The sequence below is a fragment of the Myotis daubentonii genome, chromosome X, assembly GCF_963259705.1.
Source record: "Myotis daubentonii chromosome X, mMyoDau2.1, whole genome shotgun sequence".
NCBI classification, from domain to species: Eukaryota; Metazoa; Chordata; class Mammalia; order Chiroptera; family Vespertilionidae; genus Myotis; species Myotis daubentonii.
In genome coordinates, this window is record NC_081861.1 from 138,520,042 (window position 1) to 138,587,093 (window position 67,052).

A 67,052-nucleotide genomic window follows, 5' to 3' on the forward strand; every position below is an offset into this window, starting at 1 on the left:
ATGCTTCATTCTTCTTCAAGGCATTTCCACCCGTTTGAAAAAGTCTAATTGGCCTTGGGCGGTTTGGCTCACTGGATAGAGTGTCAGCCTTTGAACTGAAGGGTCCCGGGTTTGATACCCGGTCAAGGGCACATGCCCAGGTTGTAGACCTTTTCCCCAGTGAGGGACCTTCAGGAAGCGGCCGATCCATGATTCTCTCATCATGGATGTTTCTAACTCTCTCCCTCTCCCTTTCACTTTAAAATCAATAAAAATATATTTGAAAAAAAAAAAAGCCGGCGCTCTCTCCACTGAGCCAAACCAGCTCGGTCGCTAGGTCAACTTTAAATCAATACCCACCTGGTATGTTAAACCGAAAAAATAGTAAACCATTTTAAAACAATGTGCATTTAATCTGAATGCAACACTTGCTTAACATTTTTTTAAATGTTTTTATATACTCAGAGAGGAAGAAAAAGTGAGAGGGAGAGAAACATCCATGATGAGAGAGAATCAGGTATCGGCCACCCCACCCCCCGCCGTACACCACCTACTGGCGATTGAGCCCGCAACTGGGGCATGTGCCCTTGACCAGGAATCGAACCATGAACTCCTTCTTGATAGGTCAATGCTCCACCATTGAGCAACGCTGGCCGGGCTGGAAGTGCAGTATTTTGAATATGAGAAATACACCTTAGAAACACATCCCTCACACTCCCTAGTCCTCAGCCTTAAAAGTCTTAATGTTCATTTCCAAACACTTTCGTGCAAGAGGAGAATTTAATCAGCAGTCAGTGATCTCATTAATGTAACCCTGGATTCCCTGAAATTTAATTCTGGGGCTCTCCCCGTGCCCCCCCTCCAGCCGCCTCTCTCTGGTGTGATCTAGATGAATGTTATGATTGCTGGGCTTTGTTTGGGGCTATTTAGTGTTAAACACAATTAAAAACCCAAATGCATCCAGAGTTAGATGCTAAAGCCATACACAGAGCCAGCTCAAGCCTTCAGGAGATGAGCCCTGGCATCCCTCGTAATTCCTCAAAAGAAAGACATGATCAGCATAACACATCCATAATCCCCAAACATTCGTTCTTTTTTTGAGGATGTGTAGTATAGGTTGACGAACCTCAGGAGATCAAACAATGAGAATGCTGGCCATTGAAATGAAAACTATTTCCAGTGATGTCTTTGAGCCTTGTCTACTGGGGTTGGGTGAATATTTTCAGGCTTACGGTCCTTTGCTTTTTATTTCTCTGTGTAATATATTTTTATGAGAGGCCCAGTGCACGAATTCGTGCACCAGTGTAGTCCCTCAGCCTGTCCTGCGTGATCGGGCCAAAACCGACTCTCTGAGATCTCCCAAGGGGTCCCAGATTCTGAGAGGGCAGAGGTCAGGCCAAGGACCCCACCGGTGCCACATTTGGTCTGGGGAGGGACATGATAGGTTGGTCAGCTGGGGAGGCACCTTGTGAGGGCACCAGGGTTTGTCCAGCATGTCTCACTCAGTCGCGATCAGCCAGACTAGAGCAAAAATCTGACCTACCAGTCTGAACGTCTTGTCCGTGGTGGTCCATGCGTGTCATAGTGAGCAGTTTAGCAAACTTAGTATTTCATTTGAATATTATGCTTTGCTTGGTTGAACAGATGACCAGTCAACTTGACACTTAGCATATGAGGATTTTATTATATAGGACTGATTTCATAGAGGAAGGGAGCGAGAAACATCAATGATGAGAGCGAATCATACATCAGGTGCCTCCTGCACACCTCCTACTGGGGATCGAGTCCACAACCAGAGCATGTGCCATTGACCAGAATCGAACCTGGGACCTTCCAGAGTCCACAGTCCAATGCTCTATCCACTGAGCCAAACAAGATAGGGATGATTGGTTAATTCTTTTCTGTGCCCGGAGCAGGAATTGAACCGTGACCTCTGCGTTCATAAGTAGTCCCTCAACCACTGAGAAACACCAGCTTGGCTGAAAATGCTTTTATTGATTTGAGAGAAAGGGAGAGAGACAGAGAGAGACAGTGAGGCAAGAGAGAGAGAGAAAGAGAGAGAGAGGGAGAGAGAGAGAGAGAGAGAGAGAGAGAGAGAGAGAGAGAGAAAGGAGAAGAAGGACAAGAACAAGAACAAGAAGAAAGAAAGAGAGTGAGAGAGAGATCAAGGTGCCCTCACCCCAAGGGGGTAGCAGATAGAACAACAGAGCTTACTAAAATGGTGAACAGAACTATACACTTCCCACCAGCAGCCCAGCAGGACTGGGGCTCAGGTTGACAAGAGCCAAGGACCCCATCACATGGCCTACTAGTCATCCATCAGCTCAAGGATCATTTCCTCCATGTCATCCTCCTTGACGTGGTTCACGATGCGCCAAAACCGGCCCATGGAGTCCAGGTACTGGCTATCAAGGTGCAGCATCCACATCGAAGGCATGGTGCTCGAGGTCAGCAGGCTGGTGGTGAGTGCGTTATGACCACTGGGGATCTTCATCTGGCACAACCGTACTTGCAAGACACCTCCTGTGTCCATGACAAAATGCATCCACATGCGCTGGTTCTCGTCCTCATACATCAAGGGCCCAAGGTTACTCAGGTACATGGGGTGCGAGGTGAGGTGCACCTTCAAGGGGAGCTCGGCCATGACCCCTCCGTGGTCCAAGGAGCAACAGCCACAGCTTCACAGAGCGTCTAGCTTCTTCAGTCCTGGCATCGAAAGTCAGGGGGTGGGGTCTCCAAATGTATTTTACCTCGGCTTTTATATTTATGGTTCTTACGGTTGTGTTTGTGGTTGCCATTGGTTTATTTTGCAAATTTATAAATCTCAAATTTTCTTTCTTTTCAGTTTTAGAGCCCTCTTCTCAAAAAACCTGTACATAAATACTTAAGTTAAAATATGACTCTATGAAGGTAACATGGTCCTATGGAATTTTAAAAACATTTTTTAAATGACAGTTTACATGGAACCTTGGGTTCATTTCAGGAGTACACCCCAATGATTAGACATTATAGAATGGACTAAGAAATCATGCAATTAATCTCATACCCATCTGAAACCATACATATGTATAATATTACCAGAGGCTCAGTGCACAAAATTTATGCATTCAGGGGGGTCCCTTAGCCAATCCTGCGGCCTCTGCCAGTTAGGGACCCCTTGAGGGATGTCCAACTGATGGCTTAGTCCCGATTTAGTGCTGCCGTGGAGACTCCCACCAACCCGTGTGCTCGGCAGCTGTGTGCCAGGCTTTTGGATGAGCGGTGTTCCCACTGTGGGAGTGAACTGTCCTCCAGTGGATAGCTCCTGACATGAGCATCTCCAGCCGGTGGTCAGTGCATGTCATAGTGGCCAGTCATTCTGCCATTTTGTCAATTTGCATACTAGCCTTTCATTATATACGATTGACTCAATACTCTACTTCACTGTGCCATGACTATTCTTTTATTTTTTTCATATAGTTTTTCTGATTTCAGAGAGAAAGGGAGAGGGAGATAAAGAGAAAAAAAGATCAATGGTGACAGAGAATCACGGTTTGGTTGCCTCCTGCATGCCCCCTACTGGGGATCAAGACTGTAACCCGGGCATGTGCCATGACTGGGAATCGAATCGACATCTCCTGGTTCCTCGGTTTAAGCTAAAAAACTGAGCCATGCCGGCCAGGCTCTTTTATATTCATTTCTTTTCGTTTCGTTTCTTTTCTCTTCTTTTCTTGTATTTTCTCTTCTTTTCTTTTCTTCTTAATTAAAACTTTGTAGTAGGTTCAATTTTTCTTTTTTTTCCTGACAACACCACCTTCTTTCTGATCATCTCAGAGGGAACTCACAAACCGTAGAATAACACAACCCATGCAAATTTTGAGCAAATAATATGCTTTACCTTTAACAGCTGGCAGAGGAACAAAGCTAACGTCTGCTTCCAGGTGGGCTTCTTAACAGAGCTCTTGCTTCTTCGGTGCTGGTGAGAGAGGCAAGAACAAAATATTCAGGGACAGACAGACACTTGGGATAGCTGATCAAGCAAACAGGAAGCAAAGAGACAGGTGAAACAGCAAGTAGGATTCCTGAGGTCTCATGACATCACTTATAGAATGATCTCTCCCTTCCCCAAACCTCAGCCATGTTCTTGGCAAGAGCTGTATGGTATTGCTGCTAAACTCACTTCAGTCCACGAAGTCGAAGTTCCTACCTCAGATCAGACTCCATCCCCAATCCTTCCTCCTCCCCGTCGCATCCATCTTTTTATTACCTGTTCTTCTTGCTCTGAAGGCAAAGCACCGTTCTTCGCTCCTTTCCTCTGTGACTGGTCTCTGCTTCCCCCTGTCACCTGCAGAAGAAAGAACATGGCCATGATACACATATTCCCAGGAGTCCATGTACCAGGAATGTGTCCAGAAAAACAAGGTACCACTGACTCACACCCCAGAAACCAGTCCCGGGAGACAGGTGGTGGTGAGGAAGGAAAGAGGTTTATTCAGGTGCCGGCAACCTGAGAAGATGGGGGAAGGTCGTCCCAAAACTCATCTGCACATCTCAGTGTAGGCAGAGGCTTTTATAAGGAGGGAGAGGCCAAACAGAGCAAAGTGGTCAGGGGGTGGGGCTTTAGAAGTTTTCTACATGCCCACCGGCACATTCCAATCTGATAAGGATCTTGCAAGTGGGCAGGTGACAGTAGAGTGTGCATCATGCTAGCCTTTGTCCTCCTGGTTCTAAGGTTGAAGGTCAGCAAATCTCCCAGAACTGGGAAGGTCAGAGTTCATATCTTCTAAAATTAGTTCCTAGGATTCTTATACAAACAGGTTGTTTACCTACAATCTTCGTTATTAGTCAGAGTCTGCACTTACAGGAACAATGTGGAAAGAATGGCGAGGTGAGTTGTAATTCCAACTGTGACATGAATGCTGAGATGCTTCATTCTTCTTCAAGGCATTTCCACCCGTTTGAAAAAGTCTAATTGGCCTTGGGCGGTTTGGCTCAGTGGATAGAGTGTCAGCCTTTGAACTGAAGGGTCCCGGGTTTGATACCCGGTCAAGGGCACATGCCCAGGTTGTAGACCTTTTCCCCAGTGAGGGACCTTCAGGAAGCGGCCGATCCATGATTCTCTCATCATGGATGTTTCTAACTCTCTCCCTCTCCCTTTCTCTTTGAAATCAATAAAAATATATTTGGAAAAAAAAAAAAGGCCGACGCTCTCTCCACTGAGCCAAACCAGCTCGGTCGCTAGGTCAACTTTAAATCAATACCCACCTGGTATGTTAAACCGAAAAAATAGTAAACCATTTTAAAACAATGTGCATTTAATCTGAATGCAACACTTGCTTAACATTTTTTAAATGTTTTTATTGACTCGGAGAGGAAGAAAAAGTGAGAGGGAGAGAAACATCCATGATGAGAGAGAATCAGGTATCGGCTGCGCCCTCTCCTTCCCCCCCCCCCGGCACCCCACCTACTGGCGATTGAGCCCGCAACTGGGGCATGTGCCCTTGACCAGGAATCGAACCATGAACTCCTTCTTGATAGGTCAATGCTCCACCATTGAGCAACGCTGGCCGGGCTGGAAGTGCAGTATTTTGAATATGAGAAATACACCTTAGAAACACATCCCTCACACTCCCTAGTCCTCAGCCTTAAAAGTCTTAATGTTCATTTCCAAACACTTTCGTGCAAGAGGAGAATTTAATCAGCAGTCAGTGATCTCATTAATGTAACCCTGGATTCCCTGAAATTTAATTCTGGGGCTCTCCCCGTGCCCCCCCTCCAGCCGCCTCTCTCTGGTGTGATCTAGATGAATGTTATGATTGCTGGGCTTTGTTTGGGGCTATTTAGTGTTAAACACAATTAAAAACCCAAATGCATCCAGAGTTAGATGCTAAAGCCATACACAGAGCCAACTCAAGCCTTCAGGAGATGAGCCCTGACATCCCTCGTAATTCCTCAAAAGAAAGACATGATCAGCATAACACATCCATAATCCCCAAACATTCGTTCTTTTTTTGAGGATGTGTAGTATAGGTTGACGAACCTCAGGAGATCAAAAAATGAGAATGCTGGCCATTGAAAAACAACTATTTCCAGGGATGTCTTTGAGTTTTGTCTACCGGGACTGTGCTAATATTTTCAGGCTTAAGGTCTTTTTCTTTTTCTTTCTGTGTTTAATATATTTTTACTAGAGGCCCAGTGCACGAATTCGTGTGGTCCCTCGGCCTCGCCTGTGGAATGGGCCGAAACTGGCTCTCTGACTTCCACAGAGGGGTCTCAGATTATAAGAGGGCACAGGCCAGGCCAAGGCACCACACCGGTGCCCCATTAGGTCTTGGGAGGGACACGGTTGGTTCGCCAACTGGGGATGGACCATGGGAGGGGTCCAGGGTGTGTCCAGCATGTCTCACTAGTCCCAATCAGCCAGAACACAGCAGCAAGCTGACCTACCAGTCAGAATGTCTTGTCCCTGGTGGTCAATGCATGTCATAGCGAGCAGTTGAGCAACCTTAGTATATCATTTGCATATTATGCTTTGATTGGTTGAACAGATGACCGGTCGACTGAACACTTAGCATATTAGGCTTTTATTATATAGGATTGATTTCATACAGGAAGGGAGAGAGAAACGTAAATGATGACAGAGAATCATACATCAGGTGCCTTCTGCACGCCCCCTACTGGGGATCGAGTCAACAAGCAGAGCGTGTGCCCTTGACCAGAATTGAACCTGGGACCTGCCAGAGTTCACAGTCCAACCCTCTATCCACTGAGCCTAACACGCTAGGGCTCATTGGTTAATTCTTGTCTGTGCTTTGACCAGGAATCAAACCGTGACCTCTGGGTTCATAGGTGGTCCCTGAACCACTGAGCAACACCAGCTTGGCTCAAAATGCTTTTATTGATTTGGGAGAGAGGGACATAGACAGAGAGAGACAGGGAGACAAAGAGACAGAGATAGAGAGAGGGAGAAAAGAGGAAGAGGAGGAGAAGAAGAAGAAGAAAGAGAAAAAGAGAGAGAGAGAGATATTAATGTGCCCTCACACCCAGTAGGTGGCAGATAGAACAACAGAGCTTAGTAAAAAGGTGAACAGAACTATACACATCCCAACAGCAGGCCAGCAGGACTGGGGCTCAGGTTGACAAGAGCCAGGGACCCCATCACGTGTCCTATGAGTCTTCCATCAGCTCAAGGATCATTTTCTCCACACCATTCTCCTTGATGTGGTGCACGATGCGCCAGAACCGGTGCATGGAGTCCATGTACTGGGTGCCAAGGTGGAGCACCCACCACGAAGGCATGGTGCTCGAGGTCTGCGGGCTGGTGGTGAGTGCGTTATGCTCACTGGGGTCGTCGAGCTGGCACAACTGTACTTGCAAGTCACCTCCTGACTCCATGTCAAGATGCATCCATGTGCGATGGTTGTCATCCTCATACAGCGAGGGCCCACGGGTATCCAGGTAGATGGGGTGCGAGGTGAGGTGCACCTTTTCCGGGAGCTCGGCCATGACCCCTCCGTGGTCTAAGAAGCAACAGCCACAGTTTCTCAGAGCCTCTCGCTATTTTGTTCCTGGTATCGAAAGACAGGGCATGGGGTCTCCAAACGCATTTTACATCGGCTTTTATCTTTATGGTTTTTATGGTTATGTTTGTGGTTGCGTTTGGTTTATTATGCAAATTTATAAATCTCAACTTTTCTTTCTTTTAAAATTTAGATATCTCTCCTAGTAAAAACTACATAAAATGTACTTGAAGTAAAATATGACTCTGTGAAAGTAACATGGTCCTATGGAATTTTAAAACATTTTTTAAATGACAGTTGACATACAAACTTAGTTTCATTTCAGGGGTACACCACAATGATTAGACATTATGTAATGGACTAAGAAATCAGCAATTAATCTCATATCCATCTTCCACCATACACAGTCATATTACTAGAGGATCAGTGAACAAAATTTATGCACTCATGGGGGTTCCCTAGCCAATCCTGCAGCCTCTACCAGTCCAGGAACCCTTGAGGGATGTCCAACTGACAGCTTAGGCCCGCTTTAGTTCTGCCGTGAAGGCTCCCACCACCCCCTGTGCTCGGCAGTTGTGAGCTTGGCCTTTGGCTGAGCAGTACTCACCCTGTGGGAGTGAACTGACCACCAGTGGAGAGCTCCTGACATGAGCATCTGCTCCCGGTGGTCAGTGTGTGTCATAGCTACCACTTGTTCTGCCATTTGGTCGAATTGCATATTAGCCTTTCATTATATAGGATTGCATGGACTCAATGTTCAACTTTACTGTGCCATGATTATTCTTTCATTTTTTTCATATAGTTCTACTGATTTCAGAGAGGAAGGGAGAGGGAGAGAAAGAGAAAAAAAGATCAATGATGACAGAGAATCATCGATTGGTTTCCTCCTGCACACCTCCTACTGGGGATCAAGACTGTAACCCTTGCATGTGCCATGACTTGGAATCCAATCGACATGACCTGGTTCCTAGGTTTGAGCTAAACATCTGAGCCGTGCCAGCCCGGCTCTTTTCATTTCTTTCTTTTCTTTATTGTACTTTATTTCTTAATTAAAACTTTGTTGTTTGATCAACTTTTTTTTTTCCTGAACACCACCTTCTTTCTGATCATCTCAAAGGGAAGTCACAAACCATAGAACAACCCACCCCATGCAAATAATATTCTTTACCTTGAACAGCTGACAGAGGAACAACGCTAATGTCTGCGTCCAGGTGGGCTTCTTAACAGAGGTCTTGCTTCTCAGGTGCTGGTGAGAGGCAAGAACAAAATATTCAGGGAGAGACAGACACCTGGGATAGCTGATCAGGCATACAGGAAGCAAAGAGACAGGTGAAACAGCAAGTAGGATTCTTGAGGTCTCATAACATCACTTATAGAATGATCTCTCCTCACCCAAACCTCAGCCATGCTCTTGGCAAGAGCTGTATGGTTTTGCTGCTAAACTCACTTCAGTCCACAAAGTCCAAATTCCTCCCTCAGATCAGACTCCATCCCCAATTCTTCCTCCTCCCCCTCCTCCCATCCATCTTTTTCTTACTTGTTCTTCTTGCTCTGAAGTCAAACCACCGTTCTTCCCTCTTTTCCTCTGTGAGCAGATTCAGCTTCGCCCTGTCACCTGCAGAATAAAGAAAATGGCCATGATACTCCTGTTCCAAGGAGTCCATGTATCAGGAATGTGTCCAGAAAAAACAAGGTTCCCCTGACTCACACCTCAGAAACCAGTCCTGTGGGAACTGTTGTGGTGAGGAAGGAGAGGTTTATTCAGGTGCTGGCAACCTGCGATGATGGGGGAAGCTCATCCCAAAACCCATCTGCACATCTCAGTGCAACCAGAGGCTTTTATAAGGAGGGAGAGGCCAAACGGAGCAAAGAGGTCAGGGGGCGGGGCTTGAGAAGTTCTCCACGTGCCGACAGGCACAGTCCAATCTGATAAGGATCTTGCAAGTGGTCAGCTGATGGTCCAGTGTGCATCGTCCTAGACTTTGTCCTGGTTCTAAGGTAGAAGGTCAGCGAATCTCCCAGAACTGGGGAGGTCAGAGTTCATATCTTCTAAAATTAGTTCCTAGGATTTTTATACAAACAGGCTGTTTATCTACAAGCTTCATTATTAGTCAGAGTCTGCATTTACGGTAACAATGTGGAAAGAATGGGGAGGTGAGTTGTAATTCCCATGAATTACATGAATTCATGTAATTACTGTGACATGAATGCTGAGATGCTTCATTCTTCTTCAAGGCGTTTCAACACACTGAAAAAATCAAATAGGCACTAGGCGGTTTGGCTCAGTGGATAGAGTGTTAGCCTTTTAACTGAAGGGTCTAGGGTTTGATTCCTGGTAAAGGCCACATGCCCAGGTTGTGGGCTTGATACCCAGGAAGAGACTTTCAGGAGTTGGCCGAACCATGATTGTCTCATCATGGATGTTTCTAACTCTCTCCCTCTCCCTTCCTCTTTGAATCAATAAAAATATATTTGAATAAAAAGGCCGACGCTCTATCCACTGAGCCAAACCAGCTCGGTCACTAGGTCCACATTAAATAAATACCCACCTGGTATGTTAAACCAAAAAAATAATAAACCATTTTAAAACAATGTGCATTTAATCAGAATCAAACCTTGCTTAATATTTTTTTAAATGTTTTTATTGACTCAGAGAGGAAGGAAAAGGGAGAGGGAGAGAAACATCCATGATGAGAGAGAATCACGGATCGGCCGTCCCCCCCACGCCACCTACTGGTGATTAAGCCCACAACCGGGGCATGTGCCCTTGACCAGGAATCGAACCATGACCTAGTTCTTGATAGGTCAACGCTCAACCATTGAGCAATGCTGGCCGGACCGGAAGTGCAGTATTTTGAATATGAGAAACACACCTTAGAAACACATCCCTCATGCTCCCTAGTCCCCAGCCTTAAAAGTATTAATGTTCATTTCCAAACACTTTCGTGCAAGAGGAGAATTTAATCAGCAGTCAGTGATCTCTTTAATGCAACCATGGATGCCCTGAAATTGATTTCTGGGGCTCTCTCCAGCTCCTACTCCAGCTGCCTCTTCCTGGTGCGATGCTAGATGAATTTTATGATCGCTGGGCTTTGTTTGGGGCTGGTTAGTGCTAAACACAACTAAAAACCCATATGCATCCAGAGCTAGATGCTAAAGCCATACTCAGAGCTGGCTCGAGCCTTCAGGAGAGGAGCCCTGGCATCCCTCATAATTCCTCAAAGGAAAGAGATGATCAGCATAAAACACCCATAATCCCCCAAACATTCGTTCTTTTTTTGAAGAGGGTAGTATGGGTTGATGAACCTCAGAAGATCAAACAATGAGAACCCTGGTCATTGAAATGAAAACTATTTCCAGTGATATCTTTGAGGCTTGTCTACCAGGGCTGGGCTAATATTTTCAGGCTTAAGGTCTTTTACTTTGTCTATCTCTGTTTAATATATTTTTACTAGAGGCCCAGTGCACGAATTCATGCTCCAGTGTGGTGCCTGGGCCTGGCCTGTGGGGATCAGCAGAAACTGGCTCTCTGACTTCGCCTGAGGGGTCCCAGATTATGAGAGGGCACAGGCTAGGCCAAGGGATCCCACGAGTGCACGATCAGGGCCGGGGTTGGATGAGGGAGGTTGGCCAGCTGGTTTAGAACCATAGGAGGGTTCCAGGGTGTGTCCAGCCCTTCTCACTCAGTCCCGATCAGGCAGACCCCTGCAGCAAGCTGACCTACCAGTCGGAATGTCTGCTCCCTGGTGGTCAATGCATGTCATAGCGAGCAATTGAGCAACCTCAGTATATCATTTGCATTTTAAGCTTTCATTGGTTGAACAGATGACTGGTCCACTGGACACGTAGCATATTGGGTCTTTATTATATAGGATTGATTTCATACAGGAAGGGATCGAGAAACATCAATGATGAGACAGAATCATACATCGGGTGCCTCCTGCACAACCCCTACTGGGGATCGAATCAACAAGCAGAGTGTGTGCCCTTGACCAGAATCGAACTTGGGACCTTACAGAGTGCACAGTCCAACCCTCTATCCACTGAGCCAAACAAGCCAGGGCTCACTGGTTAATTCTTGTCTGTGCAATAACCAGGAATTGAACCATGACCTCCGGGTTCATAAGTCATCCCTCAACCACTGAGAAACACCAGCTTGATTCAAAATGCTTTTATTAATTTGAGAGAGAGGGTGTGAGACAGAGAGAGAGTCAGAGAGACAAAGAGACAGAAAGGGAGAGAGAAAGGAGAAGAAGAAGAACAAGAAGAAAGAGAGAGAGAGAGAGAGAGAGAGAGAGAGAGAGAGAGAGAGAGAGATTCTCTTGAACCCAGGGGGTGGCAGATAGAACAAAAGAGCTTATTAAGAAGGTGAAAAGAAATATACACGTCCCACCGGCAGGCCAGCAGGACTGGGGCTCAGGTTGACAAGAGCCAGGGACCCCAGCACATGTCCTATGCATCTGCCATCAGCTCAAGGATCATTTCCTCCACGCCATTCTGCTTGACGTGGTGCACGATGCGCCAGAACCTGCTCTTGTGGTCCATGTAGTGGCCTACAGGGTGGAGCCTCCACATGCAAGGCATGCTGCTCGAGGTCAGCGGGATGGTGATTAGTCCGATATCCTCACTGGGGATGTTTTCCTGGCGCAACCGTACTTGCAGGATACCTCTTCTGTTTATGACGAGATGTAGCCACGTACGCTGGTCCTCGTCCACATACACCGAGTGCCCATGGATCCTCAGGCTAAAGGGATGCGAGTTGAGGTGCACCTTCAACGGGAGCTCGGCCATGACCCCTCCGTGGTCCAAGGAGCAACAGCCACAGCTTCTCAGAGCCTCTCGCTACTTTGGTCCTGGCATCGAAATACAGGGGATGGAGTCTCCAAACGCATTTTACCTCAGCTTTTATCTTTATGGTTTTTACGGTTGTGTTTGTGGTTGCCTTTGGTTTATTTGGCAAATTTATAAATCTCAACTTTTCTTTCTTTTGAGCTTTAGATCTCTCTCCTAGAACAAACTGTACAAAACGTACTTAAAGTAAAATTTGAGTATGTGGAGGTAATAGGGCCCTATAGAATATTTAAAACATTTTTTATATGAGTTGACATACAACCTTTGGTTCATTTCAGGGGTACACCCCAATGATTAGACATTATATATTGGACTAAGAAATCATGCAATTAATCTCAGACCCATCTGACACCATACACAGTTATAATATTACTAGAGGCTCATTGCACAAAAATCTATGCACTGTAGAAGGTCCTTCAGCCAACCCTGGGGCCTCTTCCAGTCCGGGACCCCTTGAGGGATGTCCAACTGACGGCTTAGGCCCGCTTTAGTGCTGCCGTGGAGGCTCCCTCCAACCGTGTGCTCGGCAGCTGTTTGCCTTGCATTTGGCTGAGCGGCGCTCCCCCTGTGGGAGTGCATTGGCCACTGGTGGACAGCTCCTGTCATGAGCATCTGCCCCCGGTGGTCAGTATGTGTCATAGCGAACAGTCGTTCTCCCATTTGGTTTATTTGCATATTAGCCTTTTATTACATAGGATTCACTCAATGCTCTACTTTACTGTGCTATGACGATTCTTACATTTTTTTATATAGTTTTACAGATTTCAGAGAGGGGGCGAGAGGGAGACAAAGAGAAAGGTCAAGGATGACAGAGAATCACGGATTGGTTGCCTACTGCATGCCCCCTCCTGGGAATCAAGACAGTAACCCAGGCATGTGCCATGACTGGGAATCAGATTGAATCTCCTTGTTCCTAGCTTTAAGCTAAACAACTGACCCATGCCAGAGGGTCTCTTTTTATTTCTTTTCTCTATTTTTTTTTCTTAATTGAAACTTTTAGATTGGTTCAACTTTTCTTTTTGTCCTGACACCACCAACTTCTTTCTGATCATCTCAGAGGGAACTCACAAACCATCGAGCAAGCCAACCCATGCAAATAATATGCAAATAATATGCTTTAACTTTAACAGCTGGCAGAGGATCAATACTAACGTCAGCGTCCAGGTGGGTTCTTAACAGCGGTCTTGCTTCTCAAGTTCTGGTGAGAGAGGAAACACCGAAATATTCAGGGAGAGACAGACACTGGGATAGCTGATCGGGATAACTGAAAGCAAAGTGACAGGTGAAAGAGCAAGTAGCATTCCTGAGTTCTCATAACATCAATTATAGAATGATCTCTCCCAACCCCAAACCTCAGCCATGCTCTTTGCAAGAGCTGTATGGTTTTGCTGCTAAACTCACTTCAGTCCACAAAGCCCAAATTACTCACTCAGATCAGACTCCTTCCATAATCCTTCCTCCTCCTCCTGCCATGCACCTCTTTCTTACCTGTTGTTCTTGCCCTGAAGGCAAAGCACTGTTCTTCTCTCCTTTCCTCTGTGACCAGTCTCTGCTTCCCCCTGTCACCTGCAGAAGAAAGAACATGACCATGATACCCATATTCCCAGGAGTCCATGTGCCAGGAATGTGTCCAGAAAAACAAGGTACCACTGACTCACACCCCAGAAACCAGTCCCGGAGACAGGTGGGCGTCAGGAAGGAAAGAGGTTTATTCAGGTGCTGGCAACATGAGAAGATGGGGAAGCTCATCCCAAAACTCATCTGTACATCTCAGTGCAGGCAGAGGCTTTTATGAGGAAGGAGACACCAAACAGAGCAAAGAGGTCAGGGGGCGGAGCTGGAGATGTTCTTTATGTGACAAAAGGCACAGTCCAATCTGATAAGGATCTTGCAAGTGGTCAGGTGACAGTCCCTTGTGCGTCATTCTAGCTTTTGTCCTCCTGGTTCTAAGGTTGAAGGACATCAAATCTCCCAGAACTGGGAAGGTCACAGTTTATATCTTCTAAAATTAGTTCCTTATACAAACATGCTGTTTACCTACAAGCTTCATTATTAGTCAGAGTCTGTATTTACAGAAAATATGTGGAAAAAATAGGGAGGTGAGTTGTAATTCCCACTGTGACATGAATGCTGAGATACTTCAAGGCGTTTCCACCCTTTGAAAAAGTCAAATTGGCCCTGGCCGGTTTGGCTCAGTGGATAGAGTGTCGGCCTTCTCCCTGGATGGTCCTGGGTTCAATTCCTGGTCAAGGGCCTATGCCCAGGTTGTGGGCTTGATCCTCAGGGTGGGACATGCAGGAGGCAGCCGATCCAAGATTCTCCCATCATGGATGTTTCTAACTCTCTCCCTCTCCTTTCCTCTCTGAAATCAATTAAACTGTATTTGGAAAAAAAGAAAAAGATCAAATTGCCTCCCCAATATTCACAACATGAACCGCAGTGCATAGAAATACCCTGAATCAGGCAAATGTCCAAGTTCCTTGGAAAGAATAAAAGTGCCTGTCTCCAACACACCGGTTTGAAATCCCCAGCGGGGACAGGAATTTTTCATGGAGGGTGTGGTCGCAAATTCTTTTCATTTTCCGACATCTGGTCAACCCAATTCCAATGGAAGTTCTGATGTAAGCCTGCCCCCACGCAAAGTGTGAGATATCAAACAGATGGGTAAGCCCACCCTTAAATTCTTAAATATTCCTCATTCATCAGCCCACACTTCACACCTATCCATAGCTTCTAATCCAAGAATCATGCGGGCTTAGAAGTTAATATCATGGAGAACTGCATCCAATAAACCTCAGCACACAGCCTTCTCCCTACTCTTAAAAAAGACAAAGTATTCAATGACAGACACAGGCATCCCTGAGAATAAAGTTAAAAAAAAATTAATGTATTCATTTCAGAAGAGACTTGTTGATTCATTTCCAAGTAATTTTCAGCATAATCCCGTTAATCCTTCCCTGAACTTAAGGTTTTTGTATTTGTGTTTGAATGAATCCCAACCATAGGTTATAGCAACATGTATGTATCTTTGAAACAAGAAAGAACAAGTAGAGCAATTACTATCTATACTAATAAAGGGTAATATGCAAATCAGACAGGATGTCTTCCAGACGACCTTCTGGATGTCCTTCCTGACAAAGGTGGCCCCAGGAGAAGCCACCCAGGTTCCAGGGTGCCTGAAACCAGGTGGGGCATAGCTGGCCCTGGTCCCAGGTGCCTGTGGCCAGCCGGATTAGGGAATCCTGGTTCCTGGGTGCAGGGGCAGAGGCAGAGGCAATTAGGGGCGATCAGGCCAGGAGGAGAGCATATGGAGGCGAGCAGGCCAACAGGGGAGCAGTTAGAGGCATCAGGTCACACGGGAGCAATTACGGGCGATCAGTCAGGCAGAGGAACAGTTAGGGGTGATCAGACCGGCAGGCAGAAGGGTTTAGGGCAATCAGGCAGGCAGGCGAGCGGTTAGGAGCCAGCAGTCCTTGATTGTAAGTGGAGAGTCCCAGATTGGAGAGGGGATGAGGGACACCCCCCTTCCCATGCACGAGTTTCATGCACCGGGCCTCTAGTAAATAAATGATTGGCTAGGGTGGATTTTCTTCTCTTCTAGGCTCCATCATGTCAGTCTGCTTTTTAAAAAATTATTTGCTATTTTTACAAAGCCCAAAACGGTAGTTGGACATTATATATGACTTCCTACATATACTTCCATATAATAGATGTTTTAGGGGATATTCATAAATATCAAATGCCATCTAAGTGCATGGGTTTTTAATACTTTGGGACACTGCTCAAAAGCCGGAGAACATATATGCGTAACCCATAGACACAGTCAAAACTGCGGAGATGGCCACAGGAAATGGGAAGGGGGGACATGGTGGAGGTGGGATAAGAGAGGGAAAATGGGGACATCAGTAGTAATGATAACAATTAAAAAAAAGTAAAAAAAAATATGATGCCTAGCTGGTGTGGCTGAATATTTGAGCGTGACGGTCCAGTCTGCGTCATCCTAGCATTTGTCCTCCCGGTTCTAATGTTGAAGGTCATCATATCTCCCAGAACTGGGAAGGTCAGTGTTCATATCTTGTAAAATTAGTTCCTAGGATTCTTATACAAACATGCTGTTTATCTACAAGCTTCATTATTAGTCAGAGTCTGTATTTACAGGAACAATGTAGAAAGAATGAGGAGGTGAGTTATAATTCCCATGAATTACATGAATTCATGTAATTACTGTGACATTAATGCTGAGATGCTTTGTTCTTCACGGCGTTTCCTACCTTTAAAAAAGTCTGTTAGGTCCTAGCCGGTTTGGCTCAGTGGATAGAGTGTCAGCCTTCAAAATGAGGGTCCCGGGTTTGATTCCCGGTCAAGGGCACATGCCCAGGTTGTGGGCTTGATCCCCAGTGAGGGATTTGCAGGAGGCAGCCGATCCATGATTCTCTCATCATGGATGTTTCTAACTCTCTCCCTCTCACTTCCTCTCCTAAATCCATGAAAATATATTTGAAAAAAAGGCCGAAGCTCTTCCACTGAGCCAAACAAGCTCAGGCGCAAGGTCGTCTTTAAATGACTACACACCTGGTATGTTAAACTAAAAAGTATAATAAACTATTTTAAAACAATGTGCATTTAATGTGAATGCCACACTTGCCTAATATTTTTTTAAATGATTTTATTGACTCAGAGAGTAAGGGAAAGATAGAGGGAGTGAAACATCCATGATGAGAGAGAATCACGGATCGGCAGCCTCCCGCAGGCCCCTACTGGCGATCAAGCCCGCAACCTGGGCATGTGCCCTTGACCGGGAATCGAACCGTGACCTCCTGGTTGATAGGTCTGTGCTCAACCACTGACCCACGCCTGCTGAAGGGAGTGCAATATTTTGAATATGAGAAACACCACTTGGAAACACATCTCTCACGCTCCACAGTCCTCAGACTTAAAGGTCTCAATGTGCATTTGCAAACACTTTCCTGCAAAAGGAGAATTTAATCAGCAGTCAGTGATCTCCTTAATGCAACCATGGATGCCCTGAAAATGATTTTTGGGGCTCCCTCCAGCTCCTACTCCAGCTGCCTATTCCTGGTGCGACGCTAGATGAATTTTATGATCGCTGGGCTTTTTGGGTGGCTGTTTAGTGCTAAACACAACTAAAAACCCATATGCATCCAGAGCTAGATGCTAAAGCCATACACAGAGCCGGCTCAAGCCTTCAGGAGATGAGCCCTGGCATCCCTCATAATTCCTCAAGAAAAGAGATAATCAGCATAAAGCACCCATAATCCCCCAAACATTCGTTCTTTTTTTGGAGAGGGTAGTATTGGTTGACGAACCTCAGGAGATCAAACAATGAGAACGCTGGTCATTGAAATGAAAACTATTTCCAGTGATGTCTTTGAGGCTTGTCTACCAGGGCTGGGCTAATATTTTCAGGCTTAAGGTCTTTTTCTTTGTCTTTCTCCGTTTAATATAATTTTACTAGAGGTCCGGTGCACGAATTCATGCACCAGTGTAGTCCCTAGGCCTGGCCTGCGGGGATGGGCCAAAACTGGCTCTCTGACATCACCCGAGGGGTCCCAGATTACGAGAGGTCAAAGGCTAGGCCAAGGCATCCCACCGGTGCACGATCAGGGCCGGGATGGGATGAGGGAGGTTGGCCAGCTGGGTCAGAATCATAGGAGGGCTCCACAGGGTGTCCAGCCCTTCTCACTCAGTCCGGATCAGGCAGTCCCCAGCAGCAAGCTGACCTACCAGTCTGAATGTCTGCTCCCTGGTGGTCAATGCATGTCATAGTGAGCAGTTGAGCAACCTCAGTATATCATTTGCATGTTAAGCTTTCATTGTTTGAACAAATAACCGGTCAACTGGATACTTAGCATATTCGGCTTTTATTATATAGGACTGATTTCATACAGGAAGGGTGCGAGAAACATCAATGATGAGAGAGAAGCATATATCGGGTGCCTCCTGTACACCCCCTACTGGGGATCATGTTAACAAGCCTAGCATGTGCCCTTTACCAGAATTGAACCTGGGATCTTACAGAGTCCACAGTCCAACCCTCTATCCACTGAGCAAAACAAGCTAGGGGTCACTGGTTAATTCTTGTCTGTGCAATAACCAGGAATTGAACCATGACCTCTGGGTTCATAAGTCATCCCTCAACCACTGAGAAACACCAGCTTGCCTCAAAATGCTTTTATTGATTTGAGAGAGAGGGTGTGAGACAGAGAGAGTCAGAGAGACAAAGAGACAGAAAGAGAGAGAGAAAGGAGAAGAAGATGAAGAACAACAACAAGAAGAACAAGAACAAGAAGAGAGAGACAGTGAGAGAGAGAGAGAGAGAGAGAGAGAGAGAGAGAGAGAGAGAGAGGTTCTCTTGAACCCAGGGGGTGGCAGATAGAACAAAAGAGCTTATTAAGAAGGTGAAAAGAAATATACACGTCCCACCGGCAGGCCAGCAGGACTGGGGCTCAGGTTGACAAGAGCCAGGGACCCCAGCACATGTCCTATGCGTCTTTCATCAGCTCAAGGATCATTTCCTCCACGCCATTCTCCTTGACGTGGTGCAGGATGCGCCAGAACCGGTACATGGGGTCCACGTACTGGCCTACAGGGTGGAGCGTCCACATCCAAGGCATACTGCTCGAGGTCAGCGTGATGGGGTTGAGTCCGATATTCTCAATGGCAATGTTTTCCTGGCGCAACCGTACTTGCAGGACACCTATTGTCTTTATGACGAGATGCACCCACGTACGATGGTTCTCGTCCTCATAAACCAAGGGCCCACGGATCTTCAGGCGAAAGGGGTGGGAGGTGAGGTGCACCTTCGCAGGGAGCTCGGCCATGACCCCTCCGTGGTCCAAGGAGCAACAGCCACAGCTTCTCAGAGCCTCTCGCCACTTTGGTCCTGGTATCGAAAGACAGGGGATGGAGTCTCCAAACCCATTTTTCCTCGGCTTTTATCTTTATGGTTTTTAACGTTGTGTTTGTGGTTGCCTTTGGTTTATTTTGCAAACTTATAAATCTCAACTTTTCTATCTTTTCAGTTTTAGATCTGTCTTCTCGAACAAACTGTACTAAACGTACTTAATGTAAAATATGACTCTGTGGAGGTAACATGGTCCTATGGAATTTTAAAAACATTTTTTAAATGACAGTTGACTTAGAACATTAGGTTCATTTTAGGGGTACACCCCAATGATTAGACATTATATAATGGACTAATATATCATGCAATTAATCTCATACCCATCTGACACCATACACAGTTATTATAATATTACTAGATGCTCAGCTCACAAAATTCATGCCCTTCGGGGCTCCTTCAGTCAGCCCTGCAGCCTCTCACTGTCCAGGACCCCTTGAGGGACGTCCAACTGACGGCTTAGGCCCGCTTTAATGCTGCTGTGGATGTTGCAACCAACCCCTGTTCTCAGCAGCCTTGAGCCTGGCTTTCGGCTGAGTGGCGCTCCCCCTGTGGGAGTGCACTGACCACCAGTGTACAGCTCCTGTAATGACTATCTGCCCCCGGTGGTCAGTGCGTGTCATAGGGTCCAGTAGTTCTTCCGTTTTATTGATTTGCATATTAGCCTTTTATTATATATGAATGACTCAATGGTCTACTTTAGTGTGCCTGACTATTCTTTCCTTTTTTATATAGTTTTCCTGATTTCAGAGAGAAAGGGACAGGGAGAGAAAGAAAGATCAATGATGAAAGAGAATCACGGATTGGTTGCCTCCTGCATGCACCCTCTGGGGATCAAGAGTGTAACCCCAGCATGTGCCATAACTGTGAATCAAATAGACATCACTTGTTTCCTAGGTTTAAGCAAAACAACTGAGCCATGCCAGGCTGGATCTTTTCTTTTCTTTTTTTTTCTTAATTAACACTTTGTAGTCTGTTCAACATTTCTTTTTGTCCTGACACCACCACCTTCTTTCTGATCATCTCAGAGGGAACTCACAAACCATAGAACAACCCACCCCATGCAAATAATGTGCTTTACCTTTAACAGCTGGAAGAGGAACAAAGCTAATATCAGCGTCCAGGTGGGATTCTTAACAGCCGTCTTCCTTCCCGAAGTGCTGTTGAGAGAGGCACGATGAAAATATTCAGGGACAGACACCTGGGATAGCTGATAGAGAAAACAGGAAGCAAAGTGACAGGTTAAAGATCACGTAGGATTCCTGAGGTCTCATGTCATCACTGATAGAATGATCTCTCCCTTCCCCAAACTTCAGCCATGCTCTTGGCAAGAGCTGCATGGTTTTGCTGCTAAACTCACTTCAGTCCACAAAGTCCAAATTCCTCCCTCAGATCAGACTCCATGCCCAATCCTTCCTGTTCCTCCTTCTTCTACTCCCATCCATCTTTTTCTTACCTGATCTTGCTGTGAAGGCAAAGCACTGTTCTTCGCTACTTCCCTCTTTGACCGGTCACTGCTTCCCCCTGTCACTGCAGGTGAAAGAACATCTCCATGATACACCTGTTCCAGGGAGTCCATGCACCAGGAATGTGTCCAGAAAAACAAGGTTCCCCTGACTCACTCCCCAGAAACCACCTCGTGAGACAGGTCGTGGTGAGGAAGGAAAGAGGTTTATTCAGGTGCCGGCAACCTGAGAAGATGGGGAAAGCATGTCCCAAATCCCATCTGCACATCTCAGTGCAGGCAGAGGCTTTTATAAGGAGGGAGAGGCCTAACATAGGAAAGAGGTCAGGGGGCGGGGCTTGAGAAGTTCTCTATGTGCCCACAGGCACAATCCAATCTGATAAGGATCTTGCAAGTGGTCAGGTGACTGTCCAGTGTGTGTCATCCTAGCCTTTGTTGTCCTGGTTCTACGGTTGAAGGTCATCAAATCTCCCAGAACTGGGAATGTCAGAGTTTATATCTTCTAAAATTAGTTCCTAGGATTCTTTTTTTTTTAATTAAATCTTTATTGTTCAGATTATTACATTTGTTCCTCTTTTTTTCCCCCCCATAACTCCCCTCCTCCCAGTTCCCGCCCCACCCTCCGCCCTCACTCCCCACCCACTGTCCTCATCCATAGGTGCACGATTTTTGTCCAGTCTCTTCCCACATCTCCCACACCTCTTTCCCCCCCAAGAATAGTCAGTCCATTCCCTTTCTATGTCCCTGATTCTATTATAATCACCAGTTCATTCTGTTCATCAGATTATTTATTCACTTGATTCTTAGATTCACTTGTTGATAGATGCATATTTGTTGTTCATAATGTGTACCTTTATTTTTTTCTTCCTCTTCCTCTTCTTAAAGGATACCTTTCAGCATTTCATATAATCCTGGTTTGGTGGTGATGAACTCCTTTAGCTTTTCCTTATCTGTGAAGCTCTTTATCTGACCTTCAATTCTGAATGATAGCTTTGCTGGATAAAGTAATCTTGGTTGTAGGTTCTTGGTATTCATCACTTTGAAAATTTCTTGCCACTCCCTTCTGGCCTGCAAAGTTTCTGTTGAGAAATCAGCTGACAGTCGTATGGGTATTCCCTTGTAGGTAACTGAGTTTCTTTCTCTTGCTGTTTTTAAGATTCTCTCTTTATCTTTTGCTCTTGGCATTTTAATGATGATGTGTCTTGGTGTGGTCCTCTTTGGATTCCTTTTGTTTGGGGTTCTCCGCGCTTCTTGGACCTGTAAGTCCATTTCTTTCACCAGGTGGGGGAAGTTTTCTGTCATTATTTCTTCAAATAGGTTTTCAATATCTTGCTCTCTCTCATCTTCTGGCACCCCTATAATTCTGATGTTGGTACGCTTGAAGCTGTCCCAGAGGCTCCTTACACTATCCTTGCATTTTTGGATTCTTTTTTCATTTTGCTTTTCCGGTTGGATGTTTTTTGCTTCCCCGCATTTCAAATCATTGACTTGATTCTTGCGCTCCTCTGGTCTGCTGTCGGGCGTCTGTATAATATTCATTATTTCAGTCCGTGTATGCTTAATTTCTAGTTGGTTCCCCAATATAAGATTGAGGGTCTTATTAGTTTTCGTGTAGATCTCATTAAGTTTATCGGCAGCTTCTAAACAGTTCTTGAGAGACCTTAAAAGTGTGGTTCTGAACTCTATATCTTCCTTTGACAATTTTGTCCTGTTTCTTTGTCTCCGCATTTTGTTATGCTTCCTTGGTGCACCCCCTAGTGGTCTTTGTTCGCAGTCTTATAGTTAAATCTTGATTGTTGTAGCTAATTCCAGGGTGGGTTTGACCTCCAGGCCAAGTGGCTATGAGAATCAGCTGTGTCAGCAGTGAGAGAACTTCTGTCCTCTAGGGAGGTGCTAATCTAGCCTTTGCCTGAGGCTATCCGGCAAATGCCTCTGTGCAGGGCTTGGGCGGGGCGGGTCGCACAGGATCAACAGGGTGGGCCGGAGAGAGCAGTTATGGCGGCTCTCAGTCCTGTCCCCAGGGGCTCTGCCTCTCTGAGTCCCAGCACCCGCTGCAAAGCTCGGAGAGAAAGCTGCACTCGCTCTGACCGAAGCCAGACAGTCCCGCTTCTCCCGTTTGAGTCTGGGTCCCTAAAGACTCGCCCAGATCTGGAGCTCAGAGTCTGCAACTCCCTCCTGATTGAAAACGCCAACCGCACCCTCCGCCGCCAGCCCGCTCCGTGCACTCCGCACCTCAGAATTTGACTTCAGCACTGCGCCTCCTCTGAGTGTCCGTGTGCGTTTCTCTTTCCTCCTAGTTGTAGGACTTCCACTCAGCCAGCGTTCCTGTGGTTCTGGGTGATGTCCCTTCCGTTTTTTGGTTTCACTTTTGAAGTAGTTGTTCAAAGCAGCAAACTCCGGCGTTAACCTATGCCGCCATCTTGGTTCTCCTCTAGATTCTTCCAGTTCCTAGGATTCTTATACAAACATGTTGTTTATCTACAAGATTCATTATTAGTCAGAGTCTGCATTTACAGGAATAATGTGGAAAGAATGTTGAGGTGAGTTGTAATTCCCATGAATTACATAAATTCATATAATTCATGTGATATGAATGCTGAGTTGCTTTGTTTTTTTTCAAGGCGTTTCCACCCTTTGAAAAAGCCAAATTGGCCCTGGCCGGTTTGGCTCAGTGGATAGAGTGTCGGCTTTTGAACTGAAGGGTACCAGGTTGGATTCCCGGTCAAGGGCACATGCCCAGGTTGTGGTCTTGATCCCCCGTGAGGGACTTGTAGGGTCCCGGGTTTGATTCCCAGTCAAGGGCACATGCCCAGGTTGTGGACTTAATCCCCAGTGAGGGTCTTGCTGGTTGTGGCCAATCCATGATTCTCTCATCATGGATGTTTCTAACTCTCTCCCTTTCCCTTCCTCTCTGAAATCAATAAAAATATATTTGAAAAGAAAGGCCGACTATTAACTGAGCCAAACCAGCTCGGGCGCTAGGTAGTCTTTAAATGACTACCCAACTGGTATGTTAAACCAAAAAAATAATAAACTATTTTAAAACAATGTGCATTTAATCTGAATGCAACCCTTGCGTAATATTTTTTTAAATTGAACCATGACCTCATTGTTGATAGGTCGACACTCAACAATTGACCCACGCTGTTCGGGCCAGAAGTGCAAAATTTTGAATGTGAGAAACACACCTTAGAATCACATCCCTCACCCTCACCAGTCCTCAGCCTTAAAGGTCTCAATGTGCATTTGCAAACACTGTCCTGAAAGAGGAGAATTTAATCAGCAGTCAGTGATCTCTAATGCAACCATGGATGTCCTGAAATTGACTTCTGGGGCTCCCTCCAGCTCCTACTCCAGCTGCATCTCTCTGGTGCGATGCTAGATGAATTTTATGATCGCTGGGCTTTGTTTGGGGTTGTTTAGTGCTAAACACAACTAAAAACCCAAATGCATCCAGACCTAGATGCTAAAGCCATACACAGAGCCGGCTCGAACCTTCAGGGGTCGAGCCCTGGCATCCCTCCTAATTCCTCAAAGGAAAGAGATGATCAGCATAAAACACCGAAATCCCCCAAGCATCCGTTCTTTTTTTGGAGAGGGTAGTATGGGTTGACAAACCTCAGGAGATCAAACAATGAGAACGCTGGTCATTGAAATGAAAACTATTTCCAGTGATGTCTTCGAGCCTTGTCTACTGGGGCTGGGCTAATATTTTCAGGCTTAAGGTCTTTTGCTTTTTATTTCTCTGTTTAATATATTTTTACTAGAGGCATGGTGCACGAATTCATAAACCAGTGTGGTCCCTAGGCCTGACCTGTGGGATCGGGCCAAAACCACCTCTCTGACATCTCCCGAGGGGTCCCAGATTATGAGAGGGCAGAGGCCAGGCAAAAGGCACACCACCGGTGCCCCTTTAGGTCTGGGGAGGGACACGGGAAGTTGGCCAGCTGGGCAGGGACCTTGTGAGGGCTCCAGGGTCTGTCCAGCATGTCTCACTCAGTCCCGATCAGCCAGAACCCAGCAGCAAGCTCACTTATCAGTCTGAATGTCTTGTCCCTGTTGGTCAAGGCATGTCATAGTGACCAGTTGAGCAACCTTAGTATATCATTCACATATTATGCTTTGATTGGTTGAACAGATGACCAGTCGACTGGACACCTAGCATATTAGGCTTTTATTATATATGATTGATTTCATACAGAAAGGGAGCGAGAAACATCAATGATTAGAGAGAATCATACATGGGTTCCTCCTGCACACCCCCTACTGGGGATAGAGCCCACAACAAGAGCATGTGCCCTTGACCAGAATCAAACCTGGGACCTTCCACAGTCTACAGCCCAACCCTCTCCCCACTGAGCCAAACAAGCAGGGCTGATTGGTCAATTCTTGTCTGTGCCCTTACCAGGAATCAAACCATGACCTCCTGATTCATAGGTCGTCCCTCAACCACTGAGAAACACCAGCTTGGCTCAAAATGCTTTTATTGATGTGAGAGATGGAGAGAGAGAGAGAGAGAGAGAGAGAGAGAGAGAGAGAGAGAGAGAGAGAGAAGAGTAGGAGGTGAAGAAGAAGAACAAGAAGAAGAAGAAGAAGAACAAGAAGAGAGAGAGAGAGAGAGAGAGAGAGAGAGAGAGAGAGAGAGAGAGACATCCATGTGCCCTCTCACCCAGGTGGTGGCAGATAGAACAACAGAACTTAGTAAAAAGGTGAACAGAACTATACACGTCCCACCAGCAGGCCAGCAGGACTGGGACTCAGGTTGACAAGAGCCAGGGACACCATCACATGTCCTACGATTTGTCCATCAGCTCAAGGATCATTTCCTCCATGTCATCCTCCTTGACGTGGTGCACGATGCGCCATAACCGGCCCATGGAGTCCAGGTACCCTCTGCCAAGCTCGCGCGTCCACCATGAAGGCATGGTGCTCGAAGTCAGCGGGTTGGTGGTGCGTGCAATATTCTCACGGGGGATGTTTTCCTGGCGCAACCGTACTTGCAGGACACCTCCTGTCTCCATGACGAGATGCAGCCATGTGCGCTTGTTCTCGTCCTCATAAACCGAGGGCCCACGGATCCTCAGGACGATTGGGTGGAAGATGAGGTGCACCTTCGATGGGCCCTCAGCCATGACACCTCCGTGGTCCAAGGAGCAACAGCCACAGCTTCTCAGCTTCTCGTTACTTTGATCCTGATATCGAAAGACAGGGGATGGGGTCTCCAAATGCATTTTACCTCGGCGTATATCTTTATGGTTTTTGCGATTGTGTTTGTGGTTGCCTTTGGTTTATTTTGAAAATTTATAAATCTCAAGTTTTCTTTCATTTTTAGATTTATATCTCTCTTCTAGAACAAACTGTACAAAACGTACTTAAGGTAAAATATGACTCTATGAAGGTAACATGGTCCTATGGAATTTTAAAAACATTTTTAAAATGACAATTGACATACAATCTTAGGTTCATTTCAGGGGTACACCCCAATGATTAGACATTATATAATGGAGTAAGAAAGCATGCAATTAACCTCATACCCATCTGACACCATACACAGTTATTATCATACTTGAAGCCCTATGCATAAAAATTTGTGCACTCGAGGGGTCCCTCAGCCCGGCCTGTGCCCTCTTGCAGTCTGGGACCCTCGGGGGATGACCACCTGATTGCTTAGGCCCATATCCCAGTGGATAGGGCCTAAGCTTGCAGTCAGACATTCCTCTGGCAGCCCGGGAGCCCTCGGGGGATGTCCACTTTCCAGCAGAGAGCAGGCCTAAGCTGCAGTCGGACATCCTTAGCGCTGCTGAGGAGGCAGGAGAGGCTCCCACCACCACCGCTGTGCTGGCAGCCGTCAGCCTGGCTTGTGGCTGAGCAGAGCTCCCCCTGTGGGAGCGCACTGACGATCAGGGGACAACTCCTGCAGTGAGCGTCTGCCCCCTGGTGGTCAGTGTGTGTCATAGCGACCAGTCATTCCCAGTCGTTCTGCTGTTAGGGTCATTTTGCATATTACCCTTTTATTATATAGGATTACTAGAGTCTCACTGCACAAAATTCATGCCCTTGGGGTGGTCCCTCAGTCAGCCCTGTGGCCTAAAACAGTCTGGAACCCCTTGAGGGATGTCCAAGTGATGGCTTAGGCCCAATTTTGTGCTGCTGTGGAGGCTCCCCCTCACCCCTTGTCTCTGCAGCATTGAGCCTGGCTTTTGGCTGAGCAGCGCTCCCCCTGTGGGAGTGCACTGACCACCAGTGGACAGGTCCTGACATGAACATCTGCCCCCGGTGATCCGTGTGTGTCATAGCGGCCATACGTTCTGCTGTTTGGTTGATTTGCATATTAGCCTTTCATTATATTGGATTGACTCAATGCTCTACTTTATTTTGCCATGACTATTCTTTCGTTTTTTCCCCATATAGTTTTACTGATTTCGGAGAGGAGATGAGAGGGAGAGATAGAGAGAAAGATCAAAGATGACAGAGATTCACGGATTGGTTGCCTCCTGCATGCCCCTACTGGGGATCAGGACTGTAACTCGAGCATGTGCCCAGAACGGGAATCAAACCAAGATTTCCTGGTTCCTAGGCTTAAGCTAAACAACTGAGCCACACCAGCCAGGCCCTTTTCTCTCCTTTTCTTTTCTTCGCTTTTCTTTCCTTTTCTTTTCTTCTCTATTCTTTCCTTTCCTTTTTTTCTTAATTAAAACTTTGTAGTTGGTTCAACTTTTCTTTTTGTCCTGACACCACCACTTTATTTCTGATCATCTCCGAGGGAACTCACAAATCATAGAACAACCCACCCCGTGCAAATAATATGCTTTACCTTTAACAGCTGGCAGAGGAACAAAGCTCAAGTCTGCATCCAGCTGGGCTTCTTAACAGTCGTCTTGCTTCTCAATTGCTGGTGAGTAAGGCAAGCCCAAAATATTCAGGGACAGCGAGATACCTGGAATAGCTGATCAGGCAAACAGGAAGCAAGTGACAGGTGAAACAGCAAGTAGGATTCCTGAGGTCTCATAACATCACTCATAGAATGATCTCTCCCTTCCCCAAACCACAGCCATGCTCTTGACAAGAGCGGTATGCTTTTGCTGCTAAACTCACTGTAATCTACAAAGTCCAAATTCCTACCTCAGGCAAAACTCCATCCCTAATCCTTCCTCCTCCTCCTCCCATCGATCTTTTTCTTACTTGTTCTTCTTGCTCTGAAGGCAAAGCACCGTTCTTCGCTCCTTTCCTCTGTGACCAGTGTCTGCTTCCCCCTGTCACCTGCAGAAGAAAGAACATGACCATGATACACATATTCCCGGAGTCCATGTACCAGGAATGTGTCCAGAAAAACAAGATACCACTGACTCACACCCCAGAAACCAGTCCCTGGAAACAGGTGGTCGTTAGGAAGGAAAGAGGTTTATTTAGGTACAGGCAATCTGAGAAGGTAGTGGACGCTAGTCCCCAAACTCATCTGCACATCTCAGAACAGGCTGGGATGGTTTTATAAGGAGGGAGAGGCCAAACAAAGCAAAGAGGTCAGGGGGCGTGGCTTGAGAAGTTCTCTATGTGCCCACAGGCACAGTCCAATCTGATATGGATCTTGTAAGTGGTCAGGTGACAGTCCAGTGTGTGTCAACCTAGACGTTGTCCTCCTGGTTCTAAGGATGAAGGTCAGGAAATCTCCCAGAACGGGGAAGGTCAGAGTTCATACCTTATGAAATTTGTTCCTAGGATCCTTATACAAACAGGTTGTTTACCTACAAGCGTCATTATTAGTCAGGGTCTGCAGTTACAGGAACAATGTGGAAAGAATGGTGAGGTGAGTTGTAATTCCCATGAATGACATGAATTCATGGAATTACTGTGATATGAATAATGAGATGCTTACTTCTTCTTCAAGGCATTTGCGGCCTTTGAAAAGTCAAATTGGCCCTGGTTGGTTTGGCTCAGTTGATAGAGTGTCAGCCTGCGAACTGAAGGGTCCTGGGTTGGATTCCTGGTCAAGGGCACATGCCCAGATTGTGGGCTTTATCCCAAGTGAGGGACTAGCAGGAGGCAGCCAATCCATGATTCTCTCATCAAGGATGTTTCTAACTCTCTCCCTCTCCCTTCCTCTCTGAAATCAACAAAAATATATTTAGAAAAAAAGCGGACACTCTATCCACTGAGCCAAACCCGCTCAGGTGCTAAGTAGTCTTTAAATGACTACCCACCTGGTATGTTAAACCAAAAAAATAATAAACTATTTGAAAACAATGTGTATTCAATCTGAATGCAACACTTGCTTAATATTTTTTTAAATGTTTTTAATGACTCAGAGAGGAAGGAAAAGCAAGAGGGAGAGAAACATCCATTATGAGAGAGAATCACAGATCGGCCGCCTCCCACACGCCCCCTACTGGCGAACGAGCCCGCAACCTGGGCATGTGCCCTGGACTGGGAATCGAACCAATACACATATTCCCATGACTTCCTGGTCCAACTCTCTATCGACTGAGCCAAACAAGCTAAGGCTCATTGGTTAATTTTTGTCTGTGCCCTGACCAGGAATCGAACCGTGATATAGAGGTTCATAGGTCGTCCCTCAACCACTGAGAAACACCAGCTAGGCTCAAAATGCTTTTATTGATTTGAGAGAGAAGGAGAGAGACAGAGAGACAAAGATACAGTGAGAGAGAGAGACAGGGGAGGAGGAGGAGGAGGAGGAGAAGAAGAAGAAGAAGAAGAAGAAGAAGAAGAAGAAGAAGAAGAAGAAGAAGAAGAAGAAGAACAACAACAACAACAACAACAACAACAACAACAACAACAACAATAACCAAAACAACTAAAACAGGAAGAAAATCAACAAGATGAAACAGAGACAGAGAGAGACATCAATGTGCCCTCGCACCCTGGGGTGGCAGATAGAATAACAGAGCTTAGTAAAAAGGTGAACAGAACTATACACGTCCCACCAGCAGGCCAGCAGGACTTGGGCTGAGGTTGACAAGAGCCAGGGACCCCATCAGATGTCCTACGACTCTTCCATCAGCTCAAGGATCATTTCCTCTATGTCATCCTCCTTGACGTGGCGCACGATGTGGCAGAACCAGCCCATGGAGTCCAGGTACCGGCTCTCAAACTGGAGCGACCACATCGAAGGCAAGGTGCCCGAAATCTGGGGTCCGGTGATGAGTGTGATATGCTCACTGGGGATGACTTCCTGGCGCAACCATACTTTCAGGACCCCTCCTGTCTCCATGCGGAGATGCAGCCACGTGCGCTGCATCTCGTCCTTGTACACCGAGGGCTCATGGATCCTCAGTAAGATGGGGTGCGAGGTGAGGTGCAACTTCGACGGGAGCTTGGCCATGACCCCTCCGTGGTCCAAGGAGCAACAGCCACAGCTTCTCAGAGCGTCTCGCTACTTCGGTCCTGGTATCGAAAGACAGGGGATGGGGTCTCGAAACTCATTTTACCTCGGCTTTTATCTTTATGGTTTTTACGGTTGTGTTTGTGGTTGCCTTTGGTTGATTTTGCAAACTTATAAATTTCAACTATTCTTCTTTTGAGCTTTAGATCTCTCTCCTAGAACAAACTGTACAAAACGTACTTAAAGTAAAATTTGAGTATGTGGAGGTAACAGGGTCCTATAGAATATTTAAAACATTTTTTATATGAGTTGACATACAACCTTTGGTTCATTTCACGGGTACACCCCAATGATTAGACATTATATATTGGACTAAAAAATCATGCAATTAATCTCAGACCCATCTGACACCATACACAGTTATAATATTACTAGAGGCTCAGTGCACAAAATTCATGTACTTGGAGGGGGGTCCCTCAGTCATTTCTGGGGCAACTCGCATTCTGAGACCCTTTGAGGGCTGTCCAACTGACAGCTTAGGCCCGCTTTAGTGCTGCTGTGGAGGCTCCCACCAACCCCTGTGCTCGGCAACTGTGAGCCTGGTTTTGGATGAGCGGTGCTCCCCAAGTGGGAGTGCACTGACCACCAGTGGAGAGCTCCTGACATGAGCATCTGCTCCCAATGGTCATTGTGTGTCATAGCAACCAGTTTTTCTGCCATTTGGTCGATTTGCATATTAGCCTTTTATTATATAGGATTACATTGACTCAATGTTCTACTCTACTGTGCCATGACTATTCTTCCATTTTTTTTCATATAGTTTTACTGATTTCAGATAGGAAGGGAGAGAGAGAGAAAGAGTATAAAAGATCAATGATGACAGAGAATCACTGATTGGTTTCCTCCAGCACACCTCCTGCTGGGGATCAAGACTGTAACCCGGTCATGTGCCCTGACAGGGAATCGAACTGTGATCTCCTGGTTCCTCGGTTGAAGCTAAACAACTAATCCACGCTGACCAGACTCTTAGTTTTCTTTTTTATTTCTTTTCCTAATTAAAACTTTGTAGTTGGTTCAACTTTTCTTTTTGTCCTGACAACACCACCTTCTTTCTAATCATCTCAGAGGGAACTCACAAACCATAGAACAACCCACCCCATGCTAATAATATGCAAATAATATGCTTTACCTTTAACAGCTGGCAGAGGAACAAAGCCCACGTCTCCATCCAGGTGGGCTTCTTAACAGCGGTCTTAATTCTCAAGTGCTGGTTAGAGAGGCAAGACCAAAATATTCAGGGACAGAGAGACACTGGGATAACTGACCGGGAAAACTGGAAGCAAAGTGAATGGTGAAAGAGCAAGTAGGATTCCTGAGGTTCCATAACATCACTTATAGAATGATCTCTCCCTACCCCAAACCTCAGCCATGCTCTTGGCAAGAGCAGTATGGTTTTGCTGCTAAACTCACTTCAGTCCACAAAGTCCAAATTCCCCCCTCACATCAGACTCCATCCCCAATCCTTCCTTCTCCTCCTCCCATCCACCTTTAACTTACTTGTTCTTCTTTCTCTGAAAGCAAAGCACCATCATAGCTCCTTTTCTCTGTGACTGGTCTCTGTTTCCCCTGTCACCTGCAGAAGAAAGAACATGACCATGATACACATATTCCCAGGAATCCATGTACCAGGAATGTGGTCAGAAAAAACAAGGTTCCCCTGACTCACACCTCAGAAACCAGTCCCGGGAGCCAGATGGTGGTGTGGAAGCAAAGAGGTTTATTCAGGTGCTGGCAACCTGAGAAGATGGTGGAAGCTCATCTCAAAACCCATCTGCACATCTCAGTGCAGTCAGAGGATTTTATAAGGATGGAGAGACCAACCAGAGCAAAGAGGTCCGTGGGCTGTGTTTGAAATGTTCTCTACGTGGCTACAGGCACAGTCCAATCTGATAAGGATCTTGCAAGTGGTCAGGTGACGGTCCAGTGTGCGTCATCCTAGACTTTATCCTCCTGGTTCTAAGGTTGAAGGTCATCATATTTCCCAGAACTGGGAATGTCAGAGTTCATATCTTCTAAAAGTTAGTTCCTAGCATTTTTACACAAACAGGCTGTTTATCTACAAGCTTTATTATTAGTCAGAGTCTGCATTTACAGGAACAATGTGGAAAGAATCGTGAGGTGAGTTGTAATTGCCATGAATTACATGAATTCATGTAATTACTGTGACATGAATGCTGAGATGCTTCATTCTTCTCAAGGCGTTTCCACCCTTTGAAAAAGTCAAATAGGCCCTAGCTGGTTTGGCTCAGTGGATAGAGTGTCGGCCTTCGAACTGAAGGGTCCCGGGTTTCATTCCTGGTCAAGGGAACATGCCCAGGTTGTGGGGCTTGATCCCCAGTGAGGGACTTGCAGGAGGCAGCCGATCCATGATTGTCTCATCATGGATGTTTCTAACTCTCTCCCTCTCCCTTCCTCTCTGAAATCAATAAAAATATATTTGGAAAAAAAAGACCGACGCTCTATCCTCTGAGCCAAAGTAGCTCGGGGGCTATGTAGTCTTTAAATGACTACCCACCTGGTATGTTGAACCAAAAAAAATAATAAACTATTTGAAAACATTGTGCATTTAATCTGAATGCAACACTTCCTTAATATTTTTTAAAATGTTTTTATTGACAGAGGGGAAGGAAAAGCGACAGGGAGAGAAACATCCATGATGAGAGAGAATCACGGGTCGGGCACCTCCCGCACGCCATCTACTGGCGAATGAGCCAGCAACCAGGGCATGTGCCCTTGACCAGGAATCGAACCATGACCTCCTTCTTGATAGGTCAAAGCTCAACCATTGAGCAATGGTGGCTTGGCAGGAAGTGCTGTATTTTGAATATGAGAAACACACCTGAGAAACACATCCCTCACAATCCCCAGTCCTCAGCCTTACAGGTCTCAATTTGCATTTTTGCATACTTTCCTGCAAGAGGAGAATTTAATCAGCAGTCAGTGATATCTTTAATGCAACCATAGATACCCTGAAATTGATTTCTGGGGCTCCCTCCAGCTCCTACTCCAGCCGCCTCACTCTGGTGCGATGCTGGATGAATTTTATGATCGCTTGGCTTTGTTTGGGGCTATTTAGTGCTAAACACAACTAAAAACCCATATGCATCCAGAGCTAGATGCTAAAGCCATACATAGAGCCAGGTCGAGCCTTCAGGAGACGAGCCCTGGCATCCCTCATAATTCCTCAAAGGAAAGAGATGATCAGCATAAAACACCCCTAGTCCCCCAAATATTCATTCTTTTTTTGGAGACGGTAGTATCGGTTGATGAACCTCATTAGATCAAACAATGAGAACGCTGGCCATTGAAATGAAAACTATTTCCAGTGATGTCTTTGAGCCTTGTCTACCGGGGATGGGTGAATATTTTCAGGCTTAATGACTTTTTCTTTGTCTTTCTCTGTTTCATATATTTTTACTAGAGGCCCAATGGAAGAATTCATGCACCAGTGTGGTGCCTCTGCCTGGTCTGTGGGGATTGGCCGAAACTGGCTCTCTGACATCGCCAGAGGGGTCCCAGATTATGAGAGGGCAGAGGCCAGGCCACGGGAACTCAACGGTGCACGATTGGGGCCCGGGTGGGATATTGGCGGTTGTCCAGCTTGGTCAGGACCGTAGGAGGGCTCCAGGGTGTGTCCAACCCTTCTCACTCAGTCCCGATCAGGCAGACCCCAGCAGCAAGCTGACCTACCAGTCTGAATGTCTGCTTCCTGAGGGTCAAGCATGTCATGGCGAGCAGTTGAGCAACTTCAGTATATCATTTCCAGGTTATGCTTTGATTGGTTGAAGAGATGACCGGTAGACTGGACACTTAGCATATTGGGCTTTTATTATGTAGGATTAATTTCATACAGGAAGGGAGCAGGAAACATCAATGATGAGAGAGAATCATACATCAGGTGCCCTACTGGAATCGTGCCCACAACCAGAGAATGTGCCGTGGACCAGAATCAAACCTGGGACATTTCAGAGTCCACAGCCCAACCCTCTATCTACTGAGCCAAACAAGTTAGGGCTCATTGGTTAATTCTTGTGTCTGCCCTGACCAGGAATTGAACCGTGACCTCCGGGTTCATAGGTTGTCCCTCAACCACTGAGAAACACCAGCTTGGCTCAAAATGCTTTTACTGATTTGAGAGAGACAGAGATAGACAGAGTGAGAGAGAGAAAGAGAGAGAGAGAGAGAAGAAGAAGAAGAAGAAGAAGAAGAAGAAGAAGAAGAAGAAGAAGAAGAAGAACAACAACAACAACAACAACAAGAACAACAACAACAACAAGAACAACAAGAACAACAAGAATAATAAGAACATGAAGAAAGAAAGAGAGGGAGAGAGAGAGAGAGAGAGAGAGAGAGAGAGAGAGAGAGAGAGAGAGACATCAATATACCCTCGCACCCAGGTGGTGGCAGAAAGAACAACAGAGCTTAGTAAAAAGGTTTACAGAAGTATACTCATCCCACCGGCAAGCCAGCAGGACTGGGGCTCAGGTTGACAAGTGCCATAGACCCCATCACGTGTCCTACGAGTCTTCCTTCAGCTCAAGGGTCATTTTCTCCACACCATTCTCCTTGACGTGGTGCACAATGCGCCAGAACCGGCCCATGGAGTCCAGGTACTTGTTGCCAGGTTGGATCGTCCACATCAAAGGCATGGTGCTCGAGGTCAGCGGGCTGGTGGTGAGTGGGATATACCCACTGACGATGTTTACCTGGCACAACCGTACTTGCAGGACACCTCCTGTCTCCATGACGAGATGCAGCCATGTGCGATGCTTGTCATCCTCATACACCGAGGGCCCACGGATATCCAGGTAGATGGGGTGTGAGGTGAGATGCACCTTCGACGGTAGCCTGGGCATGACCCTTCTGTGGTCCAAGGAGCAACAGCCACAGCCTCTCAGAGCCTCTCGCTACTTCGGTCCTGGAATCGAAAGACAGGGCATGGGGTCTCCAAACGCATTTTACATCGACTTTTATCTTTATGGTTTTTAACGTTGTGTTTGTGGTTTCCTTTGGTTCAAATTTATAAATCTCAACATTTCTTTCTTTTTTTAGCTTTAGATCTCTCTTCTTCAACAAACTGTACAAAACGTACTTAATGTAAAATATGACTCTATGAAGGTAACATTATCCTATGGAATTTTAAAAATATTTTTTAAATGACAGTTGACATAGCACATTAGGTTCATTTCAGTGGTAAACCCCCATGATTAGACATTATATGATGGGCTAAGAAATCATGCAATTAATCTCATACCCATCTGACACCATACACAGTTATTATAATATTACTAGTGGCTCAGTGCACAAAATTCATGCACTTGGGGGGGTCCCTCAGTCAGCCCTGCAGCCTCTCGCAGTCCTGGACCCTTTGAGGGATGGCCAACTGATGGCTTAGGCCCTCTTTAGTGATACCGTGGAGGCTCCCACCAACCCCTGTGCTCAGCATCTTTGAGCCTGGCTTTTGGATAAGATGTGCTCCCCCTGTGGGAGTGTACTGATGACTGGTGGAGAGCTCCTGTCATGAGTATCTGCCCCAGTGGTCAGTGCGTGCCATAGCGTCCAGTCATTCTGCCGTTTTTTCGATTTTCATATTAGCCTTTTATTATATTGGATTGACTCAAGGCTCTACTTTCCTGTGCCATGACTGTTCTTTCTTTTTTATATAGTTTTACTGATATCAGAGAGAAAAGGAGGAGGAGAGAAAGAAAGATCAATGATGACAGAGAATCACGGATTGGTTGCCTCCTGCATGTCCCCTACTGGGGATCAAGACTGTAACCTAGGTTGTGCCATGACTGGGGATTGAAACCACATCTCCTGGTTCCTGGGTTTAAGCTAAAAAACTGAGCCATGGCATTCGGGCTCTTTTTTTTTCTTCTTTTTTCTAAATAAAAATTTTGTAGTTGGTTCAAATTTTTGTCATGACACTACCACCATCTTCTTTCTGATCATCTCAATGGAAGTCACACACCATAGAACAACCCACCCCATGCAAATAATATGCTTTATCTTTAACAGCTGGCAGAGGAACAAAGGGAATGTGTGCGTCCTGGTGGACTTCTTAACAGCCGTCTTGCTTCTCAAGTGCTGGTGAGAGAGGCAAGACCAAAATATTCAGGGACAGACAGATACCTGAGATAGATGATTGGGCAAACAGGAAACAAAGTGACAGGTGACACAGCAAGTAGGATTCCTGAAGTCCCATAACATAACTTATAGAATGATCTTCCCTTCCCTAAACCTCAGCCATGCACTTGGCAAGAGCTCTATGGTTTTGCTGCTAAACTCACTTCAGTCCACAAAGTCCAATTCCTCCCTCAGATCAGACTCCATCCCCAATCCTTCCACCTCCTCCTCCTCCCATCCACCTTTTCCTTACCTGTTCTTCTTGCTCTGAAGTCAAAGCACCGTTCTTGGCTCCTTTCCTCTGTGACCGGTCTCTGCTTCCCCCTGTCGCCTGTGGAAGAAAGAAAATGGCCATGATACACCTGTTCCAGGGAGTCCATGTATCAGGAATGTGTCCAGAAAAGAAGGATCCCCTGACTCACACCTCAGAAACCAGCCCCAGAGACAGGTGGTGGCGAGGAAGGAAAGAGGTATATTCAGGTGCTGGCAACCTGAGAAGATGGGCGAAGCTTGTCCCAAAACCCATCTGCACATCTCAGTGCAGTCAGAGGCTTTTATAAGGAGGGAGAGGCCACACAGAGAAAAGAGGTCACGGGGCGGGGCTTGAGATGTTCTCTACGTGACCACAGGCACAATCCAACCTGATAAGGATCTTGCAAGTGGTCAGGTGACGGTCCAGTGTGCGTCATCCTAGACTTTGTCCTCCTGGTTCTAAGCTTGAAGGTCATCAAATCTGCCAGAACTGGGAATGTCAGAGTTCATACCTTGTAAAATTTGTTCCTAGGATTCTTATACAAACAGGTTGTTTACCTAAAATCTTCATTATTAGTCAGAGTCTGAATTTACAGGAACAATGTGGAAAGAATGGTAAGTGAGTTGTAATTCCCACTGTGACATGAATGCTGAGATGCTTCAAGGCGATTCCACCCTTTAAAAAGGTCAAAATGGCCCTAACCAGTTTGGCTCAGTGGATAGAGTGTTGGCCTCCGAAATGAAGGTTCCCGGTTTTGACTCTGGGTCCAGGGCACATGCCCAGGTTGTGGGCTTGATCCCCAGTGAGGGACGTGCAGGAGGCAGCCGATCCATGATTCTCTCATCATGGATGTTACTAACTCTCTCCCTCTCCATTCCTCTCCGAAAAAAAAAATAAAAATAAAAAACAACTCCCAGCTCAATGACCTGGATTGAGGCAAACTCTTCCCCAATTAGGAAGGAAAGATGAATGGGGTCCTAAGGAAATGTCCTGCATCTGCCTGTTGGCATTTAGGAGAAGCAAAATAAGAAGAAAAAAGAAAAAAGGGGTGAAAAAAATCATAATACAAATGTCACCCTCATAGTGCCATGGAAGGAATGGAGCCCAAAGGGTCACGAGAGAGTGAGTCTGCAGTGCGACACATGACAGATCCTGTGGAGTTGGCTCTCTTATAAAAAAAAATATTTATTTTTTTTATTGATTTTAGAGAGGAAGGGAGAGAGAGATAAAAACATCAGTGATGATGAGAGAGATCATGGACCTGCTGACTCCTGCATGCCCACCACTGGGGATAGAGCCCACAACCCGGGCATGTGCCCTTGACTGGAATCAAAACTGGGACCCTTCAGTCCGCAGGCCTACGCTCTATCCAATGAGCAAAACCAGCTCAGGCGCTAGGTCGTCTTTAAATGACCACACACCTGGTATGTTAAACCAAAAAAAATAATAAACTATTTTAAAACAATGTGCATGCCATCTGATGCAACAATTACAATATTTTTTAAAATGATTTTATTGACTCAGAAAGGAAGGGAAATCGAGAGGGAGAGAAACATCCATGATGAGAGAGAATCACGGCTTTAGCATCTACCTCTGTGTGCATTTGGGTTTTTAATTGTGGTTAGCACTAAACAGCCCCAAACAAAGCCCAGCGATCATAAAATTCATCTACGATCGAACCCGCAAGAGGAGGTTGGACGTAGGGAGCCCCAGAAATCAATTTCAGGTCATCCATGGTTGCAATAAAGAGAATCAGGGAACGGCCGCCTCCCTCTCACCCCCCACTGGCAAATGAACCTGAAACCTGTACCTCTAGTAAAAATATATTAAACAGAGAAAGAAAAAGAAAAAGACCTTAAGCCTAAACATATTGGCCCAGCCCCGGTAGACAAGGCTAGAAGACATCGCTAGAAATAGTTTTCATTTCAATGACCCGCGTTCTCATTGTTTGATCTCCTGAGGTTCGTTAAGCGATACTACCCTCTCCCAAAAAGAACGAATGTTTGGGGGAATTCGTGCACCAGTGGGGTGCCTTGGCCTGGCCTAAGGGGATCGGCTGAAACTGATTTCTGACATCCCCCGAGGAGTTCCAGATAATGAGAGGGCACAGGCCAAGCCAAGGCACCAAACCGGTCCCCCATTAGGTCTGGGGATGGACACGGGAGGTAGGCCAGCTGGGAAGAGACCATGGGAAGGCTCCAGGGTGTGTCCAGCATGTCTCACTCAGTCCCAATCAGCCAGACCCCAGCAGCAAGCTGACCTACCAGTCTGAAAGTCTTGTCCCTGGTGGTCAATGCATGTCATAGCGAGCAGTTGAGCAACCTCAGTATATCATGGCATATTATGATTTGATTGGTTGAACAGATGACCAGTCGACTGGATATTTAGCATATTAGGCTTTTATTATATAAGATTGATTTCATACAGGAAGGGAGCCAGAAACATCAATGGTGAGAGAGAATCATACATCAGGTGCCTCCTGTACTCCCCTTCTGGGGATTGAGCCCATAACCAGAGCATGTGCCCTTGACCAGAATCGAACCTGGGAACGTCCAGAGTCCACAGTCCAACCCTCTATCTACTGAGCCAAACAAGCTAAGGCTCATTGGTTAATTCTTGTCTGTGCCCTGACCAGGAATCAAACCGTGTCCTCCGGGGTCATATGGCGTCCCTCAACCACTGAGAAATGGCAGCTTGGCTAAATATGGTTTTATTGTTTTGAGAGAGAGGGAGAGACAGAGATAGATAGAGAGAGAGAGACAAAGATACAGAGAGAGAAAGAAAGGAGGAGGAGGAGGAGGAGGAGGAGGAGGAGGAGGAGGAGGAGAAGAAGAAGAAGAAGAAGAAGAAGAAGAAGAAGAAGAAGAAGAAGAAGAAGAAGAAGAAGAAGAAGAAGAAGAAGAAGAAGAAGAAGAAATAGAGAGAGATAGAGAGACAGAGAGAAACCGAGAGAGACATCAAGGTGCCCTCGCACCCAGGGGGTGGCAGATAGAACAACAGAGCTTATTAAAAAGAAGAACAGAAGTATACATGTCCCTCCAGCAGGGAAGCAGGACTGGGGCTCAGGTTGAGAAGAGCCAGGGACCCCATCACGTGTCCTGAGAGTCTTCCATCAGCTGAAGGATCATTTCCTCCACACCAAACTCCTTGATGTGGTATACGATGTGCCAGAACCGGCCCATGGGGTCCACGTACTGGCTGCCAGAGTGGAGCGTCCACATCCAAGGCATGTTGCTCGAGGTCAGCGGGCTGCGGGTGAGTGCGATATGCCCACTGGGGATGTCTTCCTGGCGCAACCGTACATGCATTACACCTGTGTCCATGACGAGATGCAGCCATGTGCGCCTGATCTCGTCCTCATACACCAAGTGGCCACGGATCCTCAAGCACTTGGGGTGCGAGGTGAGGAGCACCTTTGTCGGGTGCCTGGCCATGACCCCTCCGTGGTCCAAGCAGTAACAGCCACAGTTCTCAGAGCCTCTCGTCACTTTGGTCCTGGTATCAAAAGACAGAGGATGGGGTCTCCAAACACATTTTACCTCCACGTTTATCTTTATGGTTTTTACGGTTGTTTTTGTGGTTGCCTTTGGTTTATTTTGAAAATTTATAAATCTCAACTTTTCTTTTTTTAATTTATCTTTAGATTACTCTTCTAGAACAAACTGTACTAAATGTACTTAATGTATAATATGTCTCTATGAAGGTAACATGGTCCAATAGAATTTTAAAAATATTTTTTCAATGACAGTTGACATAGAACATTAGGTTCACTGCAGGGGTACACCCCAATGATTAGACATTATATAATGGACTATGAAATCATGAAAATAATCTCATACCCATGTGAAACCTTACACAGATGTTATAGTATAACCAGAGACACAGTGCAGAAAATTTATGCACCAAGGGGGATCCCTCTGCCAATCATGCAGCCTCTCCCACTCCAGGACCCCTTGAGGGATGTCCAACTGATGGCTTAAGCCCGCTTTAGTGCTGCCCTGGAGGCTGCCACCTACCGCTGTGCTCGGTAGCTGTGAGCCTGGCTTTGGCTGAGTGGTGCTCACCCTGTGGGAGTGCACTACCACCAGTGGACGGCTCCTGCCATGAGCTTCGGCCCCGGTGATCACTGCGTGTCATAGCGACCAGTTGTTCAGCCATTTGGTCTTTTTGCATATTAACCATTTTTTAATATAGGATTGCATTGAATCAATGATCTACTTTACTGTGCCCTGACTATTCTTTCATTTTTTTCATATAGTTTTACTGATTTAAGAGAGGAAGGGACAGGGAGAGAAAGAGAAATATCAATGATGACAGAGAATGACAGATTGGTTACCTCCTGCATGCCCCCTACTGGGGAACAAGACTGTAACCCGGGCATGTGCCATGACTGGGAATGGAATCAACATCTCCTGGTTCCTAGGTTTTAGCTAAACAACTGAGCCATGCCAGCCAGCCAGCCACTTTTCATTTCTTTTCCATTCTCTTATCTTCTTTTCTTTTTTTTTCTTAATTAAAACTTTGTAGTTGGTTCAACTTTTCTTTTTGTTCTGACAATACCACCTTCTTTCTCAGGTGCTGGTGAGAGAGGCAAGACCAAAATATTCAGGGACAGACAGATACTGGGATAGCTGATTGGGCAAACAGGAAGCAAAGAGACAGGTGAAATAGCAAGTAGGATTCCTGAGGTCTCATAACATCACTTATAGAATGATCTCTCCCTTCCCCAAACCTCAGCCAAGCTCTTGGCAAGAGCTATATGGTTTTGCTGCTAAACTCACTTCAGTCCACAGAGTCCAAATTCCTCCCTCAGATCAGATTCCACTCCCCAATCCTTATTCCTCCTACTCCCATCCATCTTTTTCTTACCTGTTCTTCTTTCTCTGCAAGGCAAAGCTCCGTTATTTGCACCTTTCCTCTGTGACCGGTCTCTGCTTCGCCCTGTCACCTGCAGAAGAAAGAAAATGGCCATGATACACCTGTTCCAGGGAGTCCATGTATCATGAATGTGTCAAGAAAAAACAAGGTTCCCCTGACTCACACCCCAGAAACCAGTCCCGTGAGACAGGTGGTGGTGAGGAAGGAAAGAGGTTTATTCAGGTGCCGGCAACCTGAGAAGATGGAGGAAGCTCGTCCCACAACCCATCTGCACATCTCAGTGCAGGCAGAGGCTTTTATAAGAAGGAAGAGGCCAAACAGAGCAAAGAGGTCAGGGGGCGGGGCTTGAGAAGTTCTCTACGTGAGCACAGGCACAGTCCAATCTGATAAGGATCTTGCAAGTGGTCATGTGATGGTCCAGTGTGCGTCATCCTAGGCTTTGTCCTCCTGGTTCTAAGGTTGAAGGTCATGAAATCTCCCAGAACTGGGAAGGTCAGAGTTTATAACTTCTAAAAGTAGTTCCTAGGATTTTTATACAAACATGTTGTTTACCTACACACTTCATGATTAGTCAGAGTCTGCATTTACAGGAGCAATTTGGAAAGAATGGTGAGGTGAGTTGTAATTCCCACTGTGACAGGAATGCTAAGATGCTTCGTTCTTCTTCAAGGCATTTGCACTCTTTAAAAAAGTCAAATTGACCCTGGCCAGTTTGCCTCAGTGGAAAGATTGTTGGCCTGCGACTTGAAGGGTCCCGGGTTTCATTCCCGGTCAAGGGCACTTGCCCAGGTTGTGTGCTTGATCCCCAGTGAGTGACGTGCGGGAGGCAGCCGATCCATGATTCTCTCATCATGGATGTTTCTACCACTCTCTCTCTCCATTCCTGTCTGAAAAAAATAAAATAAAAAACAACTCTCAGCTCAATGATCTGGATAGAGGCAAACTCTTCCCCAGTTAGGAAGGAAAGATGAATGGGGTCCTACGGGAATGTCAGGCATCTGCCTGTTGGCATTTAGGAGAAGCAAAATAAAAAGAAAAAAGAAAAAATGGGAGATAAAAAACATAGTTCAAATGTCACCCTCATACTTCCCTTGTAGGAATCAAGCCCAAAGGGGTCATGAGACAGAGTGTCTGCAGTGCTACACATGACAGATCTTGAGGCGAGGTCTCTTTTATATATATATATATATATATATATATATATATATATATATATATATATATATATATATATATATTTGATGTTAGTGGGGAAGGGAGAGAGAGATAGATACATCAATGATGATAAGAGAGAATCATGGACCGGCTGCTTCCTGCCTGTCTCCCATTATAGAATGAGCCAGCAACTCGGGCATGAGCCCTTGACTGGAATCGAACCCAGGACCCTTCAGTCCACAAGCCCACGCTCTATCCACTGAGCCAAACCAGCTCGAGCGCTACGTCGTCTTTAAATGACTACCCACCTGGTATGTTAAATCAAAAAAATAATAAACTATTTTAAACAATGTGCATGCCATCTGAATGCAATAATTGCGAACATTTTTGTAAATGATTTTATTGACTCAGAGAGGAAGGGAAATCGAGAGAAACAACCATGATGAGAGAAAATCACGGCTTTAGGGTCTACCTCTGTGTGCATTTGGGTTTTTAATTTTGTTTAGCACTAAACAGCCCCAAACAACCACCAGCTATCAGAAAATTCATCTACCAGGAATGTGTACAGAAAAACAAGGTACCACTGATTCACACCCCAGAAACCAGTCCCGGGAGACAGGTGGTCAGCAGGAAGAAAGAGGTTTATTCAGGTGCCAGCAACCGGAGAAGATGGGGGAAGCTCGTCCCAAAACTCATCTGCACATCTCAGTACAGGCAGAGGCTTTTATAAGGAGGGAGAGGCCAAACAGAGCAAAGACGTCAGGGGGCAGGGCTTGAGAAATTCTCTAAGAGACAACAGGCACAGTCGAATCTGATAAGGATCTTGCAAGTGGTCAGGTGTTGGTCCCGTGTGCGTCATCCTAGACTTTGTCCTCCTGGTTCTAAGGTTGAAGGTAATGATATCTCCCAGAACTGGGAAGTTCAGAGTTCCTATCTTCTTAAATTTCTTCCTAGGATTTTTATACAAACATGCTGTTTACCTACAATCTTCATTATTAGTCAGAGTCTGCATTTACTGGAACAATGTGGAAAGAATGGGGAGGTGAGTTGTAATTTCCACTGTAACATGAATGCTGAGATGCTTACATCTTCTTCAAGGGATTTGCGCCCTTTGAAAAGTCAAATTGGCCCAGGCTGGTTTGTTTCAGTGGACAGTGTCAGCCTGCAAACTGAAGGGTCCCAGGTTCTATTCCCAGTCAAGGGCACATGCCCAGGTTGTGGGCTTGATCCCCAGTGAGGGACTTGCAGGAGGCAGCCAATCCATGATTCTCTCATCATGGATGTTTCTAACTCTCTCCCTCTTCCTTCCTCTCTGAAATCAATAAAAATATATTTGAAAAAAAGGGGGGATGCTCTATTATCTGAGCCAAACCAGATTGGGGGCTAGGTAGTCTTTAAATGACTACCCACCTGGTATGTTAAACCAAAAAAATAATAAACAATTTTAAAACAATGTGCATTTAATCTGAAAGAAACACTTGCTTAACATTTTTTTAAATCGAACCATGACCTCCTTGTTCATAGGTGCACACTCAACCACTTAACCACGCCGGCTGGGCCCGAAGTGGAATATTTTGAATATGAGAAACACACCTTAGAAACACATCCCTCATTCTCCCCATTCCTCAGCCCTAAAGGTCTCAATGTGCATTTGCCAACACTTTCCTGCAAGAGGAGAATTTCATCAGCAGTCAGTGATCTCTTTAATGCAACCATGGATGCCCTGAAATTGATTTATGGGGCTCCCTCCAGCTCCTACTCCAGCTGCCTCACTCTGGTGGGTTGCTAGATGAATTTTATGATCGCTGGGTTTTGTTTAGGGCTCTTTAGTGCTAAACACAATTATAAACACAAATGCGCACATAACTAGATGCTAAAGCCACACATAGAGCCGGTTCGAGCATTCAGGAGATGAACCCTTGCATCCCTCATAATTCCTCAAAGGAAAGAGATGATCAGCATAAAACATCCGTAATCCCCAGAACATTCTTTATTTTTTTGGAGAGGGTAGTATCCTTTGACGATCCTCAGGAGATCAAACAATGAGAACGCTGGTCAATGAAATGAAAACTATTTCCAGTGATGTGTTCGAGCGTTGTCTACCGGGGCTGTGCTAATATTTTGAAGCTTAAGATCTTTTTGTTTGTCTTTTGCTGTTTAATATAATTTTACTTGAGGCCCGGTGCACGAATTCGTGCACCAGTGTGGTGCCTGGGCCTGGCCTGCGGGGATTGCCTGAAACTGGTTCTCTGACATCTCCCGAGGGTTCCATATTAGGAGAGGGTACAGTCCAGGCCAAGGGACCCCACCGGTGTCCCATTCGGTTTGCGGAGGGACACGGGACGTTGGCCAGCTGTGGAGGGACCATGGGTGGGCTCCAGGGTATGTCCAGCATGTCTCACTAATTCCTGATAAGCCATACCCCAGCTACAAGCTGACCTATACCAGTCTGAATGTCTTGTCCATGGTGGTCAATGCATGTTATAGTGAGCAGTTGAGCTACCTTAGTATATCATTTGCATATTATGCTTTAATTGGTTGAACAGATGACTGGTTGATTGGACACATATCATATAAGGCTTTTATTATATGGGATTATTTTCATGCAGGAAGGGAGCAGGAAACATCAATGATGAGAGAGAATCATACATCAGGTGCCTCCAAAATATTCAGGGACAGACAGATACTGGGATAGGTGATCAGGCAAAGAGGAAGCAAAGTGACAGGTGAAACAGCAAGTCGGATTCCTGATGTATCATAACATCACTCATAGAATGATCTCTCCCTTTCCAAGACCTCATCCATGCTCTTGGCAAGAGCTGTATGTGTTTGCTGCTAAACTGACTTCAGTCCACAAAGTCCAAATTCCTCCATCAGATCAGACCCCAACCCCAATCCTTTCTCCTCCTCCTCCCATGCATCTTTTTCTTACCTGTTCTTCTTGCTCCTAAGGCAAAGCACTGTTCTTCGCTCCTTTCCTCTGTGACCAGTCTCTGCTTCCCCCTCTCAACTGCAGAAGAAAGAACATGACCATGATACACATATTCCCAGGAGTCCATGTACCAGATATGTGTCCAGAAAAACAAGGTACCACTAGCTCACACACCAGAAACCAGTCCCGGGAGACAGGTGGTGGTTAGGAAGGAAAGAAGTTTATTCAGGTGCCGGTAAACTTAGAAGATGGGGGAAGCTCATCCCATAACCAATCTACAGAGCTCAGTGTAGGTAGAGGCTTTTATAAGGAGGGAGAGTCCAAACAGAGCAATGATGTCAGGGGGCGGGGCTTGAGAAGTTCTCTACGTGCCGACAGGCACAGTCCAATCTGATAAGGTTCTTGCAAGTGGTCAGGTGATGGTCCCGTGTGCGTCATCCCAGACTTTGTCATCCTGTTTCTAAGGTTGAAGGTAATCAAATCTCCCAGAACTGGGAAGGTCAGACTTCATGACTTCTAAAATTAGTTCCTAGGATTCTTATATAAACATGCTGTTTATCTGCAAGGTTCATTATTAGTCAGAGCCAGCATTTACAGGAACAATTTGGAAAGAATGGTGAGGTGAGTTGTAATTCCCACTGTGACATGAATGCTGAGATTCTACGTTCTTCTTCAAGGCATTTGCACCCTTTAAATGTCAAATTGGGCCTAGCCAGGTTGGCTCAGTGGATAGAGTGTCGGCCTGAGAACTGAAAGGTCCCGTGTTCGATTCCCCGTCAAGGTTACATGCCCACGTTGTGGGCTCAATCCACAGTAAGGGACTTGCAGGGGGTAGCAGATCTATGTTTCTTTCATCATGAATGTTTCTAAGTCTCTCCCTCTCCATTCCTCTCTGAAGAAAAATAAAATAAAAAACAACTCCCAGCTCAATGACCTAGACTGAGGCAAACTCTTCCCCAATTATGAAGGGAAGATGAATGGGGCCCTAAGAAAATGTCAGACCTCTGCCTGTTTGCATTTAGGAGAAGCAAAAGAAACAAGAAATTAAAAAAGTGGAGAAAAAAACACCCATAATTCAAATGTCACCCTCATACTGCCCTTGAAGGAATCGAGCCCAAAGGGGACACATGACAGATTTTGAGGCGTGGGCTCTTTTATTAAAAAAATATATTTTTGTATTGATTTTAGAGCGGAAGGGAGAGAGAGATAGAAACATCAGTGATGATGAGAGAGAATCATGGACCGGCTGCCTCCTGCACGCCCCCCACTGGGGATGGAGCCCACAACCCGGGCATATGCCCTTGACTGGAATCAAACCCGGGACCCTTACGTCCGCAGGCCGAGGCTCTATCCACTGAGCCAAAGGAGCACGGGTGCTAGGTTAGTCTTTAAATGACTACACACCTGGTATGTTAAACCAAAAAAATAATAAACTATTTTAAAATAATGTGCATGCCATCTGAATGCAACAATTGCTAATATTTTTTTTAATGATTTTATTGACTCAGGCATAATGGGAAATCGAGGGGGAGAGAAACATTCTTGATGAGAGAGAATCATGGCTTTAGTGTCTACCTCTGTTTGCATTTGGGTTTTTAATTGTGTTTAACACTAAGCAGCCCCAAACAAAGCCCCGCGATCATAAAATTCATCTATCATCCCACCAATGAGAGGAGGCTGGATGGGGAGAGGGAGGGATCCAGGAAATCAATTTCAGGACATCCAAGGTTGCATTAAAGAGAAACCCGGATAGGCTGCCTCCCATACGCCCCCTACTAGCGATCGGGACCTAAACCTGGGCCTCTAATAAAAATATATTAAACAGGGGAAGAAAAAGAAAAAAGTCCTTAAGGCTGAAAATATTAGCCCAGCCCCGGTAGACAAGGCTTGAAGACATCACTGGAAATAGATTTCATTTCAATGACCCGCGTTCTCATTGTTGGATCTCCTGAGGTTCGACCACCGATACTACCCTCTCCAAAAAAAGAACAAATGTTGGGGGAATTCATGCACAAGTGCGGTGCCTTGACCTGGCCTGCGGGGATCAGCTGACACTGTCTCTCTGACATACCCCGAGGGGTCCCAGATTACGAGAGGGCACAGGCCAGGCCAAGGCACCGAACCGGTGCCCCATTAGGTCTGGGGATGGACATGGGAGGTAGGCCAGCTGGGGAGAGACCATGGGAAGGCTCCAGGGTGTGTCTGGCAAGTCTCACTCAGTCCCAATCAGCCAGACCCCAGCAGGAAGCTGACCTACCTGTCTGAAAGTCTTGTCCCTGGTGGTCAATGCCTGTTATAGTGACCAGTTGCCCAACCTTAGTATATGATTTGCATATTAAGCTTTGTTAGGTTGAACAGATGACCGGTCGACTGGACACTTAGCATGTTAGGCTTTTATTATATCAGATTGATTTCATACAGGAAGTGAATGAGAAACATCAATGATGAGACAGAATCATACATCGGGTGCCTCCTCGACGCCGCCTACTAGGGATGGAGCGCACAACCTGAGTATATGCCCTTGACCAGAATCGAACCTGGGATCTTCCAGAGTCCACAGTCCAACCATCTATCCACTGAGCCAAACAAGCTAGGGGTCATTGTTTAATTCTTGTCTGTGCTCTGACCAGGAACCGACCGCGATCTCCAGTTTCACAGTTTGTCCCTCACCCAGTGACAAACCCCAGCTTGGCTCAAAATGGTTTTATTGATTTGAGAGAGTGGGAGAAAGACAGAGAGACAAGAGATAGAGAGAGCGAGAGAAAGTAGAAGAAGAAAAATAGAAGAAGAAGAAGAAGAAAAGAAGAACAAGAACAAGAACAATAAGAAGAAGAAGAAGAGAGAGATAGAAGGAGAGAGAGATCAATGTACCCTCACACAGAGGGGGTGGCAGGTAGAACAATAGAACTTATTAAAAAGGTGAACAGAACTATACACGTCCCACCAGCCGGCCAGCAAGACTGGGGCTCAGGTTGACAAGAGCCAGGGACCCCATCACATGTCCTAAGAGTCTTCCATCAGCTCAAGGATCATTTCCTCCATGCCATCCTTCTTGATGTGGTGCACGATGCACCAAAATCGGTCCATGGAGTCCAGGTACCTGCTGTGAAGGTGGATCGTCCACCACATAGGCATGTTGCTGGAGGTCAGTGGGCTGGTGGGGAGTCGGTTAGGCTCACTGGGGTAATCGACCTGGCACAACTGTACTTGAAGGTGATCTCCTATGTCTGTGAAGAGATGCAGCCATGTGCGCTGGTTCTCGTCCTCATAAACCGAGGGCCCACGAAAACTCAGGTTGCTGGGGTGCGAGGTGAGGTGCACGATCGATGGGAGCTCAGCCATGACCCCTCCGTGGTAAACAGAGCAACAGCCACAGCTTCTCAGGGCCTCTCACTACTTCGGTCCTGGTATCCAAACACAGAAGATGGGGGTCTCCAAACACATTTTACCTCAGCTTTTATCTTTATGGTTTTTACGGTTGTGTTTTGTGGTTGCCTTTGGTTTATTTTGCAAATTTATAAATCTCAACTTTTCTTTCTTTTCAGTTTTAGATCTTTCTTCGCGAACAACCTGTACAAAACATGTTTAAGGAAAAATAGGACTCTATGAAGGTAACATGGTCCTATGGAATGTTAAAAACATTTTTTAAATGACAATTAACATACCATCTTAGGTTCATTTCAGAGGTACACCCCAATGATTAGACATTATATAATGAACTAAGAAATCATGGAATTAACCCCATACCCATCTGACACCATACAGAGTTATTATAATAGTACTAGAGTCTCAGTGCACAAAATTTATGCACTCAGGGGGGTCGCTCAGTCAACCCTTCAGCCTCTCCCAGTCCAAGACCCCTTGAGGGATGTCCAGCTGACAGTTTAGGCCCTCTATAGTGCTGCCATGGAGGCTCCCACCACCCCTCTGTGCTAGGCACTTGTGAGCCTGGCTTTTGGATGAATGGTGCTCCCTCTGTGGTAGTGCACCGACCACCAGTGGACAGCTCTTCTCATGAGCATCTGCCCCCGGTTGTCAGTGCGTGTCATAGCGACCAGTCATTCTGCCGTTTGGTTGATTTGCATATAACCTTTTTATTACATATGATTGCATAGACTCAATGCTCTACTTTACTGTGACATGACTATTCTTTCGCCTTTTACATATAGTTTTACTGATTTCAGAGAGAAAGGGAGAGGGAGAGAAAGAAAGATCAATGATGACAGAGAATCACGGATTGGTTGTCTCCTGCATGCCCCCTACTGCGGATCAAGCCTGTAACCCGGGCATGTGCCATGACTGGGAATCGAATCCACATCTCCAGGTCCTTGGTTTAAGCTAAAAAACTTAGCCATGCCAGCCGGGCTCTTTTATTTCCTTTCCTTTTCTTTTTTTCTTAATTAAAACTTTGTAGTTGGTTCAACTCTTCTTTTTCTCCTGACACCACCACCTTAGTTCTGAACATCTAAGAGGGAACTCAAAACCATAGAACAAGCCACCCCATGCAAATAATATGGAAACAATATGCTTTACCTTTAACAGCTGGCAGAGGAAAAAAGCTAACGTCTGCGTCCAGGTGGACTTCTTAACAGTTTTCTTGCTTCTCAAATGCTGGTGAGAGAGGCAGGACCAAAATATTCAGGTACAGACAGATACCTGGGATAGCTGATCAGGAAATCAGAAAGCAAAGTGACAGTTGAAACAGCAGGTAGGATTCCTGAGGTCTCATAACATCACTTATAGAATGATCTCTCCCTTTCCCAGACCTCAGCCATGCTCTTGGCAAGAGCTGTATGGTTTTGCTGCTAAACCCACTTCAGTCCACAATGCCCAAATTCCTCCCTCAGATAAGACTCCATCCCCCATCCTTCCTCCTCCTCCTCTCATCCATCTTTTTCTTGCCTGTTCTTCTTGCTCTGAAGGCAAAGCAGCGTTCTTCACTCCTTTCCTCTGTGACCGGTCTCTGCTTCCCCTGTCACCTTCAGAGGAAAGAACATGGCCATGATACACCTGTTCCCGGGAGTCCATGTACCAGGAATGCGTCCAGGAAAAACAAGGTTCCCCTGACTCACACCCCAGAAAATCATCCCATGAGAAAGGTGGTGGTAAGGAAGGAAAGAGATTTATTCAGGTTCCGGCCACCTGAAAAGATGGGGGAAGCTAGTCCCAAAACCCATCTGCACATCTCAGTGCAGGCAGAGGCTTTTATAAGGAGGGAGAGGCCAAACAGAGTGAAGAGGTCAGGGGGCGGGGCTTGAGAAGTTCTCTTCGTGCCTCCAGGCACAATCCAATCTGATAAGGATCTTGCAAGTGGTCAGGTGACGGCCCAGTGTGCATCATCCTAGACTTTGTCCTCCTGGTTCTAAGGTTGAAGGTCATCAAATATCCCAGAACTGGGAAGGTCAGAGTTTATCTGTTCTAAAAGTATTTCCTAGGATTCTTATACAAACATGCTGTTTACCTACAAGGTTCATTATTAGTCAGAGTCTGCATTTACAAGAACAATGTGGAAAGAATGGGGAGGTGAGTTGTAATTCTCACTGTGACATGAATGATGAGATGCTTAATTATTCTTCAAGGCATTTCCACCCTTTAAAAAAGTCAAATAGGGCTTAGCCAGTTTGGCTCAGTGGGTAGAGTGTCGGCCTGCGAACTGAAAGGTCCCAGGTTCGATTCTCAGTCAAGGGCACATGCCCAGGTTGTGGGCTTGATGCCCAGTGAGGGACGTGCAGTAGGAAGCCGATCCATGATTCTCTCATCAGGGACGTTTCTAACTCTCTCCCTCTCCATTCCTCTCTGAAAAAAATAATTAAAAACAATTCCCATCTCAATGACCTGGACTGAGGCAAACTCTTCCCCAATTAGGAAGGAAAGATGATTGGGGTCCTAAGGGAATTTCAGACATGTGCCTGTTGGCATTTAGGAGAAGAAAAAAAAATGGGCGAAAAAAGACATAATTCAAATGTCACCCTCATACTGCACTCAAGGGAATTGAGTCCAAAGTGGTCATGAGACAGAGTGTCTGCAGTGCGACACATGACAGATATTGAGGCATTGGCTCTTTTATTAAAATATATATATATATATATATATATATATATATATATATATATATATATATATTTGTTATTATATTAGAGAGGTAGGCAGAGAGGGATAGAAACATCAGTGATGATAAAAGAGAATCATGGGCCGGCTGCCTCCTGCACATCTCCCACTGGTGATCAAGCCCACCACCCAGGCATGTGCCCTTGACTGGAATCAAACCCAGGAACCATCAGTCCGCAGGCCTATTCTCTATCCACTGAGCATACCAGCACGGGCACTAGGTCGTCTTTAAATGAGTACCCACCTGGTATGTGAAACCAAAAACATAATAAATTATTTTAAAACAATATCCATGGGATGTGAATGCAACAATTGCTAATATTTTTTTAAATGACTATTGACTCAGAGAGGAAGGGAAATCGAGAGGGAGAGAAACATCCATGATGAGAGAAAATCATGGCTTTAGTGTCTAGCTCTGTGTGCATTTCGGTTTTTAATTGTGTTTAGCACTAAACACCCCAAACAAAACCCAGCGAACATAAAATTCACCTACCATCCCAGCAGCAAGAGGAGGCTGGAGGGGGAGCCGGAGGGAGCCCCAGAAATCAATTTCAGGACATCCATGTTTGCATTAAAGAGAATCATGGATCGGTCACCTCACAAAGGCCCCCACTGGCAATCGAGCCTGAAACCTGTGCCTCTAGTAAAAATGTATTAAACAGAGAAAGAAAAAGAAAAAGACCTTAAACCTGAAAAAAGACCTCTAGCCCAGCCCCGGTAGACAAGGCTCAAAGACATCACTGGAAATAGTTTTCATTTCAAAGACCAGCGTTCTCATTGTCTTATCTCCTGAGGTCCGTCAACCAATACTACCCTCTCCAAAAAAAGAAGGAATATTTGGGGGAATTCCTGCACCATTGTGGTGCCACGGCCTAGCCTTTAGGGATTGGCCGAAGCCATCTCTGACATCCCTCGAGGGGTCCCAGATTACAAGAGGGTACAGGCCAGGCCAAGGCACCCCGCCGGTGCACAATTAGGTCTGGGGGGGACACAGGAGGTTGGCCAGCTGGGGAGGGAACATTGGAGGGCTTCAGGGTTTGTCCAACATGTCTCACTCAGACCAGATCAGCCAGACCCCAGCAGCAAGCTGACCTACCAGTCTGAATGTCTTGTCCCTGGTGGTCAATGCATGTCATAGCGAGTTGTTGAGCAACCTTAGTATATCATTTGCATATTATGGTTTGATTGGTTGAATAGATGACCGGTCGACTGGACACTTAGCATATTAGGCTTTTATTATACAGGATTGATTTCATACAGGAAGGGAGCGAGAAATATCAATGATGAGAGAGAATCATACATCAGGTACCTCCTGCATGCCCCAGACTGGGGATAGAACCACCAACCAGAGCATGTGCCCTTGACCAGAATCAAACCTGGGAACTTACAGAGTCCACAGTCCCACCCTCTATCCACTGAGCCAAACAAGCTGGGGCTCATTGGTTAATTCTTCTCTGTGCCCTGAGCAGGAATCGAAACGTGACCACCAGGTTCATAGGTTGTCCCTGAACCACTGAGAAACACCAGCTTGGCTCAAAATGCTTTTATTGATTTGAGAGAGAGGGGGTGAGGCAGAGAGAGACAGAGACAAAGGAGATGAGAAGAAGAACAATAACAAGAAACGAGAGAGAGAGAGAGAGATCAATGTGCCCTCACACCCAGGGGGTGGCAGATACAGCAAAAGAGCTTAGTAAAAAAAGTGAACAGAACTATACACGTCTCACCAGCAGGCCAGCAGGACTGGAGCCCAGGTTGACATGAGCCAGGGACCTCATCACGTGTCCTATGAGTGTTCCATCAGCTCAAGGATCATTTCCTCCACTCCATTCTGCTTGACATGGTGCACAATGCGCCAGAATCGGCACATGGGGTCCACGTACCGGCCGCAAGGGTGGAGCGTCCACATGGTGCTCACAGTCAGCGGGCTGGTGGTGAGTGAGTTATGCCCACTGGGGATGTCTTCCTGGCGCAACCGTACTTGCAGGACACCTCCTGTGTCCATGAGGACATGCAGCCACGTGCGCTGGTTCTCATCCTCATACACCGAGTGCCTACGAAGCATCAGGCAGATGGGGTGCGAGTTGAGGTGCACCTTCGACGGGAGCTCGGCCATGACCCCACCGTCGTCCAAGGAGCAACAGCCACAGCTTCTCAGAGCCTCTCGCTACTTCGGTCCTGGTATCGAAAGACAGGGGATGGGGTCTCCAAACGCATTTTACCTCGTCTTTTATCTTTATGGTTTTTATGGTTGTGTTTGTGGTTGCCTTTGGTTTATTGTGCAAATTTATAAATCTCAACTCTTCTTTCTTTTTTAGCTTTAGATCTCTCTCCTAGAACAAACTGTACAAAACGTACTTAATGTAAAATATGACTCTGTGAAGGTAATACGGTTCGACAGAATTTTTAAAACATTTTTTAAATGACAGTTGACATAGAACATTAGGTTCATTTCAGGGGTACACCCCAATGATTAGACATTATATAATGGACTAAGAAATCATGCAATTAATCTCATACCCATCTGACACCTTACACAGATATTATAATATTACTAGAGGCTCAGTGCACCGACTTCATGCACATGGTGGGGATCCTTCAGTCAGCACTGTGGCCTCTCGCAGTCCAGGAACCCCTGAGGGATGTCCAACTGACGGCTTAGGCCCACTTTCTGCCGTGGAGGTTCCCACCACCACCCTGTACACGGAGGCTGTGAGCCTGGCTTTTGGCTGCGCGGCGCTACCCCTGTGGGTGTGCACTGACCACCGGAGAGCAGCTCCTGCCATGAGCATCTGCCACAAATGGTCAGTGGGTGTGATAGTGACCAGTCGTTCTGCTGTTTGGTTGATTGGCATATTAGCCTTTTATTACATAGGATTGACTCAATGCTCTAATTTACTGTGCCATGACTACTCTTTCGTTTTTTTCATATAGTTTTACTGATTTCAGAGAGGAAGGGAGAGGGAGAGAGAGAGAAAGATCAAAGATGACAGAGAATCACGGATTAGTTGACTCCTGCATGCCCCCTACTGGGGATTAAGACTGTAACCTTGGCATGTGCCCAGACCGGGAATCGAACCGAGATCTCCTGGTTCCTTGGTTTAAGCTAAACAACTGAGCAATGCCAGCCTGGCTCTTCTATTTTATTATTATTTTTTCTTAATTAAAACTTTGTTGTTGGTTCAACTTTTCTTTTTGTCCCTACAACACCACTTTCCCTCTGCTCATCTCAGAGGGAACTCACAAACCATAGAACAACCCACCTCATGCAAATAATATGCAAATAAAATGCTTTACATTTAACAGCTAACAGAAGAACAATGCTAACCTCTGCGTCCTGGTGGGCTTCTTAACAGTGGTATTGCTTCTCAAGTGCTGGTGAGGAAGGCAAGACAAAATATTCAGAGACAGACAGATACCTGGGATAGCTGATCATGCAAACAGGAATCAAAGTGTCAGGTGAAAGTGTACGTAGGATTCCTGAGGTCTCATGACATCACTTATAGATTGATCTCTCGCTTCCCCAAACCTCAGCCATAATCTTGGCAAGAGCTGTATGGTTTTGCTGCTAAACTCATTTCAGTCCACAAAGTCCAAATTCCTCCCTCAGATCAGAATCCATCCCCAATTATTCCTCCTCCTCATCCTCCTCCTCCTCCTCCCATCCACCTTTTCCCTACCTGTTATTCTTGCTCTGAAGGGAAACCACCGTTCTTCCCTCTTTTCCTCTGTGAGCAGTCTCAGCTTCCCCTGGTCACCTGCAGAAGAAGAAAATGGCCATAATACACCTGTTCCAAGGTGTCCATGTATCAGGAATGTGTCCAGAAAAAACAGGGTTCCCCTGATTCACACACCAGAAACCAGTCCTGTGAGACAGGTGGTGGTGAGGAAGAAAAGAGGTTTATTCAGGTGCCGGCAACCTGAGAAGATGGAGGAAGCTTGTCCCGAAACCCATATGCACATCTCAGTGCAGGCAGAGGCTTTTATAAGGAGGGAGAGGCCAAACACAGCAAAGAGGTCAGGGGGCAGGGCTTGAGAAGTTCTCTACGTGCCGACAGGCACAGTCCAATCTGATAAGGATCTTGCAAGTGGTCAGCTGACGGTCCAGTGTGCATCATCCTATACTTTGTCCTGGTTCTAAGGTTGAAGGTCAGTGAATCTCCTAGAACTTGGAATGTCAGAGTTCATATCTTCTAAAATTAGTTCCTAGGATTTTTATACAAACAGGCTGTTTATCTACAAGCTTCATTATTAGTCAGAGTCTGCATTTACAGGAACAATGTGGAAAGAATGGGGAGGTGAGTTGTAATTCCCATGAATTACATGAATTCACGTAATTCCTGTTACATGAATGATGAGATACTTCTTTTTTCTTCAAGGCGTTTCCACCGTTTGAAAAATCAAATATGCACTAGGCGGTTTGGCCCAGTGGATAGTGTGTCGGCCTTCGAACTCAAGGGTCCAGTGTTTGATTCCCGGTCAAGGGCACATGCCAAGGTTGTTGGCTTGATACCCAGGAAGGGACTTACAGGAGTTGGCTGATCGATGATTGTCTCATCATGGATGTTTCTAACTCTCTCCCTCTCCCTTCGTCTTTGAATCAATAAAAATATATTTGAAAAAAAAGGCCAACGCTCTATCCACTGATCGAAACCAGCTTGTGGGCTAGGTCATCTTTAAATGACTACACACCTGCTGTTTAAAACAAACAAAAAAATAAACTATTTTAAAACAATGTGCATTTAATCTGAACACAACTCTTGCTTAATGTTTTTTTAAAAAGTTTTATTGACTCAGAGCGGAAGGAAAAGCGAGCGGGAGAGAAACATCCCTGATGAGAGAGAATCAATGATCGGCCGCCTCCCACACTCCCCCTACTGGGGATCGAGCCTGCAAATCAGGTATGTGCCCTTGACTGGGAATTGAACCATGACCTCCTTCTTGATAGGTCAACGTTCAACCATTGAGCAACGCTGGCCGGGCCGGAAATGCAATATTTTGAATATGAGAAACACGTGTTAGAAACACATCCCTCACGCTCCCCAGTCACCAACCTTAAAGGGCTCAATTTGCATTTGCAAACACATTCCTGCAAGAGGAGAATTTAATCAGCAGTCAGTGATCTCTTTAATGCAACCATGGATTCCCTGAAAATGATTTCTGGGGCTCCCTCCAGCTCCAACTCCAGCCGCCTCTGTCTGGTTCGATGGGGGATGAATTTTATGATCGCTTGGCTTTGTTTGGGGCTGTTCAGTGCTAAACACAATTAAAACCCATAGGCATCCAGAGCTAGATGCTAAAGCCATACACAGAGCCAGCTCGAGCCTTCAGGGGATGAGCCCTGGCATTCCTCGTAATTCCTCAAAGGAAAAAGATGATCAGCATAAAACACCCGTAATCCCCCAAACATTCCTTCTTTTTTAGAGAAGGTAGTATTGGTTTATGAACTTCAGGATATCAAACAATGAGAACGCTGGTCATTGAAATGAAAACTATTTCCAGTGATGTCTTTGAGCCTTGCCTACTGGGGCTGGGCTAATATTTTCAGGCCTAAGGTCTTTTTCTGTTTCTTTCTCTGTTTAATATTTATGTACTAGATCCCTGGTGCACGAATTCGTGAACCAGTATGGTACCTCGGCCTGGCCTGCGGGGATAGGCGAAGGTGGCTGTCTGACATCCCCCAGGGGGTCCCAGATTACAAGAGGCCACAGTCCAGGCCAAGGGACACCACCGGTCACCATTAGATCTGGGAAGAGACATGGGAGGTTGGCCTGCTGGGGAGGGACCATGGGATTGGTCCAGGGTGTTTTCAGCCCGTCTCACTCAGTCCTGATGAGCCAGACCCCAGCAGCAAGCTAACCTACCAGTCTGAATGTCTTGTCCCTGGTGGTCAAAGCATGTAATAGTGGGCAGTTGAGCAACTTTAGTATATCATTTTCATATTATGCTTTGATCGGTTGAACAGATGACTGGTCGACTGGACACTTAGCATATTAGGCTTTTATTATATAGGATTGATTTCATACAGGAAGGGAGAGAGAAACATCAATGATGAGAGAGAATCATACATTGGGTGCCTTATGCATGCCCCCTAATGTGGATCGAGCCCAAAACCAGAGCATGTGCCCTTCATCACAATCGTACCGGGGACCTTCCAGAGTCCACAGTCCAACCCTCTATCCACTGAGTCAAACAAGCTAGGGCTCATTTCTTAAATCTTGTCTGCGCCAGGACCAGGAATTTAACCTTGACCTCCAGATTCATAGGTCATCCCTAAACCACGGAGAAACACCAGATTGGCTCAAAATGCTTTTATTGATTTGAGAGAGAGGGAGAGAGACAGAGAGGGAGAGAGAAAAAATGAGACAGAGAGAGAGAGAGAAAGGAGATGAAGAACAAGAAAAAGAACAAGAAGGAGAAGAAGAAGAGCAAGAAGAAGAAGTGGAACAAGAAGAAGAAGAAGATGAACAAGAACAAGAACAACAGAAAGAATAAGAACAAGAAGAAAGAGAGAGAGAGAGACAGAGAGAGAGAGAGAGAGAGAGAGAGAGAGAGAGAGAGATCAATGTGCCCTCGCACCCAGGGGTTGGTAGATAGAACAACAGAGCTTAGCAAAATGATGAACAGAACTATACCCGTCCCACTGGCAGGCCAGCAGGACTGGGGCTCAGGTTGACCAGAGCCAGGGACCCAATCACATGTCTTCCGAGTCGTTGATCAGTTCAAGGATCATTTCCTCCATGTCAATCTCCTTGACGTGGTGCACAATTCGCCAGAACCAGCCCATGGAGTCCAGGTACTGGCTATCAAGGTGGAGCGTCCACATCGAAGGCATGCTGATCGAGGTCAGCGGGCTGGTGGTAAATGTGTTATGACCACTGGGGATGTTCATCTGGCACAACCGTACTTGCAGGACACCTCCTGTGTCCATGACGAGATGCAGCCATGTGCGCTGGTTTTTGTCCTCATAAACCGAGGGCCAACGAAAACACAGGTAGCTGGGGTGTGAGATGAGGTGCAGGATGATTCTTGGTAGCTCGCCCATGACACCTCCGTGGTCCAAGGAGAAACAGCCACAGCTTCTCAGAGCCTCTCGTTACTTCGGTCCTGGTATCAAATGACAGGGGATGGGGGTCTCCAAACGCATTTTACCTCGGCTTTTATCTTTATGGTTTTTACGGTTGTGTTTGTGGTTGCCTTTGGTTTATTTTGCAAATTTATAAATCTCAACTTGTCTTTCTTTTCAGTTTTAGATCTGTCTTCTCAAACAAACTACAAAAAGAACGTAAGGGAAAATATGACTCTATGAAGGTAACATGGTCCTATGGAATTTTAAAAACATTTTTAAGTGACAGTTAACATAGAACCTTCGGTTCATTTTAGGGGTATACCCCAATGATTAGACATTATATAATGGACTAAGAAATCATGGAATTAATCCCATACCCATCTGACACCATACACAGTTATTATAATAGTACTAGAGTCTCAGTGCACAAAATTTATGCACTCAGGGGGGTCCCTCAGACAAACCTTCAGCCTCTCCCAGTCCAGGACCCCTTGAGGGATGTCCAACGGACAGTTCAGGCCCGGTATAGTGCTGCCATGGAGGCTCCCACCACCACTCTGTGCTCGGCACCTGTGAGCCTGGCTTTTGGATGAACGGCGCTCCCCCTGTGGGAGTGCACTGACCACCGTTTGGACAGCTCTTCTCATGAGCATCTGCCGCCAGTGGTCAGTGCGTGTCATAGCAACCAGTCATTCTGCTGTTTGGTTGATTTGCATAGTAGCCTTTTATTATATACGATTGAATAGACACAATTCTCTACTTTGCAGTGCCATGACTATTCTTTCGTCTTTTACATATAGTTTTACTGATTTCAGAGAGAAAGGGAGAGGGAGAGAAAGAAAGATCAATGATGACAGAGAATCACGGATTGGTTGCCTCCTGCATGCCCCGTACTGGGAATCAAGACTGTAACCCGGGCATGTGCCATGACTGGGAATCGAATCCACATCTCCTGGTTCCTCAGTTTAATCTAAAAACTGAGCCATGCCAGTCGGGCTCTTTTCTTTTCTTTTCTTTTCTTTTCTTTTCTTTTCTTTTCTTTTCTTTTCTTTTCTTTTCTTTTCTTTTCTTTTCTTTTCTTTTCTTTTCCTTTCTTTCCTTTCCTTTTCTTTTTCTTAATTAAAATTTTGTAGTTGGCTCAAGTCTTCTTTTTGTCCTGAACGCCACCTTCTTTCTGATCATTCTCAGAGGGAACTCACAAACCATATAACAACCCACCCAATGCAAATAATATGCTTTACCTTTAACAGCTGGCAGAGGAACAAAGCTAAGGTCTGCATGCAGGTGGGCTTCTTAACAGGGGCCTTGCTTCTCAAGTGCTGTGAGAGGCAAGACCAAAATATTGAGGGAAAGACAGACACCTGGGATAGCTGATCAGGAAAACAGAAAGCAAAGTGACAGGTGAAACAGCAAGTAGGATTCCCGAGATCTCCTGACATCGCTGATAGAATGATCTCTCTCTTCCCCAAACCTCAGCCATGGTCTTGGCAAGAGCAGTATGGTTTTGCTGCTAAACTCACTTCAGTCCACAAAGCCAAAATTCCTTTCTCAGATCAGACTCCATCCCCAATCCTTCCTCCTCCACCTCACATCCACCTTTTTCTCACCTGTTCTTCTTGCTCTGAAGGCAAAGCAGCGTCATCACTCCTTTCCTGTGTGACCGGTCTCTGCTTCCCACTTTCACCTGCAGAAGAAAGAACATGACCATGATACATATATTCCCTGTAGTCCATGTGCCAGGAATGTGTCCAGGAAAACAAGGTACTACTGACTCACACCCCAGAAACCAGTCCTGTGAGACAGGTGGTCCTCAGGAAGGAGAGAGGTTTATTCAGGTGCCAGTAACCTGAGAAGATGGGGGAAGCTCATCCCAAAACCCATCTGCACATCTCAGTGCAGGCAGTGGCTTTTATAAGGAGTAAAAGGCCAAACAGAGCAAAGAGGTCAGGGGGTGGGGCTTGAGAAGTTCTCTACATGCTCACAGGCACATTCCAATCTGATAAGGATCTTACAAGTGGTTCAGGTGTTGGTCCAGTGTGCGTCATTCTAGACTATGTCCTCCTGGTTCTAAGGTTTAAGGTCAGCAAATCTCCCAGAACTGGGAAGGTCAGAGTTCATACCTTATAAAATTTGTTCCTAGGATTCTTATGCAAACAGGTTGTTTCCCTACAAGTGTCATTATTAGTCAGAGTCTCCAATTACAGGAACAATGTACAGGAACACTGTGGAAAAAATGGTCAGGTGAGTTGTAATTCCCGTGAATTACATGAATTCATGTAATTACTGTGACATGAATAATGAGATGCTTACTTCTTCTTCAAGGCATTTGCGACCTTTGAAAAGTCAAATTGGCCCTAGTAGGTTTGGATCAGGGGATAGAGTATCAGCCTGCGAACTAAAGGGTCCTGGCTTCGATTCCTGGTCAAGGACACAAGCCCAGGTTGTGGGCTTTATCCCAAGTGAGAGACTTGCAGGAGGCAGCCGATCCATGATTCTCTCATCATGGATGTTTCTAACTCTCTCCCTCTCCCTTCCTCTCTGAAATCAATAAAAATATATTTGAAAAAAAAAGGCGGACATTCTATCCACTAAACCAAACCAGCTCGGGTGCTAGATAGTCTTTAAATGACTACACACCTGGTATGTTAAACCAAAAAATTCATAAACTCTTTTAAAACAACGTGCATTTAATCTGAAGGCAACACTTCCTTAATATTTTTTAAATGTTTTTATTGCCTCAGAGAGGAAGGAAAAGTGAGAGGGATCGAAACATCCATTATGAGAGAGAATCACTGATCGTCCGCCTCCTGCACACCCCCTACTTGGGATCCCAACTCAACCGGGGCATATGCCCTTGCCTGGGAATTGTACCATGACCTCCTTCTTGATAGGTTGATGCTCAACGATTGACCAATGTTGGCCGAACTAGAAGTGCAATATTTTGAATATGAGAAACACACCTTAGAAACACATCCCTCACGCTCCCCAGTCCTCAGCCTTAAAGGTCTCAATATGCATTTGCAAACACTTTCCTGCAAGATGAGAATTTACTCAGCAGTTAATGATCTCTTTAATGCAACCATGGATGCCCTGAAATTGATTTGAGGGGCTCCCCCCGGCACCCCCCTCCAGCCGCCATCTCTGGTGCGATCTAGATGAATTTTATGATCGCTAGGCTTTGTTTGGGGCTGTTCAGTGCTAAACACACTTCAAAACCCAAATGCATCCCGAGCTAGATGCTAAAGCCATACACAGAGATGGCTCGAGCCTTCAGGAGAGGAGCCCTGGCATCCCTCGTAATTCCTCAAAGGAAAGAGATGATCACCATAAAACACCCATAATCCTCCAAACGTTCCTTCTTTTTTTTGGAGACTGTAGTATCAGTTGCCACACCTCAGGAATTCAAACTATGAGAACGCTGGTCAATGAAACAAAAACTATTTCCCGTGATGTCTTCGAGCCTTGTCTACCAGGCTGGGCTAATATTTTCAGGGTTAAGGTCTTTTTCTTTGTCTTTTGCTATTTAATATATTTTTACTAGAGGCCCAGTGCACAAATTCGTGCACCAGTGTGGTTCCTCTGACTTGCCTGCGGAGATAGGCCGAAACTGGCTCTCTGTCTTCCCCAGTGGGCTCCCAATTTATGAGAGGTCACAGAACATGCCAAGGCACCACACCGGTGCCCCATTAGGTCTGTGGAGGGACTCAGGAGGTTGACCAGCTGGGGATGGACCGTGTGAGGGGTCTAGGGTGTGTAAAACATGTCTCATTCAGTTCCGTTCAGCCAGACCCCAGCATAAAGCTGACCTACCAGTTGAAAGCCTTGTCCCTGGTGGTCAGTGCATGTCATAGCGAGCAGTTGAGCAACCTTAGTATGTCATTTGCATATTATGCTTTGATTGTTTGAAAAGATGACCGGTTGACTGGACACTTAGCATATTAGGCTTTTATTATATAGGATTGATTTCATACAGGAAGGGAGAGAGAAACATCAATGATGAGAGTGAATCATACATCGGGTGCCTCCGGCACACCGCCCACTGGGGATTGAGCCCACAACCAGAGCATGTGCCCTTGACCAGAATTGAACCTGGGACCTTCCAGAGTCCACAGTCCAACCCTCTATCCACAGAACGAAACCAGCTAGGGCTCATTGGATAATTCTTGTCTGTGCCCTGTCCAGGAATTGAACCATGACTTCCGGGTTTATAAGTCGTCCCTCAACCACTGAGAAACACCAGCTCGGCTCAAAATGCTTTTATTGATTTGAGAGAGAGGGAGAGAGACAGAGAGAGACAGAAAGAGAGAGAGAGAGAGAGAGAGAGAGAGAGAGAGAGAAGTGGGAGGAGGAGGAGAAGAAGAAGGAGAAGGAGAAGAAGAAGAAGAAGAAGAAGAAGAAGAAGAAGAAGAAGAAGAAGAAGAAGAAGAAGAAGAAGAAGAACAACAACAACAACAACAACAACAACAACAAAAAGAAGAAGAACAAGGAAACAGAGAGAAAGCGGGGGGGGGGGGGAGAGAAAGAGAGAGAGAGACATCAATGTTCCCTTGCACCCAGGGGGTGGCAGATAGAACAGCAGAGCTTATTAAAAAGGTGAACAGAACTATACACATCCCACCAGCAGGTCAGCAGGACTGGGGATCAGGTTGACAAGAGCCAGGGACCCCATCACATGTCCTATGAGTTGCCTTTCAGCTCAAGGATCATTTCCTCCACTCCATTCTCCTTGACGTGGTGCACGATGCGCCAGAACCGGCCCATGGTGTCCAGGTACCGACTGCCAAGCTGTAGCGTCCACCAGGAAGGCATGGTGCTCGAGGTCTGCGGGCTGGAGGTGAGTGCGATATGCCCACTGGGGATGTTTTCCTGGCGCAACTGTACTTGCAGGACACCTCCTGTCTCCATGACTAGATGCAGCCACGTGCGCTGCTTATCGTCCTGGTACACCGAGGGCCCATGGATCCTCAGGACGATGGGGTGGAAGGTGAGGTGCACTTTCGAAGGGAGCTCGGCCATGACCCCTCCGTGGTCCAAGGAGCAACAGCCACAGCTTCTCAGAGCCTCACGCTTCTTCGATCCTGGCATCGAAAGACAGGGGATGGGGTCTCCAAACGGATTTTACCTCGGCGTTTATCTTTATGGTTTTTACGGTTGTGTTTGTGGTTGCCTTTGGTTTATTTTGCAAATTTATAAACCTCAAATTTTCTTTCTTTTTTAGATTTAGCTCTCTCTTCTAGAACAACCTGTACAAAACATACTTAAGGTAAAATGTGACTCTATGAAGTTAACATGGTCCTATGGAATTTTAAAAACATTTTTAAAATGACAGTTGACATACAATCTTAGGTTCATTTCATGGGTACACCCCTATGATTAAACATTATATAATGGAGTAAGAAATCATGCAATTAACCTCATACCCATCTGACACCATACACAGTTATTATAATATTACTAGAGTCTCACTGCACAAAATTCATGCACTTGGGGGTGTCCCTCAGTCAGTCCTGTGGCCTTTAACAGTCTGGGACCCCTTGAGGGATGTCCAACTGATGTCTTAGGCACAATTTTGTGCTGCTGTGGAGCCGGGGTCCAACCCCAGCAGGTCCAGGGATCCCCAAAGGTGTGGACGGAGTCGGTTCCCAAAGGCGTAGACGGAGTCGGCGAAGAAGGAATGACACGGAGACAGCGTTCAGTTGATCAGCAGCCTAGCCAGGATCTCCAGCCAAGTTCTGTTCAGGATCCAGGTTCTCCAACCAGATTCAGTCACCAGATTCTAGTCAGGTTCTCTTGCCAATTTCTGTAGTCAGGTTCAGTCCAGGATCTTTTGCCATGTTCTCTCCAGCGAAGTTCTTCTGTCTGTAGGTTCTGTGTAGGTTCTGTCTGTAGGTTCTCTCTTCTAAGTCCTGTCTCCTGAGTTCTGTCTCTTGCTGTCTTGTTACATCTGTATTTATACCAGTTGTTTCAATCCTATCAATCTCTATTACAAAGGTTAGGGCGTTTCTTATCTCCATTCCAGGGAGTAAAGATTATGCAGCTTAAGCATGATTGTTCGTAGTTAAAATGATTAATTACCCGCCTGGCACTTAGTTAAGGGGTTTTATTCCCTCCCTAACTTCAGGGGAAAATCCCTACCTGGGGAAACAACCTTTCTCAGAGACCTTGGTTAAAACACAGTGCCAAGAAGGTGAGCAAACATATTAAGAACCGTATGCTACATATGCCAGGTCCCTTGAAACAGCAAGCATGGACCGGCTCCCGGCAAATTCCCCCTTTTTTATTTTTTAAAAGCAAGCATTAAAAAGAAAAACCTCAAATGCTCTCTTATATCCATTTTAAGAGTAGGATTGGCGCTTTCCGCTATTACCTGAGTCCTGATATATCATCCCTGGTATCGAAAGACATGGGATGGGGTCTCGAAACTCATTTTCCCTCGGCTTTTATCTTTATGGTTTTTACGGTTGTGTTTGCTGTTGCCTTTGGTTTATTTTGCAAACTTATAAATCTCAACTCTTCTTTCTTTTGAGCTTTAGATATCTCTCCTAGAACAAACTGTACAAAACGTACTTAAAGTAAAATTTGACTCTGTGAAGGTAACACAATCCTTTAGAACATTTAAAACATTTTTTATATGAGTTGACATACAACCTTAGGTTCATTTCAGGGTTACACCCCAATGATTAGACATTATATAATGGACTAAGAAATCATGCAATTAATCTCAGACCCATCTGACACCATACACAGCTATAATATTACTAGAGGCTCAGTGCACCGACTTCATGCACATGGTGGGGATCCTTCAGTCAGCACTGTGGCCTCTCGCAGTCCAGGAACCCCTGAGGGATGTCCAACTGACGGCTTAGGCCCACTTTCTGCCGTGGAGGTTCCCACCACCACCCTGTACACGGAGGCTGTGAGCCTGGCTTTTGGCTGCGTGGCGCTACCCCTGTGGGTGTGCACTGACCACCGGAGAGCAGCTCCTGCCATGAGCATCTGCCACAAATGGTCAGTGGGTGTGATAGTGACCAGTCGTTCTGCTGTTTGGTCGATTGGCATATTAGCCTTTTATTACATAGGATTGACTCAATGCTCTAATTTACTGTGCCATGACTACTCTTTCGTTTTTTTCATATAGTTTTACTGATTTCAGAGAGGAAGGGAGAGGGAGAGAGAGAGAAAGATCAAAGATGACAGAGAATCACGGATTAGTTGACTCCTGCATGCCCCCTACTGGGGATTAAGACTGGAACCTGGGCATGTGCCTAGACCGGGAATCGAACCGAGATCTCCTGGTTCCTTGGTTTAAGCTAAACAACTGAGCAATGCCAGCCTGGCTCTTTTATTTTATTATTTTTTTTCTTAATTAAAACTTTGTTGTTGGTTCAACTTTTCTTTTTGTCCCTACAACACCACTTTCGCTCTGCTCATCTCAGAGGGAACTCACAAACCATAGAACAACCCACCTCATACAAATAATATGCAAATAAAATGCTTTACATTTAACAGCTAACAGAAGAACAATGCTAACCTCTGCGTCCTGGTGGGCTTCTTAACAGCGGTATTGCTTCTCAAGTGCTGGTGAGGAGGAAAGACAAAAATATTCAGGGACAGACAGATACCTGGGATAGCTGATCATGCAAACAGGAATCAAAGTGTCAGGTGAAAGCGTACGTAGGATTCCTGAGGTCTCATGACATCACTTATAGATTGATCTCTCCCTTCCCCAAACCTCAGCCATAATCTTGGCAAGAGCTGTATGGTTTTGCTGCTAAACTCATTTCAGTCCACAAAGTCCAAATTCCTCCCTCAGATCAGAATCCATCCCCAATTATTCCTCCTCCTCCTCCTCCTCCTCCTCCCATCCACCTTTTCCCTACCTGTTCTTCTTGCTCTGAAGGCAAACCACCGTTCTTCCCTCTTTTCCTCTGTGAGCAGTCTCAGCTTCCCCCGGTCACCTGCAGAAGAAGAAAATGGCCAAAATACACCTGTTCCAAGGAGTCCATGTATCAGGAATGTGTCCAGAAAAAACAGGGTTCATCTGACTCACACCCCAGAAACCAGTCCTGTGAGACAGGTGGTGGTGAGGAAGAAAAGAGGTTTATTCAGGTGCCGGCAACCTGAGAAGATGGGGGAAGCTCGTCCCAAAACCCATATGCACATCTCAGTGCAGGCAGAGGCTTTTGTAAGGAGGGAGAGGCCAAACAGAGCAAAGAGGTTATGGGGCGGGGCTTGAGAAGTTCTCTACGTGCCCACAGGCACAAACCAATGTGATAAGGATCTTGCAAGCGGTCAGCTGACGGTCCAGTGTGCATCATCCTACACTTTGTCCTTGTTCTAAGGTTGAAGGTCAGCGAATCTCCCAGAACTTGGAAGGTCTGAGTTCATATCTTCTAAAATTAGTTCCTAGGATTTTTATAC

General features: G+C 45.9%; 8 protein-coding genes across 8 annotated transcripts; all 8 read right to left on the reverse strand.

Annotated features, from left to right (window-relative positions):
- Positions 1–2,287: 2,287 nt before the first annotated feature.
- LOC132223740 (protein p13 MTCP-1-like) lies at positions 2,288–2,623 on the reverse strand. The gene has a single exon (XM_059678765.1). The coding sequence runs from the start codon at positions 2,621–2,623 to the stop codon at positions 2,288–2,290; it is 336 nt and encodes a 111-aa protein (XP_059534748.1).
- Positions 2,624–11,930: 9,307 nt separating this feature from the next.
- Positions 11,931–12,269, reverse strand: LOC132223742 (protein p13 MTCP-1-like). The gene has a single exon (XM_059678766.1). The coding sequence runs from the start codon at positions 12,267–12,269 to the stop codon at positions 11,931–11,933; it is 339 nt and encodes a 112-aa protein (XP_059534749.1).
- Positions 12,270–18,832: 6,563 nt separating this feature from the next.
- Positions 18,833–19,171, reverse strand: LOC132223743 (T-cell leukemia/lymphoma protein 1A-like). Its single transcript, XM_059678767.1, has one exon. The coding sequence runs from the start codon at positions 19,169–19,171 to the stop codon at positions 18,833–18,835; it is 339 nt and encodes a 112-aa protein (XP_059534750.1).
- Positions 19,172–34,630: 15,459 nt separating this feature from the next.
- On the reverse strand, positions 34,631–34,969 carry LOC132223744 (T-cell leukemia/lymphoma protein 1A-like). The gene has a single exon (XM_059678768.1). The coding sequence runs from the start codon at positions 34,967–34,969 to the stop codon at positions 34,631–34,633; it is 339 nt and encodes a 112-aa protein (XP_059534751.1).
- A 4,612-nt stretch (positions 34,970–39,581) lies between these two features.
- Positions 39,582–39,926, reverse strand: LOC132223746 (protein p13 MTCP-1-like). Its single transcript, XM_059678769.1, has one exon. It carries the CDS (start codon positions 39,924–39,926, stop codon positions 39,582–39,584), a length of 345 nt encoding a protein of 114 aa, XP_059534752.1.
- Positions 39,927–48,460: 8,534 nt separating this feature from the next.
- LOC132223747 (protein p13 MTCP-1-like) lies at positions 48,461–48,799 on the reverse strand. The gene has a single exon (XM_059678770.1). It carries the CDS (start codon positions 48,797–48,799, stop codon positions 48,461–48,463), a length of 339 nt encoding a protein of 112 aa, XP_059534753.1.
- Positions 48,800–53,348: 4,549 nt separating this feature from the next.
- On the reverse strand, positions 53,349–53,678 carry LOC132223748 (T-cell leukemia/lymphoma protein 1A-like). Its single transcript, XM_059678771.1, has one exon. The coding sequence runs from the start codon at positions 53,676–53,678 to the stop codon at positions 53,349–53,351; it is 330 nt and encodes a 109-aa protein (XP_059534754.1).
- A 4,578-nt stretch (positions 53,679–58,256) lies between these two features.
- Positions 58,257–58,607, reverse strand: LOC132223749 (protein p13 MTCP-1-like). The gene has a single exon (XM_059678772.1). It carries the CDS (start codon positions 58,605–58,607, stop codon positions 58,257–58,259), a length of 351 nt encoding a protein of 116 aa, XP_059534755.1.
- Positions 58,608–67,052: the final 8,445 nt, after the last annotated feature.

Excerpts from the sequence above, each read along its gene's own strand:
- LOC132223743 (XM_059678767.1), bottom strand. The coding sequence starts at position 19,171 with ATGGCCGAGCTCCCTGCGAAGGTGCACCTCACCTCCCACCCCTTTCGC.
- LOC132223748 (XM_059678771.1), bottom strand. The coding sequence starts at position 53,678 with ATGGCCGAGCTCCCGTCGAAGGTGCACCTCAACTCGCACCCCATCTGC.
- LOC132223747 (XM_059678770.1), bottom strand. The coding sequence starts at position 48,799 with ATGGCTGAGCTCCCATCGATCGTGCACCTCACCTCGCACCCCAGCAAC.
- LOC132223744 (XM_059678768.1), bottom strand. The coding sequence starts at position 34,969 with ATGCCCAGGCTACCGTCGAAGGTGCATCTCACCTCACACCCCATCTAC.
- LOC132223749 (XM_059678772.1), bottom strand. The coding sequence starts at position 58,607 with ATGGGCGAGCTACCAAGAATCATCCTGCACCTCATCTCACACCCCAGC.
- LOC132223742 (XM_059678766.1), bottom strand. The coding sequence starts at position 12,269 with ATGGCCGAGCTCCCGTTGAAGGTGCACCTCAACTCGCATCCCTTTAGC.
- LOC132223740 (XM_059678765.1), bottom strand. The coding sequence starts at position 2,623 with ATGGCCGAGCTCCCCTTGAAGGTGCACCTCACCTCGCACCCCATGTAC.
- LOC132223746 (XM_059678769.1), bottom strand. The coding sequence starts at position 39,926 with ATGGCCAGGCACCCGACAAAGGTGCTCCTCACCTCGCACCCCAAGTGC.